Here is a 70334-nt window from a genome sequence, read left to right as displayed (position 1 = left end):
CTGATGTGGATCAAAAAAGTTACCTGGGGACAATTCTGAATTATCTTATTCCAATGAGAAACCTCAGGTAAATGCGAAAGCCTGGAGGCATGGCACTGGGACCTCAGCAGCCTGAGCCCAGTCCCAGCTGAGCAGTGCAGTTTCCTCTGTGTGCTTTGGAGAGTGAGCAGCAGTGGGATGTATGACATGAGCGTGGAGTGGTGTGTGGGAAATTGGTATGTCACTTGTAGTGTTAGGCTTATGTTTTGTCATGAAATTATTTTTTTCTAAAGGATGACATTGGAATATTATTAAAGACAAGTTCTGCATTGTGGATGGCTCCTGTATTTGCAAGTGAGTTTATCTGTAAAACAGCAGGTGATGCTGCTGTGATCCTTAAATGTGTCCCATGTGTCTTACAGCCCAGAGGAAACTGCTGTAGTACCTATGGGACACCAGTGGGCATCTTTCTGCTCATCCAAATGGAAGGGTTTGGTGGTCTAGACAGCCAGAGGGGTCCCCAGTTGCAGGGTCTCTGTACCTACAGCATACGCCTCACATCCAAACTTGAAAGCAGCCACAGTTCCCATCCACAGCTGTTGATGCCCCATCATTAGAAGTGTTTGAGGTCAGGTTGGACAGGGCCTTGAGCAACCCAATGTAGTGAAAGATGTCCCTGCCCATGGCAGAGGGTTGAATGTGATGATCCTTAAAGATCCTTTCCAACACAAACCAGTCTGTGATTACTCCCTGTGCAAAAGTCTCCCAGGCCAGAAAAGGGGTTTCAGTATTTCTGTGAGCAAGCAAGATGAGCCACCCTCCTCATAGCTCTTGTAGGCATTGCAAGGGAAGAACGTAATTTACCACAGCATCATCTCAGGTTATTCCTGAGGTAGCAAAGCTTGAGCAGAGACCCATGAGATAGAGCTCATCTTTTCAAATCCAAGCCCATGTCTTTCAGCTGCCTCACCCCAAGACAGATGTGCTACACCCAGCCTCCAGAAAACCTGATTCATGGCTTCACCCACCGCCCACTGCCAGCAAGCCAAGGATTTCCATTGACTTCACTCAGTTTTGTGGCCAGCCCCCGGGACTCAAAACACATTGCAAAAGGCCAGTCCTCTGCTGAATCTGTCAAGGGTCTCCTGTGTTGTTAGAGCCAGTGGAGCCTTGCTGGTTGCTGCCCATGGGGAATTTGGCCCTACGTGCCATTTCTAGTGTGGATGTTGCAAACTGACTTCACCCTATGTTCGTCTTGTGCTTCTTCTTTAGCTTGGGAAATGAGCTGTAATTGAGAATGTAGCTTTTTAGATATCAAAGCCCATTTACATTCATTAAGTTTATGAAACGATGGTTAAAAATAAAACCTAAAATGATGTCTCTTGGGTTTTTGCTGATAAAAAATATGTCAGACTTTCTGGAAAACCCTACCTCTGGGATTACTGCCAAGTGTTTGCTTCTCTATTGCTACCATATTTTGACCTCAAATTTTCTAATTACATCACAAATATTATTATATCATGCAAATTAGGAAACTGTTAACATAGTTCAGGATAAAATAACTGAAAAATAACAGGCTACAGCCACTTTTCATTACATTCTGAAGGTCTTAAAAGTTCTGAAGTACAAATCCTCAGTCCTGTCTGGGTATTGAAGAGCAGATTACCTCACAGCAAAGCAAGCTGGTTACTCAAAGAAGCTGGCTAATCCATGAGACATTATTTCTGTCCTCTTCTGTTGGCATCTTTTGTAACAGTTTATTGACAATGATTTGTGTCCTGTTGAGTAAGCTGTGTTTGTATAACGCCATTGGCACTATATTAGTTGAGACCAAGGGTAGTCTGCCTAGTTAGTCACAGCTATCAAATGCTTGGAACTTAATTTTCACTGTTTTCTGGCTTAGTATCTTTAAAAAATATTCCGCTGCAGGGTAGAAAAAGACCTAAATAATCAACAGCATTGTTTGCAGGACTGGACATGCATTTGCAGCCAGATGAATATGTTTGATGTGCTCTTGCAGTGGAAACACAATGACATCTACTGGCCAATGCAGATGGCTGTAAGAGTGTTTGCAGGAGGGTTACGTGCAGAAAACAGTGCAGATTCGACTCTGTGAGGAAAGGGGATGTCATCCTTCTAAAAGGCAGGATGACAAATCAGAACATCCAGAGATATCTCAAGTAATACAAACAGAAATTGCAAACCAGAAAATATGAGGTATTTTACTTATGTACCACTTGCTTATTGTTAGTTGGAAAACAAATAAACAAACAAGCAAAACATTGACCAAATCCTCAGATGGTGCAAATTTCCTCTATTGTCTTCAGTAGTGGCTGTCAGAGGAAAAAAGGAGTTAAAGCAACTTACACTGGGTGCAACCAGCTGAAATCCACAAACGACTTCCAAAATGAACAAAAGCACCTCCTTTGCTCTTATACAAGAGATACGTGTAAGCAGGGGTTTCTGATATCCTAAAATGTTACAGTCCTGATTTCTGCATGGCACTCCTCTTAAGTGCATTTTTCTTTTAACATGATGTGATCTCTGTAAGTCTTGTGAAGAAAATTATACCTAATCAACGCCAAATGCATAGTGCTCCAGCAGTAAGGTATTTCTCTGGCAAATAGTGTTATTAAAAATAAATAAAGGAGGCAATCAAAACATGTCTGTTTCTGAAAATGTGAATGCTAAGGATAGCAAAGAGAATAAATTTCCTACCAGCTCCCGTGTTCCAAGTGTATCAAGTCTCTTGTCTTCCGTCAGCTCTGCTGCTGTAATTTTTAGTTCTGTTGCCTCAACAAGATGATGCAGTTCAGCAGAACCAGCACCTCTAAAATCATCATACTTGTTGTCTAAAATGGGTGGGCTGTGCCAATTTACTCAGTGAGTGGCACTGGGTTGGAAATGTTACACAGCTGTGGTATCAGTGTAGCATTCAAAAGAGTGTGGATCCACTGTGTGGAAAGGAAGGCTTTGGTTCCAGTTCATGGAAGCAAATCAATCCAGAGCTAAGGGACACAGCACAGACTAGATCCAGTCCAGTGTTGTACAGGCTTCTAGGTGCTAAGAAGAAAATCTAGGCTGTCCAGAAATAGTGAATATTGTGCACAGAAGCAAGAGCAGCAAATATGAACAATGTGTTGATATAAAGTTCTGCGTTAAAGGAGGTCACCCTAATCCGTGGAGACTGGAGTACCATTACACACTGATTTTAGCAGGAGTCAAGGAAGTGCTCAGACTGGAGCCGTATCTTGTATAACATAAGCAAGCAGTCCAACGCTCTGTACAGCGTTGTGTGTTACTCCCTTACTTAGATTTCATCCCTTACAGAGGAGAAGAGGGAATGTGAGCAAAGGGGTAGGGATTTGACCCTAATGCCACAACCCCACCGCTCAACAATGGGCTTTTCACAGTGCTGTTTGCAAGGAAGAAAAGGGGAGAGGGAGGAGGCAGAAGGAGAAAAGGCAAAACAGAAAAGGAAAAAATGGTAAGGTGTTACTGGTTCAGCCTGGGATTATAAAGATCTAAAAATGGTCTTCCTCATAGCAATAAAACAGAAATCTGTAATAGAGATAATCTGACAGTCAAAATATTGTAGAAAGTTCTTGCCAGACCATATACAGCAGATGTATCCTTCTGTACATCAGATTTAGGCATCCCCTCCAGGGGATGCAGGGATGCTAGCAATGGGACAACTGTGGGCTGGATTCCCCTCCTCAAGTAATTTCAGCGCGTCAGAATTGGCATTTGATTCCTGACTGGCAGCATTCAGGATGCAGGACAAAACAGGAATGTGTGTATCTGCGAAGCTGCTTGTTTGGATATGACATCCTGGGTTTTGATTCTGAATGGCTATATTGTATTGAGGAAAAAAAAAATCAAGAGCAGGAAAATGTCTTCCATATTTTCTGATATGTGTAACTTCTTTAAATGGAGCTATTATGGGATGTGAACTTTCATGTTCAACGCAGTGATACCTAATAATGAATAAAAAATAAATCAGATACGGATTTCTGGGTTGCTGTCCTGTGTTACCATGCCATCCACGATTTCTGCAAGTGGTCATGTATGCTAGTGGTTTTCTTACTGCAGTAACCAACCGAGATGCAGCCTGAAAACTAAACGTGATACTTGTGTCCATGTTTAATGCTAACATAAACCTTCTGCCCTCTGGCAGGTGGCTGGACACGTGCATGTGTCCATAGGTGCATTCCACAATAATTCTGGGTAATAATCAAACACTCTGAGGAGTCCCCCTAGTTATTCTCTTCCCTCATTTGACTTTTTCTTAATTTCCCATGAACTTGGTTACATAGAAACTATTAAGAAAAAATTATTTGTTCAGATAATAGAGTGTTTTTTTTTTTTTTTCATCCAAACCACAAAAATCTGCTGAATCTCTTGATCAGCAAGAGGACAGTCAGTGGTAACCTTTGTTCCCCCTCTGAAAGGCACTGCATTGCCTGGGTTATTTGTTTAAAGAGACACCGTGACAACAAACTGGGACCTAAAGATAGTAATTGTAAACATAGTTTTTTTTAACAAACTGGACTCATGGAGATATTTCTATGTTTATCATTTCCAGTGGATACAGGGGATTTTGGTGTATCTTTATTACAAATAAACATCTTCCACTCAGCCAAGGCATCCCAGCCAATGCAGCCTTGTGCTCATGCATGAAAGTCAGGGAGTGAAAATGAGAAATTCTTTACTTAAACCTGAAATGAATCAACCAGTTTTGTTTGTCCAACTTGGGAGAATGAGGAAATACAGACAGGCGGTCAAATATTTATGGATTTATGAAAAATATTGATAAATTCTCAGAAATTAAAGGTGGGAGGGTTGAGCACCCTGGTTAAAAACACAGATGGAAGAACATGTGTCCTCAGGTGTGCCAGATCACTGCTATTGCTAGTTAAACAGAGTGGGGAGGGGCCTTTTACATCATTTTCTGTTTTCTTGTTTTCAGTACAGAGGTCTGCTTGCATATGTAGATGCATAAAGATGCACCTTCTTCACATATGTGTGTAGAGATGAACCAGAGAGCTTTACATGCTGCAGCCTCCACCTGGACATACTTGAGGAGCAAGCTGGTGTTATTCACATTTGGGTGCTTACTTTGAGATGTCCTGAAAGAATCTGCTCTTCGGGAGCACAGAGCCTGTGCCATCATTAGGACACTTAATTCAGACACTAGAAGCGATGAATGCTTTGTTTCAAGCCCTCAGAGCGTTGTCTGTCAAGCCTAAAGACAGAACGCCTGTGGGACAAGCAAAACTGGACACAGGAACTCCTGGGTGAGGGGTGAATCCAGGAGATGCAGGTGAGGGTGAGGATGCTGAGGCTGCTCTGCTCTTGCCTTGACCTCTTGTTGGCCCTGGGTAAATTGTTCATTTTCTTTAGGAAGCAGGCAAAAAGAAGACATCTGCTGAGGAAGGGATGATTTCTAGGTAGTGAATGAGCAAACTGTGGAATGGGTAAACAGCATAGCTATGCTAATTACTTCTAGCCGTTTTTAGTCCTCATCTCCTTTTAAACATGCTTTTTCACCCTGTGGCAACACTCAGCTCCCTGCCTTTGGCCCTGCAATGTGGCACAGTGCTGGGATTTGACTTACCCCCACCTGGAGGTGAGATGGTGGAATACAAAACTTCTATGTTGCTAAATAGCTAAACACAAACAGCCGTCTTTGACCCCTTCCCATCCTTCACCACCCTGAAAAGATCAACCAGAGAATGGAATAGGATGCATATTAAATATCCTTAAACTTCTGAGCATCTCCCGGTAGGTGGTGTTCATATGACTTCTGAATGTTTCAGCATATCTTTAGTTCTCTTTGATTCTTCTGAGGTTATATGGGTGGTAACTGGCAGAATTATACAAATACAGTCTTCACAGCTCAGCAATCCTTGGATCCAGATTTGGAGTTCAATGTGGGTGGCATAGGAGTAAATGCCAATAAGAAGGCTAGGACAGAGTTGTTCCAGAAACTAAATGACTCAGTATAGAGCCTTTGCAAGCTGCAATTAAAGAGCCAGAAGAATATTTTGTAACTATTAAAGTGTAAGGGGGGAAACCTCATTTTTTTGTAATGCTGTTTATTTTTCCTCTTTAGTAAATGTTTTAATCTTGCCTTAAGGCATATTTCTGTTACTTAATGTCAATCAGAGACAATCGGTATCTTTCAAGTCTTTTGCTGCTAGTGGCATTTGCAACACTCCTGCAGGAACATCTTTCAGTTCATTTTAGGGTTAAGACTTCAGATCTCAATAGCTGCATGTTCCCTTTGTTGAGAGAGCCTCTGCGGTGTATATAGAAAGATTTTACAAACTTCCCACAGACTTTACATTAGTTTTGTATGGGTAACTTATCACATGATGACAAGGTATTGTCCAAAACATTTTAAATAAAAGCTGTCACATTGACACAGCGTGGATAATACAAAGTTGTGCAAACCTCAAAGACAATATGAGCTATTGGGTGACGCACTGAATTGAGACCCAGGAAAGTCTTAAGTTATTGTAGTGTCTCTGCTACTGTCTTACTGAATGCCAGGTTTGCAGGATGTCTCAGTTTCTCAAGTTTCCCATCTGTTGAATGGGAATGCAGCACTCACAGGCAATCCTGATGTAGCTGAAGGCACATTTTGAAATGAAAGAATGCAAAGCAATCAGTGAGTGTCAAGTACACATGCGTGGGATACAAAAGTACTGGAATGAGTTACCAGAAAGAAAAAACCCCACCACTCTCACTGTATTAAAAACCTTAAAAAAACTGACTACAAAGTAAAACTGGGAAATATGGTTTTGGTACATTACTTCAGACTGCTACAATAACAAAAACGTTTTGTGTGCACTCGTGCACATGTGTGTCTATGGGCATACATATGTGTGCTTGAAGGAACATGTGGATGTATGTATATGTATATACATTTATATAAAAATAGGTGTAAGCATATATATGCACACACTATTGGTGTGGCATATCTGTGGCATCCCTATTTTTTTGCTTGTACAACAACAGCACATGTATCATACAGACAATAGCTGAGCAGGAACTGAATGCAGTTACTGAGAGCAAGAAAAAATCGTGTTCTAGAATCAAAAAAGCAGTTTTTTACTTTGTTTTATTCTTTTTCTAATCAATCAGTAGTGTTAAATATTTCTAAACTGGCTGTTTACAAAATGTCAGTAAATTTGATGTGGTCAGTTTGGTCAGCTGAAGAGCTGAGCTCAGGATCAGACTGTATTATACACATATTTCATGGGATTCATACCTTCAGATTTCTCTGAGCTGCTAATGAAAAAACAAGAATCAAAAATTGCTATAAGCAGTTCCACAGGGAGGGAGGAATGACCCCAGATTTGCACCATTATCTGTCCTGCAGTCATTGTCACGACTGAGTTTTCAAGACAATTATCATATCCCAGTGGATTTCAGAGCTTATTAAATGCAGTCCTCCTGGGAAGGCTGAAAAGAAGGGGTATTATCTGAAGACCTGCTAGACCAACAGACTTCAGACCTGCATGGGTAATGTTGCCCCTGGCTCTGATGAGGTATAGCAATTTTCAAAACATGTCGGAGATGCCTGTGGATTTTAGAGCACTTTGAAATCCAGGTCTTAAATGAGAAGTTTTGCTCCCAGGGCATAACTTTGAAAACAGAGTGCAGGAAGACAGTAAATGAGTCACAGCAAAGCCCTCTGGAAGCTATGAAGAACACAATTTTGATATATGAAGCTGAACAACAGAAGTGATACAATTCTTGTTCTTTTGAAGAATTTCTGAAGTATTGATCCCCTCCAGTACAGCTCAGGGTATGCTTGTGCTGCTCTAAGCATAAAAAATAAAAAACGATCCCTCAAACACAGTAAGACTTGCCAGATATTAATGTTGGGATATTTTTTAAAGGTAGGCTTCATTTTGAGTATCCATTTCTTAAACAACCTGACGTTTGAGATCCAGAATGTACCCTAGAACTGGACAGGATTCTCCTATTTGTCAACATGATGCAGAAAACTTTTGAAGTTTTGAAGAGCTCACAAGAAAATCCTCTGTCCTACAGAAAGTTCTTTTTACCATAAGCTCCAAAAGTACATCATTGTGCCATTAAACACTTTGCTTTCAAGACTCATTGACAAGGATTTTAGAATACACATTGTTTTTTCTACCCTATTGATTAATATAAGAATGTTACAGTTTATATATGGTGAAAAAAACAAAATAGGAGAATAAACGATGCTATGACACTTTGTAGTTGCTATCTTCCATTGGTGGAAGGTCTCCAACTTTCTTCTTTTGAAGAGATTGTGACCATCCTACTACCTAATATGTTAGACTGAAACAATTGATAATTTTTTTCCCTAGAGCTTGCTTTTGCAATTGAAAGTCTTTGTGCTTTTATAGCACCTGGAGCTGCTACTGTTCCATAGCATACAAGAACAAATTATTGTTCAACATCTCAGTGTAAAATCAAATCTCAAAGAAGTAATAAAACAAATGCCACTTTCACGAATCAGCAAGGAGTTTGTGATTGCTAACTTAGCTGTTTTTCAGTCTAAAAATTAATCCTGTGGCACCTTGTAAATAACTTTTGTTTTGGTTTAGAAGCGCAAAGCCATAATTCACAAAGCAAACAGCAATAAACTCATTATTAAAAACCATATTTCACAGATGTGATCTTTTCAATACTGAGAAATGTAGCATGTCTTTTGATCACTACCGATCCTGCCTTCAGGTGGTTTGGGAAGGGGGCGGAGGGAGGAACCGATGAACAGTGATAGTGCTGTTGGATGAAACGGGTTTAAGGAACCTTGACTATTTATGTTAAAGCTACCTTTTTTTTATGTGGTATCCTATAGTTCCATCCTGAATCTTAACCATTAATACATGGATGTTATATCAAGAAACCACAAAGGAAAATCTTGACTACCAAGAAATGTAATCCCAAATATTACCAGATCCAGTGAATAATAAAGCCAGGATGACAGCATGAGTAACCATACAGATGCCCCCCAGCCTGCAGTGTGATGCTGAATTTCAGGGTAGGGAATACAGCAAACAGACATGAACAGTTACAGAGCTACCCAGTTTTGTGTTGGATTTGTTTTCCTGATTGATTACAACATCAGAAACTGGATAGGACAAGAGATGACTATCGAGTGCTTCGCATCAAAGGTGATGCCAAGTGTTTTAATGCAAGGCCAGTTAAGTGTTTCAGTACTTGCTCAGTATGTTAAATTCTCCCGGGCACACTGGGTGCATTCGTAGGGCTATCAGAGGGCTAGGAAGAGCCTGAGATGGGAAATGTGCTTTGCTGATAGCATATTGTTTATGCCAAATGACGAACAATGCTGGATTATGCATGCTTCATCTTAAACAGCAATGATCTGGATTCCTGAAATGCTAACAGTTTTATAGCAAAGCCTTGAAACTGAAACCTGTAGCCTCTGAGGAAGGTAAAAGGAGAAATCCAAACACCCTCCAGGGATGACAAAATTCATGTTTGGCTTTGAATTTTGCGGCTCAGCTCTGCTTTCTGCTCTGAAGCGTGCAGCACGGTCTGGGCGCTCGCAGCTGCACCGCCCATGATCAGTGCAGTCAACTGCTTCACTTCTCTCTCAGTGGGAGTGTGCGGGCTCTCACACCAGTATGACCCAGGGGGCTCATGCTTTGCTTGTGGCATGTGATCTGTCATCTATATATCTTAAAAAATTGAGAAGGGATTCCCAATTGATCAGCGATTGGTTTACTCAGTGGAGGGAGGGAGTAAGAGAAAGCAGAGTCTTGCCTGTCCCCTTTGCCACAGTACTGCTGCCAAAACTGAGGCAGCCACACAGAGAACTGAGGAAACTTTTAAAACTTAATTAGGGAAGAAAGCAAAGAAAATAATACTACAGTGTGTTTATTTAGAGCTGCAATGCTGCCAGAGAAACCACATAGCTTGCATTTGTAAGCTACGCTTTTCATATAAAACATATTTAACTAAAACAGGAGACAGGAAGAAGCTTTCTTCTAACTTCATTTAAACACATATTTCTGTTGTGTTTTAAATTCCCCTTGGGTTAATGTGAGGCTGGGCTAAAACCTTAGATGTGATGTCGCCTAGCTAGTTTTACTCCCTGAGTTCAGACTTGGGCTTCCATCTGGAGCTCCCAGGATCCATGGACACCGTGGCTCAGAAGGGGCTCACTTGTGCTCCCCTCCTGACACTCTGAGGCTGAGCTAGGGTTTTGCATTCACACATGTATGATCTTCTCTGCAGCTTTTCAAAATATTATATTATTTAGATTGGACATCTCCCTTGTTCTGTTTCCCCCCTCTGTTACAGCCATCAACATAACAATTTCTGTGCTCTTTTTGTGTTCTTCTGGAAGGAGTTTTAATGGATTTGTGGAAGCATCTTTGCATGGCTTTAAGTTTTACAGTAACTTACTAAGTGAACCAGGAAACCAAAGTTTTACCCATGAATGATGCACATTTTATATTATATTTGAAATAATAAAACATGATTTTTCAAACTGTACATATGTGAATTAACAGAAGAACATTGCATCTTTTATAGAATTTTAATGCGGTTGAACAGAATAGCACATGCAGCAGAGTAACCAAGTGGATTACTAGTGTATTTACCAAAAAGATTGTTCATAAAAGGAGAAGACACACAGTGATTCTAAATACTGACATTTTCAATTCCAGTTTGAATTTTCAAAAGTGGAAAATTGTTTTGTAACACAGGCAATCTTTTGGGTGTTTTCTTTGGATGTTGAAAACAATAATAGCTTAAGGACCAAAAAAGATATCCAGCTCACAGTCTGATTTGGCTGCCTATAAATGAAGGTGTAGGATTTTCCTTATAAATATATCTTGCTTGTCATTACATTGAGTTTTTATGCTCTTTAAACACTCTACCCAAAATTTTGATTTTGGATCAGTTCACTGAATTGAACTCTTTTAGAAAATTTCAGCTGAACAGTAGCTCTTTCTGAAAATGAAATTAGAGAAAATCCTCACAGGTTCTTTGCAAGCTTTCTCTCTTTCACAGCCGCTTACCTGAGAAGTGTTGGTGCCTCTGTGTTTCAAAATCTGGCACTGGACTAGAGAGAGGAGAGTTGCAGAGAGGAAGGTCGGGAGCAGGAGGGTCCATGTACAAGCCTGGCACTCCTCTGGCATGAAGCTGCCTACATTTGGCTTGCTGCAAAGCTCTGCTCGCACATGTTCAAGCAGAAACTTGATAGAGTTTGGCAGCTAAATTCTCTGAAGATTTTGAATGTACTTGGCATCTTTCAAGTCTGCAGGAGGCAAGCAGAGCTTCCTCAGGAATTACTTCTTTTGACTGTCAAAAAAATGTGTTTTGGATGATACAGATCATATGCTTCAGATGAAAGAACAAGAAAACCTACAATGAATGAGCAGCTCAAGCATAAGCTGAACCAAAGCAGAACTTTCTTTTAATGTCCAAAAGCTATCAACACGCCAAGCATGCAACTGAGTGAAGTCCAGAAACAGCTGGCTGTCTCTCCCTTCCAAAATTGTCATGTACTTTATTTATTTCATAAGGAATACTTTCTATTTGGTTTCATCCTACTATGAGATGCACACACGAGTACCTGAAGCCATCCTGATGAGTTACACCAAACAGCATTTATTACGGCCGCTTTTTTCCCCACTGAAATGGAGCTTTTGAATAAAAACCATCTGTCCCGCTCTCACTACAGCACCCTGCTGACCAGCCTGAGGCTCCCCAAGCACAGCCTGTGTGAAGAACACCGGTTTCACCTAGGTGAGACATGGACAGTCAGTTGTCTCTCCAGCCAACAGCAAACATGGCTGGTATCTTCATCAGCCTGTATTTCCCCAAGCTCTGGGGAAAGAGCTGGTCCATTTTTTAACAGCATCCCCGCATAATAGATTGCATGCCCAACTTTTTGGTTGGTTTTGAAGCAGACTGTCCCATGCTAGGACTGACGTTACTTCTGTTGAATCAGGGACAAAGCTCTACTCCACTTTGACAGAGGCAGAAGCATCCTGTGAATCTCTGATTACCCATAGCTTTTTCTAAGTCATTTATGAAACTATTCATTTTTCAGTTGTTTCCCACAAAGAAGGGATAATTCTGCGTCTTTTTAGTTTACGAGGCACACTAGAAGATGCCGCAGAATATTTAGCAGGCAATTTGTGCCGTCATAACAGATCTTTGGCTTGGCTTCTGAATCAGAAAAGTCTGCAGAAAAATCTATTGGTCTGGAATAGTGTGCAAAAATGAACTGTCTTGAATCTGTTTGAATATTTAGAGAGTTTATTAAAAACTTCATAGCTCTGAAGTAAGAGATGCAATTTTGTTGTGATCTGCACAATGCAAAAATAAGAAACATGGGACAGGCCTGTATGCTCATTTTTTTTTTTATAGCAGGAAATCAGATTGTAATTTAACATTTATCCACAGCTTAGAGAAGAAGATTGCAGATTATCCTGTTTTGTTAAACAGATGACAATACAATTTAGCTTTGTCAGGAACTACCAACAGTTCTGGAAAGGAGTATCACGCCACTGCATTCTATATTTAATAATTAATTTTGATTCACAAAAAGAACGCCTCTCAAGATGCTCTTGATAATTAAAAAAATTACAGCAATTATAACAGCTCAATAAATACTTCAGCTTCAGCTTCTTTAGTCAGAAAAAAAAGGAACATGGAAATGCTCCTCCAGTCTTTCTACATTTGGAGTTAGGACTGTAGCAAACAATATGGCCCCTCTGGCAGATTCACAGGGTCAAAATCTAATTTGCTGCTAGCTCAGAAGGATGGGCTAAGCAACTAGAGAACTTTGCATCTATACCAAAGATTTCTTGTGTATCCTGGGAAAAGGCTGAGATGCTACACACACAGTCCTAGCCACGTAAATAAAAATTTAGTATATTGGCTAAGCCACTCTGCCTGCCTTTGTGCTGCCCTATGGCGGAGCTGATACTGCCTCCGCCGATCCAAAGGCACTATGGAGTATGGCATGGAGATGATCCACTCTGATTTTAGCTTAACTAGCACTAAGCCAGTGCTCAAATCCCCAGCTGGATACAGAATAATCCTTTATGGGGTGTCTGAATCACGTATACCCCAACACATCCTTCTATTGACAGCTGAAAAGATATAGGGATTAATTGCCTCCACTTGCCCAAAAGAGGTGGGATGAATCCTCCTGAGGTGCCTCTTTCTTTGGCGCAAGCTAAGCAGCACCTCCCAGGCTGTGGAGCACCCGGGGTGGCAGCACAGATGCCCCAGTGCCCTGCACAGAAGCAGTGCTGCCTGGAGCATGGGCAGATGTCTGCAAGAAGGATGTGGAGGACTTGTACTCATGCATATTAGCTAAAATTGTGTCTGGACTCAAGCTGTGCCATAGATACTTTGACTACTGGTGATTGAGAGGTCATTATATGGAAAGAGTACTTCTAATATAATATTATATCTTACTGAGTTCTGATGGTGAGTCCTTTTGCCCCCATGCACAAATGATCCGGCATTCAGCTGCCTCTACAGCCTCTCCACATTCCCTGATAGCGTACAGCCCCTTGAGGACTTTGGGATATAAAAATTGTTAATGGGCAAAGGCTGACAACTTAGCCTGTTATCAAACAGCTTGCTGAGCTTACAGCTCTATCTTCTGTTCCAGGGGCAATTTACTAGGAAATTCCTCACTCCTATGGCAGCTCCTAGGGAAGGCGCAAAGAGGGGGCTCAAAAGCCGCAGGTGTAGCAGCCCAGAGGTTCACAGATGCTGCGTGAATTCTACTCTACTGCTGGGCGGGAACCACCACTTTCTGCCTCTGTGGACAGAAAGACAAGGTGTAAAAAATGTTGGAAGGAGACATCTGGCTGATGCATCCTGGTTAGTGTCTGAGCCTCAAAGCAGGTGCCCAGCAGAGGGCTTAAGCAGGCCACTGAAAGAAGAGGACTCCTAAAAACCAACAGTAGCAGGGAGAGAGCTGTCAATGTGCAAGGTAAGTACGGTGGTCATTATATAAAAATAGATTTAAAGAAATTCTGTAGATTAATGCACCCTGAGGTGATTTAGTGGAATTGCATCACTGTAAATAAAACTACTAAAGCAAATCAGATTTTTAACCTCAATCCTTTAAAAATCTGAACATATGCAAAGACATAGGGGCAGACAAAATACATTATGTCCAGAAATCCTTCCTCAAAGAAATGCCTGCAGAAAATACAGTCAGAAAATATAGCAAGACCAATCCATTTGAGGATCCGGACTCCCTGGCCAAGGCCCCTCCGCTCACCCCGAGAGCATCACAGGCACAAAGAGAACTGAAAGCTTCCATGAGAAAAAGTGAAACTATAACCATTTTTTTTTTTTTTTTTTGGTAACTTTTGTGTTACTGGGAACTTGTGTTTTCCACCACAGAAGTGCTTGGGAGAATAAATAAACATTAAGAAATGGCAGCCAGTGAAATTTTGTGCAGTTTGCTCTTTCCTCTGTTGCTCACATATAATGACTTGGGCTTTTGATAAAGCAGTATATTTTTATGACATTTCTGAGTGACCTGGGAAAGTGGAATGGTCCCAGGGCCTATGGAAATGTTTCCGTTTCGTTTTGAAACGTCAATCATTTGACTGGCTGGAAGGAGCTTAACAGGCCCCCGAGAGGGGGCAGGACTCGGGCCATGCTGCCACCACCTGATTTTCAGACTCGTTGCTTTTTCCAAAATATCCATGACCGTTGTTGACATTTGAAGATTTTTCCGTGTGGTTGGGTTGGCTGTGATGTTAAACAGCTGAAAAAAACTTTACTGAGAGCTGGAGAGCTGCAGCTCGGGCTGCAGGCGGACGGTAACAGAAAGCGGGAGCTTGGCGGTGGCACGAACCCCAAGCAGCCCCACGGACGCAGCGACACTCCTTGCTGCGTCGCCTCCCCTCTCGCACCCCTGCTTCAAAATGCAGATAAATCAAATGTCAGCGTGTGAAGCTTGGTTTTAGTGGCCTAATTCATTTGGGCCAAATTCTACCCGGGTATAAAGCGCACAGTTTGCTCTCCTGGTGGCAAAAGCAGAGCTGAAAATTAACAGGGTTTTTAATTTTTATCACGGCCCCTGCCATCTTGCACACATCTTTCTGAAACAACGCGACTTGCTTATTCAGCCTCCATCGCTATTGCAATCGGTGTTTGGTAACGTTTGAAACCCTGCGCAGACGACCAGGGCCAGCACTTTCCACAGAGCCCGGCGCCGGGTCGGCCCGGCGCCCTGCCCCGCACCGCGCACAGCCGCGGCTCCCCGGCACCCACCGCAGCGCCCCCGGGCCCGGCCCGGCGCCCCGCCCCCGGTGCGGCCGCCTCAGGGCTCCGCCGGCCGCCGCCATGCCGGGCGCTGCGCGGCGCCTGTACCGGCGGATCCTGCTGCTGCACCGGGCGCTGCCGGCCGCCCTGCGGGCGCTGGGGGACCGCTACGTGAAGGAGGAGTTCCGCAAGCACAAGGCCGCCGGGCCCGCCGAGGCCCAGCGCTTCCTGCGGGAATGGGAGGCAAGTGCCCGCCGCCCCTCGGGAGTCTGACGGGGGCCGCCTCCCGACCGCGGGCCCGGCGGCCGGCGCCGAGCCCGGGCCTCGCTGCCGGCCTCCCCCGGCCGGGAGCCGCGGGGCCCGGCGGTGCGCAGGGGAGGCCCAGGCGAGGCCCGGGCGCCCGCCCCGGCGAGGGGGAGCGCCCTCTCGGCGGCCGGGCCCTGCCCCGCCGGCCCTGCCGTGCCCTGTCGCGGCCTAGCGTCGTTTAAGGATACGTTGTCGCAGAAAGGGCGACAGCAAGTGCCCGCTGGCTCCTTCGCTGGTGATTGCCACCGAGTGTGGGCGGCTGGCTCGTGTGCTTGGAGCGCCGGCCCCTGCCCCGCGCCCCTCGGGCCGGCTCGGACAGTCACAGAGTTCCTCGGGAGTCTGCATCCCCGGGCGGGTTGTCTTCTGTGGTTCTTGCTTCCCTGCCTCGTCTGTGATTATAACTGTGCTCACACAAGTATATCCAACAGAATGACAACAATTCTATAATTAGTAATATATACACATATAAAAATAGATGTACACAATTATCTGTTTTTTATAATAATACATCATATAAATGTGTATATATATATTTATAACTACATACATAGATAATTGTCTAATTATAGTTAGCTAAATACTTAGGTGTAAATAACTTCCCTGTGAACTTGTGTTTCATTTTTGGGTGATGTTTTTTCAGAGTGTTTCCTAAGGAAACGCTGCTCCTGCTTAGCACTCCCTCCCCCCGCACCCAGTGGGTCCCAGGGAAGCAGGCTGCCCCCCGAGATTGGGGTGTAACAAGTGTCACAGCAGCAGGAGAGGGACATGCGAGTTGCTTCCCCCCCCCATGCCTGAACTTCAGCAGGTGCTAGCATGTTAATTGACCCCCAGAAATCCGTATGGCAGGTGAATGTTATAGACACTTTGCAGAGGAAGAACTTCAATTAAAGCATGAAAACAACTGCAAGAGGCAGATCTATAGACAAGCTTCCCATCCGTTTTCATGCTCGGTGAACTACTGGTTTGGTAGTGGTTTTGAAACTCAAAACTATTTTCCTTCCTGTGGAAGGGATTTGTGTTCTGCTCTGCCCTGGAAGCTGGTTAGCATAGGAGTGTCCGGTGCCTCCTGGCTTAACAGCAGTAGGGTAATGGGGAGAGACCTGACCCATCCCTTCTACCTGCTGTACTTGAAATCCTGGGGGTAAAGCAGCTCCATTACCCTTGTGCCCGGGCATCAGGAACCAGCAGGGAGAACACTGCCTGGTATCCTCTTCAGAGGAGAGGAGTAAGTGTATTTTAATTGCCTCTTGCCAAATGATATGCCCTGAAATCGGGAAAGTTTGTTTCTACAGCTAAAATGCTTGATGCTATTGTAATTCTCAATTGCAGTTTCCTTGATGTTGCCAAAATGTTTCCGCATCACTGCTTCCAATTTTAACATGAGCTAAAAAGACAAGTTACAGATTACTATTTTAGGTGCTAAAACCTTCCTTAAGATAGTTAAAGACAAGGAAGAAAATGTGTGCATTGAAATATCTTAAGTCATTTCTGTGAAGTAAACAAATAGTGAAAATGTTTCTCCGTTTTAAAATGTTTTAAAAGGAGATAATAGGGAAAAATGGGAAAAAAATTAGACTACAAGGAACAGAAGTTGAATTTTGAAACCTGACATTTAGTGCTATTAGCTATGATATGTTCAAGGAAAATAAACTAATAACTGTTTTGAGTGTGTGCATATAAAAAAATTTCCAAATATGTTTGCCTTCTTACAAGATGCTGGGAGATATTAGCACATAGTTAATGTCGCTCTTCTCATGTTTAATTTTTGTTTTATTCTTAGGGTTTTTTTCCCCCAAATAATAATCTGTTTCAAGGGTGGAATTTAAATCAGACTTTCACATTTTTGACCTGAGGGACTTGCTCTGTGGTTCCCAGCTCCTTGAAGACTTGAACTAGGTAACTGAGGAAGGTGGACTGTAGACAGCTTGCATTAGGTAACAGAGAAGGGTGCTCTGCTTCGTGTTGGAGTCCTCTTTGCACCCTTTCCTGGGCAGCAGGACACTCTTAATCAGAACTACATTGGAGGCTTTAGAATGGTTTGTGCAGAACACACCAGATACCTGCACCAGCACCCAGTTCTTGAAGGGCATATGAATCACACAGTGGTGTGTGAAGCTGTGATGTGCTACTTCGCATACATGAGCCGTAACCGTATTTCTTGCCTCCATATCTATTTTTATTAAAAAAACCCAAACGAAACAACAACAAAAAAATAAAGCCAACCCCAAACAGATCACTACAACATTAACACAAAATTAGGTTTATATTCCTTGTTGTTTTAGCAGTTTTTTTTGGGAAAAATGCAAAGTTACAGCTCTGGTAACAGTATTTTGGCATGTCGCACGTTAAGCACTTTTCTTCCCAATTTTCTTGCTCGTTAGGGTACGTGTATACCATACTGCTCTTTAGGGTTGTCAGTACTCAGCTTCCTTCTGGAAAAGTTCTTTCCTTGTATGTTCTGTTGCATGCAAGGTGTCTGGTGCAGGGTGGCCCGATGTCTCACATTACAGAAAAACAGTATTCATAATTTTGTATTAAAATAGTTTATATTAATGTATATTCACCAGAGGGTTAAGATTATGGCTGTGATGGTTACATTGATGTTTCTTGGCTTTGGCTAAGGACTTCAATATGGACTATAATCTTAATAAGCCACCCCATATGCTTCTTGAATGAAAATTTCCAAGGATGATTTACTTTAACATGGAACTACTTTCATTAAAACTCTTCACACTTTTTTGGGTAGTCAGACTTTCTGTGTGTGCTTGAATACACTAGTTCATCGTCTGCTTGTGGTATACTTTCTTGTCCTCCAATTGAATTTGTATTTGCTAATTGTTTGGCTGATAGGCCTGGTAAGTTAATGGCATTATGGTTGTGCCAGATGATCCCCTCCGCCCCCCGCCCCCCCCCCCCCCCCCCCCCCCCTTGGTATTTAAATCATGCTGATGCAAGGGGACTGGGCATATTGACTGTTTGTCAAAGAAAACAAGCTGAGCAAATTCCTTTATTTCTTGTGAAACATGGTGAAAAACCTGCAGGATTTTGCTGTTAAAAGCTTTAAAAAAACCTGTTAAATGAATCTTAATTTTACAGGGCATTCAAACAACTGTAGCTTCTAATATTGCTGTAGTTCTTTAATATTAGGTTCTGCTCCATGGCTTTTGGGAAGAACCCAAATCTCAGTGCAGGACCTGAATATTCAGCCTAACCCTCGGATGGGAGTACGGATATTTTGAATATCCTTACAATCCACAAAAGCACAGGTGGAACATTAAAGGGAGATTTCAAAGATTAATTTTAAAAAGAAATAAGTGTCAAAAAGAGGTAAAAAGGCTCCCAAATGATGTTGTCATAGTATGTGAATGATTCATATAGTTTTCTTGTAAAGATGAGAAGGGATTCCCTTGTTTGCCACGCACTGGAATTGAGGGGATTAGTGTTAGAACCCAACCATGTTGATGGCTGATGTCATTTTATAAAAAACCTAAACTGACCTGTTTGCATTTACAAAATAGGGAAACTATCCTTTGAATATTCTTGGAAGACTTCTTAAGTGAGTTAGACTCATAAAAATAGTCTGCAAGTGTGTATACATTTATATAAAAGTAAGAAAAATGTAAAATTTACATTGTTCTATCACTGGTGTTGGATTGATGGGTTGTGTCTTGAAACCTGCTGGAAAGTATTAAATGGGAATACAAAGAAAGCAAGCTTTGTGGTTCAGGATGGTTGTTCAGATAGATTCAAATTAAGTATATAAATTATTAAAATACATCCCTTTCTATTTTCTAAATATTTAATATTTTAATTAAAATAATTGGTACTCATTTACAGGAGGTGGCTGATATAATTAGATTGATAGTGATTATTACCTTGCAATGCTATTGAATTAATGTTGACAGATATGATAAGTGAATTAGTTCAACAGTCTTCTAAATCATGCGGTAGCTGATGAGAATGCTTACTTAAGAATAGGTAATACTACGATGATATTGATTACTTTATTCCAGGTTAGAAATGATATCATTTAGACTATTCAGCTAAGTAATTTCAGTAATAATTTGTTTTACATAATTTTAGTTAATTATTCTTTTAATTTTGAAAATTACCATTTCGTACTTAGCTTGACCCTGTAGATGGGAAGGTCTGGACTATCTTGAGTTGAGCAGAATCATTCTGCAAAATTACATGACATTTTCTCACATCTAACAGATTGAATAAATTGCCTTTGAAATGCTTTGTCCACTCTTGACTCTGAAAGCCTTTTTATAAGCTTTCAAGTGATCTGAGACTGATTTGGGAGCTGGCATCTGCTGTTGTGTACTCAGAGGAAAGGTGACCTTTTTTTCATTCCTGATAACAAATCTAAGCGTTATATTGGTAAAATTAGGGCGGAACTCTGTGTCTTTGGAGAACCTGGTCATGTAACCTCTCAAGAATGGCTAATTTTTGACTCAATATGATATTTGATATGATACAAATAATTGTCATTCATCAAATTAGTTTTCAATTGCCCATATCATTTGCAGTGTTTAGTTTGCTGGGATGATCGTGGGATGGTGTCATGATATTTTCTAGGACATAGTTGTTCTGATACATCTCTTTCTGCTTTTTAATTCTTTGGGGCAGTGTGATCTTCCCTCCACTACTTTCTTGATTTATTTTTCAGCTTCTGGCACTCAAAAATACATTGAGATGTTGAAAAGAGAATTTGAAGAGCAAATAGCCAAAGAAAGTTGGACAGGTGGAAGAGGAAGCTGTAGCCAGTACTGGAGTCAGACTGGGATGGGAATGGGATGTGTGGGGTGCCCTTTGTATTGTCTTTCAGCAAATGCAGAGGTTGCATAAGTCTAAAACTGCTGCTGACTTTCTGTATTCTGCTCTCAGTTTCAGTGAAATGCATTATATGTGTGATCTTTTCTTTGCCTGACAAAGAAATAAATTTTTTTGGAAGTGAAATATGACTTTTGCCATTTTATGACTTTAATAGAAGTTGTGAAATAAGATTTAAGAGTAGTATTTAATTATAACATTACCGGATACATTGGAATTTGCTTTTAGTCATTTTTGTGGCTATCTGGATGAAAAGTTTCTTATTAAGAGTAAATTCCTACTGAGACTTATGTATTTAGCCTCCACTTAGGGTGTTCACTGGATATTAATTTGTAAGAACTAAATTGGAGACAATTTCCTCTATTTTCTTTGGTATTTCTCAAAAGGCAGGAAAGAATTTCTCACTTTTCGGAGAGCTGCAGAGTTGTGGCTGATAAATTGAAGAGCATGTGGGATTCGGGTATGACCAGCCATGCCAAATCAGCCTGTTCCTCTGACCTGGTGTTCCTGGTGGCCTGTTTTGCTGTAAGATTTGAAGGCTACCTGTGTAAGATGGCAATTTTGCCTTGGTGCAGCCATGATATAGTGAGTTTCCTGAACCAGCATTCATGTGCAAATGTCCCTTTGAGCAAAAAAATTAAAGCAGAGGTTGACCACATGGATCCCTATAGCATAGTTTCACGGTAATAACAACTTTTTCATATCATGGCATCACTTCCATCCTTTCAGTGCTCCTTCAAATTTGGGTTTAGAAGCAGGAGCTGGTGTCTGCTCCTCTTCCACAGAGAATCCAGGCAGTCTGGAAGCTTTCTCTTGCAGAGGAAATTGGGGAACCCGGTAGGTACCTGATGGCTTGTGCATGATACATGCCCCTCATGAGAAGGGGCATTTGGTACTTGTCATCTGGAGAGCAGAGTCATTCACTTTCAGATTCATCTGCCCACTGCTAAGGCCAGTGGTTTCTTCTTTTTTTTTTTTTTTTTTTTTTTTGTGTGTGTGTGGGTTTTTTTTGTGTGTGTGTACATATTGGTATAGAATAGCATTTGATTAATTTCTTTTGTTTAACTTTTTAATATGTAAATAGACTGCATTTTTTTTCTCCTCTATCAAAAATGGTGTGGTGTGGTCTGGATTTGATGGAGAATAAGACTTAAAGGCAAATGTGAGATTTTGTTTTAGACCTTTACTGTATTTTCCAAATTCAAAATTTCATAAGTTGTGACATCAGTACTCTCAGTGCTTCTGTCACGTTACTATGCCTATTATTTCTGTATTATCCTATCTATGATTGCATGTAGCTAGTCAGATGGCTGTCCTGATTACCGTGCCAGCCTGCTAGTTGAAGTTTTTATTTACAACTGCTCTGACAGGGAAGGAAATAATATCTGAGTCATTGGGGTCACGTCAGACAGAAATGTCAGTCACTTGTGTGTGCTAGTCACCTCAAGTTATAATACATTGCACAGTAAATTCCACTGAAGTGGTGGAATATTGTATAAATATGTGGAGTGCAAATAGGTTTATAAATTTCAGATGATTTGACTGTTGCATGTGTTTGTAAAGTATATGACATACCTTTGATATTTAAAGTGTGGCATTAATTAAATCCCAACTGAAATTTATTGGCAGAGTACAGCAATTTTTATTAGTTATAACTTTGGGGGGAAGTTTAAATTGCTGTAGAAGTGGGGTAAATCTCTAATATGTGTAATGTTTATTCCTTGCATTGAGTAGCACTGGCTTGGGAAATGAGCAGGGCATATTTATGTTAGTGCTCTCAGATCTGAAGACACTCTGGAGGTTTTGTGTATGCCTGCTCATAGAAACGTTCCTAATGAGTATGGGTTTGTGACAGCCAATGTGTGATTAGATCTCTAAATAAGAATATAGGAATGGTCAGGCACAGTAGAAGCAGAGCCAGCAGTTGAGCATTTACAGAATTGTCAATTTAAGAGGTAACTCAGGTTTCCATCTAGTGGTGGTTTAAAATTCCCTCCAAGGCATATAAGATCCAGCATATACATAACCATGCTAGCTAACATACTCTTAGTACTTGTGGATGTGTTTGAAACTTAGGAAATCAAAAGCCTGTATTATGTATTAATCATATACATAATAGCACATAATTCTCAGGGCCTCTAGATTTTTTTAAGTTAGAGCTGTAATGATCAGGAGTTTGTTATTTTGGCAGCATGCGTTCAGATCCCTGGGTAGTCTTTGAATCTAACAGTGTATTTGCTGCAAATTAGCTTGATTTCACTTTTTCAGTGTTCCTTGACAGCCATTTCAAAAAGTTTAACTTGGTACAGGTTACAGAAAGAAAACTGATGTCTTAAAAACTTACATTTAAGTTGTATGTGTGCGAGTCCTGTTCGATTTGTCTTAGAGTTTAAAAAAAAAAAAAAAAGAAAAAAAAAAAAGAAGAGGAGGAGATGTGTATTTTGAGTGCTTTGCCCCCATCAGATAATATTGATGTAAATAATCCACAAATCTGTTGAACTTTGTTGTATTTTAAGACAATGTTGTGGGTCAAACAGACAAACTGAGTATGAATTGGAATTGCAAATTTATAAGGATTTCTGCTTGTTTGTGTTTTATTGACACCTTCCTTCTAGCATTTGTTTGGTACTTGTGTCAATATTGTCAGCTTGTAGTGTTCTGTAAGCATGGTAGGCTTTACTGTGTTTTCAGTGCATTTCCACTACAAACACTGCCAACTTTCCACAAGTGCTGTCAAGTACCATATTTTGTAATTACTGCAGTAATATTATGAGTGCTGTAATTGCACATACTGTATAGATGTGCTTTTCTGTCCTGTGTAGACACAAAATTGATATTCTCTGCGAGTTAAAATGAGACCTGGAGCACATCTGAGTAATTGCTTTGGAACTGTTTTTTTTTTTTTTTCTTCTTTCTTTTTCCTTCTTTCAGCATAATGCGGGGTGTCTGCACAAGTAGCATTATACAAATTGCAGGAATTTTAAAGTCCCAGATATGTGTTTCACATCTGAATACAGAGCTGTACTTAGGACACACTGATGTGTTTGGACCCATTAAGGGATGGAAGCTTTTTTTATACAACTCACTAATATTAAAGTCAGTTAATCAAATATGGGTTTTTTTGCAAGAAGCTGAACCTCAGATTTTGGCAGTATTCTTGTATTTAGTAGCATCTTTCTTAGGCTTCATGTTGCTTTAGCCATCTTCTGTCATGCCAAGAGCTTTGGCTGACTGTCTACAACCATACATCTTCTAATCGATGCCCTGCTATTTATACAGATCACTCCTGGGAATATACTGCACAGAAAATTTCTGCTGAAATGTTTTTATTTCTATGTCTCAAAGCTGCTGAATTCAAACTGCATTTTTTGAAGGATATGATTGGGAAAACGTGTTTAATCATAGTGTCTGGTAAAATGTTAGAATTTATAGGTTTTTAAAGGTTATTTCCATAAGTAATGTTAAAGAAGTATTTCTAATGAAATGTTTATTATACTAGAAGTAAGTTAGAAGTAATATTAGAAGTAGCGTTACTGAATGTTGATACGCTCCTTTTTTGTTATTTCAGGGGTATTAGTGAGAGACAGAGCAGGAGGAGGTGAAAGAGAGCATGATGCACTTTCCCTCCCTCCCTGCAGTAACTAGCTAAATCTGTAGAATACTTTCTAAATTGATCTTGCACCCATCTTTCAAAACTGTCCAGCAACTGATCCTTGAAATATAGATGCATATTCCCTGGCTCCATGGGAATTCCTGAATGGTGTAAAATTTGTACACTAGTTTTAACCTTATTTATACTGTTTTTTTCTTTTTCCTGGACTATTCTATTCCACAATTTAGAGGAAATGAACAGATAATTAGGTTAATGTAACATTTTTTTTTCCTTTTCTTTTTTTTTTTTTTCTTAATCTGAACTAGAAGCTTGATGGAAGGGTTCAAACTTGGGTCCCCAGCACCATTGCTTCTTTGGAGGTCATGCTTGAAGGTATTGAATCGGTTTGTTAGTGTTGATATCTGCATGGAATGAACCAGAGAAACTGATTTATTTTCTGTGGACCACCAAATACCATTTAGCTCATAATCAGTTTGTTGCTTTTTACAGTTGTGTAGTGGAAGCATATGGTCTTTGTAATGAAGCTGAGTTTGTATGCTGTTTGATGTATATGCAGTCTGTATTGAGGGAAGAATTCATATTACATTAGCAGTGTTTGAAACTTCTTTACCTTCTGACTGAAGTTTGTAATGCCCTCATGTGTAGTCTGATAGCTAATTTTTGACTTGATAAATGAAGTAGCTTTGATAGGACTGCAGTTTTTGAAGTGTACACATGATGGCACCAAATACTTAAATTGGTCAGGCTTGTGCCTCTGCTGGAAACCAGTAGTACGTTTTCTAATACAAACTAGAATTGTCACGGATTCAGTTCTTCTTAAATTATTACAGCATGTGTTGAGATTTGTTAACGTCCTGCTGTAGATTTTTGAGAAGGCTTTTTAATGCAAAAACTTTACTGTGGTTTCCACCTGGTTTAGCCTTAATATTTTCGTGATGTGCTTTCTGGTTTTGATTTGCATTGGGGTAGTTTGCCACCCCAGTAGTGAAATGCAGCAGCAGCCACCCCAGTAGTTCGCAGTGTTTAGCATGGCTACATGGCTACTCCTTGGTATCCTAGCAGGAAAAAGGGCATCTACAACACTCCATTACCCTTCAAAGTGTTGCCCTAGCACTTCTGTTTCCCCAGTGGTGCTGGTTTGCTTTTCTGCAGCCCATTTTGCTTTTGTCTGTTAAGAAATGTATCTGAACTCCGCAAAGAGATCTTGTATATGCCTCTTTCACGCTTTTTTTTTTTTTTGAGTGCTGATCTCTCATTTTATGATGATTTTTACTCAAACTGCATTTCACAATTTGTAGATGAGTCAAACGTGATGGAGAACCAGCCGAAGATAAACACCCTGCACTAACGTCCATGATACTTAAAAAATTAAATAATATCCTAATCATATTCTAGGAACTTTATAGACTGCCAGCGTATGACTACGTTTTTCAACAGATATTGGCATGGTGAAAGTCCCCTGCAATTAGAAGGTTCTTGAAGTTCTTCAAAGTCTTTTTCTCATAGTCTTGTGATTAAACAGTCCAACACGATAGGTTCGCTTCATTCATTCCTCTTCAGGCTTTTCTCTGGCACATTCATCAGTTTAAATACTTTCTTCTTTGTGTACTCCTAATAGATGTGTATGTTTGACATAGTGTATTGTATTGTGTTCCTTTATTTTTCCCCATTGCAGTCTTTCTTTCCGAGTTGTCATCTTGTAATCTAGGTCAGTAATGTAAATTTTCCAGTAAGCCCAATGAAATACCATTAGTACCTCCATCAGTGATTATACCTAGGCTACACCTTGGACATACACAGCAGCTCCCTGGTTTCCACCTGTAGGCTTCTAATGCTGTGGGGCTGGAAGGGAGTTTGGAACTGCTGTGACCAGGTCCCCAGGGTGATGAGGACACCAGGGCTGAGTCTTTCTGTGGGTATGGCTTTTGTTCACCAACAGCAACCTCTCATAATTTCTCAAAGTCTAGCAATTGGATGATTGTTGTTTCAAATTAACATTGGATAATTGTAGCTGGATAACCAGCTGGTTCTTTAGCCGCGTATCTGATGTCAGATGTCATATATTATGACAGATGACATAAAAGCACACCTTAGCTTGCTACTGTGGTATCAGGAAGGGAGATAATTACCACAGTATCTTTCTGCTGTGGTTTCATCTGACTAACTTGGCAGCTGAGAAGAGTCATTGCAGAGTTCTGATCAGCCACGGTAGCCCCCAGCAGAGTATGCCCAGAGGAGATGGAGCCTCTGCATAGACAGGAAACTCTCTTTTTAAAAAATGTATTTTATTTATTTTATTTTTTTCATATGGGATCTATTGAGTTTTAAAGTGATTATATTCTCGGAAGCGTACAGTAATAGCCCAATATGCATGTTTTTTTCACCAGAGGAAAAACTTCATTGTTAATTGTTAATAATGCCACATTTTAGATGCTGTTGCAAAGTACATTGGTATTGCATAGTGCATAGGAAGTTTTCTTTAAAAATGAAAATACAGTATGAAACCATATTTATTCCTGGACATGGGTAAAACATTTAAACTGAATCTCTTACTTTTTTCCCCTGTCCCTTCCAAAACAAGTATGGCATGTGTTAGTCATCCACTGTGATGTTTTAGGCCAAAAAGCTATAGTCTGCCACAGTTAGAGGAACCATGGCTTACAAGAATAGCACCTCATGGAAAGCGTAGGTCAGCTTTAGGCTGTGGTGAAAGCAGTTTGCTGAAAAATTAAGGAGATTCTGGTGCATCTTGAAATGACTTGTTCTGTGGATGTACTTAATTTACGGTACTTTAAATTTGGTTTAGTGCTTAGAATTAATTTTAAGGTGTACAGCAAACCGTGATATTCAGCTGTTTTCTAGGCCTCTTGAATTTTTACATTCAGCTGATTGTTCACAGTGAAGTGAGCTTTTTAACATCCATTACAGTGAGTCATTGTAAGAATTTATTTAAGAGATCCATGATGTGAAGAGTTTTAAATAAAACCCCATATATTATGTCCTTAGTGGTTTACAGAGATGAGATCTTGTATAGCTGTGGGTTTTTTTCACTAGTCCCACTGCTGATGGAGTAGTGAAAAGCAATTTCTTAGTCAGCGCTAGCAATGCCATTCTGGTTCATGGGCAATTCAGTACCATCACTATAACTGAAGTGAGTTACATTGTTAAGAAAAACATCATCATCCTATCAGTCAAGATGCAAGTGAAAGTTGCTTTGTGAATAATGTGAACTCCGATTTTCCTTTTTTTCCCTGTCTTTTGTTTTTTTAGTTGGTGAATCTGATTTTTGTGAAGTGCTTGTCTGCCAGCAGATGCCACTCCTTAGCAACAGACTAATTTCCCAAAATTGACCAGATAGAGGAAAACAGTTGTGGTAGACATTTGTTTTTAGAAACCTTGATGGCAGTTTGCCTGGGATTGTCTTTGTTTTCCTTGATAAGAACAACCTATGCTATAAACAAATATTTATATTTTACAAAGGAGCTGTTTAAAGTTTTGTTACCTGCTGATGCATTAAACCCCAGGGCTGGAAAAATGTCAGTACAGAGAGTAAGATGCCTTTATTGCTCAAAGTTTTGTGTAGAGCAGTATTTTAGTTGAATAGAGGATGACCCAGGAATCTTTTAGGACTCAGAAGGCTTCCTTATGGAAGCATTTTGGGTGGTGGAAAGGTGTCTGTATTGGGATTTCTGTAAAGGTGTAATGAGGAGGATGACTTAGAAGCCCAAGTCTTGTTGACTTGCAATAGGACAAGTCCTTATAAAACCTTTAGGCATATTGAAAAACAGCTGGCCAAGTTGTAAGTGCACCTGCCAAGAAAGAACTTAGAAGCTGTGCAGTGAAAATAGACAAGGGGATCCTGGACAAGAATATTGTTTGTCTTTGCTAAATTTTGGAAAGACATCATCCTGCGATTAGATGTCCTGGGATCTGAATATGGCATATTGCTATCTCCAAACTTTAAACAATTGTCTTCTTAACAGCTGATGTTTTGGATGTGGGTGAGGTCTGTCTTGGCCTCTGTAGACATCTACAGTAGAAGACTATTTTGATAATTGGTAAATATGGTTAGACCAGCAGACCTTGGACTGAGGTGATGGATGCTGTCTTTCTAGCTCCGACACCTTCCATCTGGATGGATCCAGTCTGCCAGTAATGGAAGGCTTCCCAGTATGGCTAACAAGTTCTTGATTTTTCACACTCATATCCACCTGTGTGTGTTGTTCAAAAGGTTTAGTTTTATGTTCCTGGTGAGATAAGGTCTGTTAACTATATACATTCCCCCTGCCCCCCTAATGTAAAAATAATGTGGACCACTGCTTGTCGCTGGCGGGAAACCTGTGAAGATCTGGGCATGCCACACGGACCCTGGAGAATTAACTGTGAAAAAAGCCATCTGGGCTAGTATCATTGCATTCCTGCATTTTTCCTGGGAAGGGGCTCCTTCAAGTTGTAGTTTGGGCTGTATAGTTTGGGTTTTGCTCACAAGGCAGCCCGAGAATGGGCAGGATCAGAGCAGACCGTATGTCAGTTTAGATATGCCCTTGCCAGTTTGCTGCAGTCTGTCTGGTAATTTTCTGGAAATGGCTTCATTGTAAGATGAAAACATTTTGTTTTGCTTTGTTTTCTAAAATGTAACTTTCTGTGTCTGAGATGTTTCAAAACTAAGATGTTTTAGTTATTGTATGTTTTTTCCAGTGGTAAAGATTAATTTCTGTGGTTGTTTATATTCAACTTAGTCTGAATGGAAAAAACATAAAGGGATGCTTAAAAATGTTTGAGTCTAGTGGGGAATAGCAAAACCAATTAAAATGGAAACATCAAGGTGGAAGGTTAGCATTGACAGCTACAGGTTCTTCTCCTGAGTGTATATTGTATGATTCCAGATAAATAGATATTAAGCTGTTTTGCAAGAAGTGGGGAAACATGGAAACGGTATTTCTGAACTGAGTGATGTGTTCATTAAACAGTTGAGGTTTGCTGTGTATTGAAACTCACATCCTAAAATAGCATTTAACTAAAGAATTGATCAAAAGAGGAATGTCACTATTAACTTTTCAAAGTTGAACAAACTCATGGTCGTAGAGTGATATTTTGTGTGTGTCTAGCTTGAAAACGTATTTGGGGATTTTTTATCAGCATTTGTTTAATAATTACTTTACCACTAACCTGTTTTCCTAAAGGGCAATATGGACCTTGCTTTTATATTCATCAGCTCTTCCTAGGAAATTTTATAATCTGCATTTTGTTTTATTAATGTAATTTTCAGGAAAATTTTTTTCTGATACCATCTGACGTTACAGCAAACTTGTTTCTATCAAGGACGTTTTCTGTACCATTGACTAGTATAAACTATCCAGTGATAACAGGTGTTTCACAAACTGAATTTTCTAGACATCAACTACTTCCAGCCCTTTAGGATTGAGGTTTTCTTTGGAATACATGTAAGTATAGATACACACTATACTAATATGGTGTATTTCAGGGGTTCGATGCCATCTGCTTCATTGAGTATTTAGCGGTTTTGACCTGCAGCAAAGCATATTGCAATCATAAGATGCTTTCAGTGGGTTCTTCTGAAATTGCGGATGTGCCAGACAGTCTTCTCAATGAACAGTAGCAATGTTGTGCTGCCTTCTGTAGGGATGTGGTTGAGTCATGGCCACCTAATCGGTAATATCAGTCACAAAAAATTGGAAGATTTTCCCTTTTTTTCTTGAGTTCCTGGTGGCAGAATTATCTATTGTTGATAACACTGGTAAGTCCTTTAGGTTGGGAGGTGGCCAGTTCAGTGGTGATGCCAGTAGAGGGGCAATGAGTGAAATTTGAAGGAGTGAAATGAAGCGTAACAAGATGTTGGCTGCCTGGATTATGGAATAGTTCCCGAAGGAAAAGAGAGGTTAGTCTGAAGAGCTGTTAGGTTAGTAAGAAGGAAAACCATCTTGGATTTGCTGTACTTTTAGTAAAAGGTATGTCGGACAAAATAATCAGCATTCCAACATGCTGCAGTTTGTAACACTGTGGTTGAAACAGAGGCAGGAGTCTGGAGGGGGTCTGCTAAATGCTTTATAGTTTTCTTGGCCTTTGATTTTGACTGCTAAATTGACATACATTGAACTTTCAAACTTTGTTACTGAATGTATGCTTGATTTTGCAGTGACTAGCCTTTTTGAAGGCCCTTGGATACTTTTTTGCAACATAACACTGTGGAGAACAAACTGAGAAATGTTGTTGCCCTATTGTCATTGATAATTGGAAGGTATTTGTTCTGTTAATAAAATAAACACGTACAACAGAATATGAAGAATACTAGGTACAGTACTAATTTTTTTTGGTTTTTACTGAGTAGAATTGAAAATTAACAAATAGAAGATAAATTTGTATCTTGCTTAAGGACATAAAATACTTTTTTTTTGTTGTATTCAATACAGCATGGTTTTAGATGGTAATTTTTACTTAAACTATTCGTAAATATTGCTTATGGTTGAGACGGGAAACTAGATACACAAGGAAAGACAAGGAAATAGAAAAAAGAAAATAGTGGGAGTTTTTTAACTGGAAGAAAGTTGAGGCATTGCTGTATGATAGTAAGGGGGGAAAATAGTGAGGATTAATGAGATCACCAATCTTGCTATTGCTTACCTCACTAGGAAGTGTGGAGAACTTGCTGTAGGTGAAGGTGAAGTTCCTTTCAGCTCTTTTACTGAAGTATGAAGGTAAAGTCATTCATGTATCAGAGAGTTTGGTTGAGAGAAAGGAGTCTAAATTTTGCAGTTGAAGAACTTCAGCATTTATCTGTTTGCGTTGAATCAAAACTTTGTACTAATTCTGCTTGATAACATTGCTACATTTTGTCCCTTTCAGGTGGTGGTGTACTCTGCCACCTGGAGTCTTCACGGGCTGAGTGGTGAGGTTTTGGAAAAAACTATCCCCATACAAAAACTGCACATCACAGAGGAGATTCTAAGCCAGTACCAAGCAGTGTGTGAAATAAGCCTTTGATTTGGGAATACTTCTTTTGCAGAGTGGGGTGGGATCTGTTTGGTTGTTTGGCCCCAGCACTGCCAGGCTAAAGCAGTGTCTGTACTGCTGAATCGGATGTGCGTGGGGCAGCTTTGCAGCTGGCAGTGAAACAGCCCATGCTCACGTTAAACTCTTACCCTCCAGCCACATCCAAACTCCAAACTGCCTGCTGGGAGCAGTCCCTGATCTGTGCCAGCTCACCGACTGGGCCTGGGAGTTGCCTGGGAGAAAGCTAGTTATCCTTAATAAAAGCCTGTGGCAGGAACTGTGGCACCAAGCTTCCAGGGTGGGTGGTTGAGGTCTGGTACCTTCTCAAAGCATTCCCTGTCAGTGGTTTCAGTTGTTACTGCAAACAGAGCTCGGACTCCTCTGCTGTCAAGTGCAAATGCTTTTTTTTTTTTTTTTTTTACTGGATTTTTTCTCCCTTGCATTATCAGATTCTCACGAATCATTAGATTTAACTTTCTCCAGATCAAGAGTTGTCATCTCTGGATCTGTGTGTAGATCTGAGCCATTCTAAAACACAAGTTCTGAACTTTCTAGTGCTATTCTGTTGCTGGTCTGGTAAGATAAGGGGAGAGTCTCTAGACCTTTATGAAATTGCATGTTAAGCTGGGCACTATGTCTGTGTAGCAGCAGTTGTGAATGTTCTGGTCTGAATAGGTGGAAAATGTATTCCTGGAAGGAAAAGAAAGCAAAAAAAACCCCACGCTGGCAGTCTTTCTAGCCAGGAGGGATTGCTAGACATGTGTTTTGTTACTCTGCGTCCTAGATCTGAAAAATGTTATTTGAATACTACTATTTCTTTAAAATTTAATTTCTGCTTCAATTAAATGAGTGTGTTCACTGGTATTAACCCTTTCAGTGTCCTCCTGAGAACATGTATCAGCTGTTGTTCATACTTGTTCTTTGCATTGATAAGGCAAGTAAGTGCACTTTTTCATCATTCCCTTTTACTGACCCACTTCTGAAATGTCATGGACCAAGTTTAAACTCTCATGGGCCACAGCAGATGAGACGATGACATTGTGGAGTTCATTGTGTGCAGTGCCTCTAAGAGGATGTGCTGCATGTGAAGAGCACCCCAGAGAAGCCTGGTTAAATTTGCTTGGGTAGTGATGGGTGTAGAGGAACTCCCAAGTTCCCTGGAAAAACTAGAGCTACTGTCATCTTACACAATAACCCAAGGATGAGCAGACAGAAAATACATTTTGTTTCTCTTTGGGTAATGCCACTTTGTGGATTAGGGCATTTCTCATTTATGCTATGTTATTGTTGAACCTAATTTGGTGAACTGGTATCTTTAAGATGTATTGCTTGTAAACTTGGATCAGATATTTTTTGGGTGCTGTTGCACAATGTGTGTTGTGTTTCAAGTGGAAAGGTGGTTTTGTTCTTCCTTTTACTTGCATATTGTAGAAATAAAGCTTTAATGACCAGTTGAGTGATGAAAGTAATAAATACAATCTGTGTTTCTCTTCTGAGAAATAGCTGCAAATGAAGCTTTGTGTTATGAAAGAATAGGATGGAAACTAGCTTATGCATGCATTCAGTAAAAGCTCATGTTTTGATACAGTTTGAATGAATCAGCAGATTATTTAGTGATGATAATATTCTATTGCTGATCTCTTAAGTATGTGAACTTGTCTGTCTTGGTGAAATTTGTAGGTGGTTTAGTTGTGTTTATACATTTGCCTTGAGGGGAGAAAAGAACTTTGTTAAAGTACAATATATTCAGTACTGGAACATTTGGAAAAAACCCCTTAAATCTGGTAATCCCTGAAACATAATGTCAGATTGAAATATAGTGTCAGATCTTATTTGTAACCTCAGACTTGTATTTTAAATATTTTTCACTTAAGAGATAGTTATTAAACTGTAACTTGGTCTAATCTTACCTTTTTAATGAGTAGAGTAATAAAGCAGAGGTAGCCTGGAAGACCTTGGCTGGAAGGGACCTCTGGAGCCCCCTGCTCAGAGCAGGGCCATCAAATGAGGTTGCTCAGGGCCTTGTCAGCTCACAAATCCTTGAGTTTTGCTGTTTGGTGTAGAGGATGTGGAGAAAAGATTTGACTTACAGTATAATATTCAAATGTTAGCTGAGAAAATTCCCAGTTTCTGGTATTCAAGCAAAACTAATTATAATTGTAGAAGTCAGAAGGTCGTAATTTAAATCTGCATTCACAACTAAATGAAGTACAAGTGCTAACTGAGTACTCTGATAGTATGTGATCACTGACATGCCTCGGTATCCTTGGCGGTACAGCTAGTCACTTGTTTTCATTCCAAGAGTGCTATGTCCCAAAGAATTGAAAATCCTACTGTGTTGGGTTTTGCATAATTTGTTTAATATTATATATAAATGTAACTATGTAGGTATGATGTTGGCTGTGTGTTTACATTTCAACCATATGTTCAGTGTGCTTTAGTTTAGTTTATCTGATTTTATACTAAGACAAAAGTCAGCCATATAAATTATATATGTGGCTGAAAGAAGGGTTAATGTGCTAGGCTAATTTTTCTTTTGAAAATCAATTCCACAGTATCCAAAAGACTTAGTTCCAATATTTCATGGCATTACAGTTTTAGAATGCATTAGCTAGACTGATATCTAACAGTGCTTCACTCAATTTATTTAGTAGTCTAGCAGAAAGCATGCAACAGTGTGTAATGGATTTAATTGCAGTGTGAATGAGCACTTTGAATTTGTTTTATTTGGCTTTGTCTTTTTTTTTTTTTTACCTTCAGATGTTCAGTTCTGTTGTGTGAGATGAAGTTCTCATGACCCCTTGTACAATATTTAGCATATCCCATTTGTTGATTAAAGCTTTTGGTACAGTGATGCATCTTTCACTGGCAAGTTACCAAGTTATTTGCCAAAGGTTTCCTTTTTCCTGAGTAATGAAACTTTTTTGTTTGTTTTCATTTCTGATTAGATTGCTTGTAGGCAGCATTTTTGAGGGGAGATAGGATCCTAAAGATGTTTCAAAAAGGTATCATAATTTTGACAGCAATTTTGGCAGAACTTTCCCAGGGAAATTCTCCACCCACCTGATGAAATAAAGCATTACTAAGCTGGGTTCTGCGAAGGAAGATGTTTTGCAAAGCTGTTATTTGTAAAATCACTGCTATAGTGGATACAGCAAGCAGCTCAGTGAACATGAGATCTGTTGTATTTTTCTCGTAAATAAATACAGTAGAATACGAATGATCCCATTGCTCCACCCCCCACCCCCCTGCGCCCACTGGCATACAGTTGTGTTTTCAGTGTTTTCCTCTTTTAAGAAACCAAAAATTCATGTTAAAATGTTATGTTTTGACATAGAAAAGGTAAGTTATGTTTTGTTCTGGTTTTCTAGGGCAGCAGTCAATAGTAAAGGCTAGTCCTGCACTCTTCACGGCTGGTGGACTTTGTTGTTGAATTTGCTTTAGTGCATATGCCTGCGGGTCAGAGATCCAGGGAGGTGGGGTGAGCTGGGAAGCATGGTGTGGTCAGGTCACCAGAGTGATGCCTGACCATGGCCCTGGAACCAGCCTGTGGAGGTGTCTGCAGCGTCTAGCTCATAGGGACAGTTCAGCAAGCAGCCCACAGGTGGATTTTGGTGTGAACAACTGTTTATTCTAGTCAACCCATCTTTTCTGCGGTAGAAATGGGGCATGTGCTGGGGTGGTAGAGGAACCCTCGCAATGATGCCTTCCTGTGCAGGGCCAGCACTCAGAGCTGTGACCTGCTGCCTCTGCGTGCTGTGCTCACCTGCTGCATCTTCGTGATACTGGTGAGTGAGAGGAGTTTCCTAAACTAAATCACTAAACAGATTCGGTTTGACTAGTCTGAGCTCTCCCTGGACTGGTGGCTTCACAAATGCGATAGGATTGGATGGAGGATTTCTCCCCGCCATTTAGGAAGCATGACTGTTTTTCTTATATTCAGAGGCACATGAAACATTATGTGGGACAGGAAAACATGCTGATATTCTACACACACCCCCCCCCCCCCACACCCCCCCCAAGACTGGAGTAAGCCCCTGCTCACCAAGACCCCATAATTTACTGTCAGTGTGGTCCAAGGGAAGCATTGCTGTGTGGTAGGGGATGTAAATGTTATTCAAGATTATTCTACTGGTGTCTTCAGGCAACTTATTCGAGATTTTTTTTCTGTTTACTATCTTGGCCTAACTCTATAGTGAATCCTGTGACTAAATTAAAAAGCAGAGTAGCTCAACTGGGGGTTTATCTTAAACAGGTAGCTCTGAAAGCCATACTGCAGGGTGGAGAGTGAGGCAAAGCGGTCATGCTGATTTTCATGTAGCTGCCTGCTTGTGGGCAGATGTACACAAGACTTTCTTTTCCATATTTTTCTTGACTAGCAAGAAAAATACATTATACCTATAAACATCTCAAAAATAATTCAAGCTTTTATTGTTCATATAGCATTGCATTGCTTTAAACAAGTCCAGAGTAATTTTAAAGCAATGAAAATATAAGTTGAGATAATTAAAGACTGAAAAGTCTTGAAACACAAACTAAACCTGTTGAATAGTTTTAGTATCCTCTGACTGGTAGAAACCTTCAGGCCGCCTATTTATTCGCATCGTCAATGGATATCAAGCAGAGATTTTTCTAGAACTTATATATAGTCAGTTTGAAAACTTTTTGCTTCCTGATCATATAAAGTAGAAAAAGGACTTGTCTCTCAATACAGTATAAACAAACAGTGCAGCAATTTGACACTAATGATAGAACTATCATTGTATTAGTGTGGAGAGGGCACCTGAGCGGATGCAGATGTACCATACCAAAATGATTGAATGGTACTACTTCACTCAGAGCAGAGGTAGTTTATCTTGGGTTTTTTTGACATACAAGCAGAACTAATACGCTACACTTCCCATTCTTGATACCTACTCCGCAAGCAGGCTGCTTCTGCAAATGTTAATGCTTTACCCGTAGCTGAAGACCGTGGTACTTGGCTGTGAAAGCACTTGGGAGGCTGGCAGCTAGGCCACAGGGCTAAGATGGCTTGACCAATCTTAACATGGTGCATTTGTGTTTCTGAAAGTTTGCCTCGGTAATTTCCTGGTGCTGGTGTTTTTGCATTCTTTTAAATATGCTTTCCTTTACATTCTTGAGTTAAATTAACTTCTGTTCCAGTTCAACATGTGTTTTGGGATCAGATAGCCTCTGATTGCACAGAGAAAAAGGAGAGGTTCTAGGTGGATGAGAATTTTTAGAAATAAGTAGGCAGTCTGGATTTTTGTTGCAGAAGCTTAAGGTTTTTTTTAACTGACTGTTCATTTCAAAATGAAGTATGTACTACTGTAAGCTATTTCACTTACTTGATTTCCGTCCCTTTATTACTTCCATACCCTGTCTTCCCTGTCATTTGCTAATTCAAAGCAAGATCCCTTTCCCAACTATTAAGTTGGGAAACCTCCTGCAATAGCAGAAACAAAAAAGAAGGAACAGAACGAGGTTTAGGTGAGTTAATTTTGAAGTATTGTATAGAGATTACAGGAGAACATGTTCAGGCTTGAATTCAATATGTATTTGATCTCCCCAAGAACAGTACAGAATACTTTGTGGAGTTTTTCAGAAATGCTTTCAAATTAGCTGTCTCTACAGTACTTCACTGAAGTTTAAAACTTGTTCAGCAGATCAGTGAATTTGCCTTTTTCCTTTTGTACTTAATCCCTTCAGTCCTGTGTGACAGCCCAACCCATACTTGCTGTATTGTGACAGACGGTCTAAAAATCCTCTTAAATGTCAGAGCCACTGGATAAAAGGATAAATAGGTAGTGACTTGCAGATGACTACAGAAGGTTTTTGTTTTTTCAGATTTGGGGGTTCCGATGTAATCAGTAGAGAGAGATGTATGCTCCTTTATAGCAGCTCTCAAACATACTGATTACATATTTGTTTTCTTCAATTAACTTCTGTGGCTACTTCTGAAGCAGTTCAGAGATTGTATAAAAGTCTGCAAGTTAAAAACCCTCGGTAGGATACATAGATTTGTAGGCTTTAGAGTTTTTTGACCTTAAGAAACTGCTAACAAAATCAGCACTATTTTAGAATTATGTTTAGAATGGGAACTTTTAATTTCTCTGACCCTTTTTGTCTGCACCATTGTATCAGAGGACTTTCTGGCTGCATGTGTGTTATATTACAATATTTCAGGAAAACAAAACAGAGTAAGGGACTTTCTATTGTAATTCTGAGAGCAGTAAAACTAAGGAAGAAGGAAAGGCTGTGATTTGTTCTGTTGATTGGAGGATATGACTTTCTAAACAGTTTATATTATTAACTGCATTTGACAGAGGTATGCTTATGTGTATACAAAGTGTATATTTCATCCAAAACTTGAACATCATTTAACATCTTTTGCTGCAGCAACAAGAACTTTAAAAATTTGCACTGGGTATAGCACAGAGACTGATGAGTTAATCTTTTTTGCCTTTTATTAACTACTATGAAGTACATGTTACTTGCAGTAATAAGCCTTCTTTCCATGGAGGGAGTTTACAAATATAAACCTGTATTTTGTTAGTTGTCTTAAGGAAAAAGTCAAGTTACATCGGTATGCATTTATTTTCATAGAGATGCCCTGTTGCTGCTATTTAAAAGCAGGAGGGATTGAATTGTAACCTAATGATTATGGTCAAATACACAAGAGTTATTTCTATAGAGTAGTACTTTCAAAAGTACTAGAGTGAACATGATACTTAACCTGAGTAGCACCCTTATAAGAAAACATCTGTGTTTCCCAGTGCCAATATTTTTTTTTATTTTTGCAACCGTAACGAGTCTACCTGTGTGTAGGCTTTCTTTCACTGATGACCAGTCTCTGTGAAGAGCACACCTCAAAATGTTTGTGCCGTGTTGAAGAAGCAGGTAGATAAACTTCAGTGACTCCTTGCTTGTCTATTTGAAACGCCTCCACAAGCACCCAAGTAGGGCTTGTCCCTCTGCCCTGTTGCTTAGAGGGACTGTGGCCAAGAAAATGAGTCTTTGGCTCAGTATTTTCAGTTGCCAGATTTGCTTTGCTAGATTAGTATCCCGTTGTATTGGAACAGGGAACGTAGAATATGTTCACTTAAAACTGGAGAAGTTTCTGTCTGTTTGTCCTAAGGGATGGATCTGACTTTTACAGTGATGACCTTCTGGTCTGTTTATTGAATATGGTCCTTGACTTTTTACTTAATTCATTCAAGCACATTATTCTTCTACAGGTCCATTAAAGTAAAAAATTCAGTGTACCCTGAGCAGAAGGGTTATTCGTTGTGCCAGGGAAATCAATACAAGATGCCTATTAGCAGATTAAATTTTTGTTTATTCTTGAGGTTTTCTTTGTTACTGTATTTGTTTAAGGTTTTGGCTCTAATGAGCATATAGGAATGTGAGTTATGGAAAAATAAGAATACTGAGTCTCTTTCAAATATGTATATGTAGACTTCAAATGCTTCACTGGGTATAAACTGAGTAGGAGAACATACGTGGAAAGTCTTTCAAGTGTCATCTGGGATACGTAATCTTTTGTATATTCTTAGTATCTAGCAGTCTGGAAACTAATGTGGTTGTCTTGGAAACAGCCTTTATTTTCCTTTTGTGAATATCTAGATGTGAAATCATTGTCTTCCTTGAAAATCTGGAAGTAATACTTCTGAAAGAAATAACTGCAAATTTAACATGGTTGTCCTCTATTAAAAGAATTGATACGGGAGTCTGTAAGTGATGTTTGCATTGTGTGCTTTAATTATAGGTGTGTGATTATGTTGCTAAAACAGTCTTTAGTTTTTTTTAGGTAAAATGCCTGTACTTAGTGGTGATATTAGTCTGGGAATTATCTGCAGTGAAGCACTTTGTCAAGATTTCCTAGCTTAATATTTAAATGGAAGTGTTACAGTATAACTGATGCATTGAGGAAGTTAAGTTTCTAAAAACGAACTGATACTGTCACTTCCAGACTTTTCCTTGACCTGCTTTAAATTAACAGCATGTGATAAAACCTTGAATATTCTGTGAGATTGTAGCATAGTATTTGCCAGACAAAGCATCAGCAGTAGACAAAAGCACAGGGTGGCTTTCTTACTAGCCTAAGAGCTGCCATGCACAGCGTAAAATGTCGAAGCAAAATAATTATTTCTTGAACTCAGTTTCTGTATTTCAAACCACTGAGAATTTGTTAGGATTTATATGAAAACGTGAAACAATGTTCTTGAAAGAAGTTTAACTTTTCCAGTCTGTAGCTTGTTTGTCCAGTCACAGCAGTCTGAGAGTTTGGTATTAGTAACAGTGTAATTAGATCAGAGTTTTTACAGATGAAGGTCCAGACTGAATAGTTTTCCATGTTTTGTTGTTGTTAACTATGTTAAGTTTTAATGGGGTTTTACTATACTTCTCTTTCAAGTATTTTTGTCTCCAATACCCATATAAAAGGCTTTCAAACACTGTATACTTCAGAGAATTTTTTTTTTTATCCTTTCATAAAAAAGTCCTTTTTTTCAGTGGAGCTCACACTCTGAATGATAGAACCTGTCCAAGGGAAGAGATTCATGTTCTTTTTGAGTCATTGGAACCCGTTTGTGTGACCATCTCCGTTGTTCTACCTCCTATCTCTTCCTCCTGTGCCGTTTTGTGCTGCATCTGCATTTTAGATTGGTCTATTTTCAGAATGTAATTAGTAATTTATTTTTTCTTAAATGTTCGTTTTTTTGGCTAGTATGTTCAGATTTTTTTCCCCCCTTCCTTCTTCCCTAGAATGAGCTCAAGCTTGCTATTTAAGGCCTGAGGTGGAGCTTATTAGCGTGAGTGGAGAGGATCTCAAAGACTATGGTTGTTAGGAGATGATGCAAAAAGCTTTTAGTGACCTAGATTTTGGCCCTGGTGTACAATACTGATGTAAGCATTGTGCATCCAGAAAGAAATAATTAATCACAGCTTGTTTTCCCACAAATGACAGTAAAGTGACTCTGATGTACTGTAGTGCCGTTGTGCTCCATTTCAAACTTAATAGCATTTATATATGTTTACCTTGATGGTCAGGCCACAGACTTCCCACTTTCACCTCAAATTATGATCTCATAAGGCTTTCATGAAAAAAAAGATTAAATAACATGTTATTTAAGCTATAAACAATGCTGAGTTAATCCTTGAGTTTTTTTCACATTCCTCTAAATAAATGTCATTTTTTCCAGTTTAACAATATTAGTAAACTGTTTAAAAAAAAGTAGTCTATTTTATACCTTCCTGATCAAATAATAATTCTCCATGCTGATTGCTAAGTATTACATAATTATATTGCCTGGCTCCATTTTAGCTGAAAAATTTTTCATTCTCTCCTCCCAAACTGCAAACAAGCAAGCAACCAAAAAAACCCCCAACCCTTATATGTTAACAGTTCTGTATAGTTGCGGTATGTGCGTTGTTGTGTTACTGTGATCACTATCCTGAAATCTGGTCAATAATCACATATACTAGCATCCTTCCTAAATCTCCTGGGAAAATGTGAGTTCTTGTGGCTCTTCCTTTTAGATTAACTTTTAGAAAACGTTGATATTTTCTGACTGTTCCCATTTTTTACAATCCAGTGACTTTGTCCTGGAGAAATCTGTTTTACCTCTGTGCATTGTAATTAGGAATGGTGACATGGTCTTTCATCCCCAGAAATTAAAATATATATAATTCAAAGTTTTCTAAGGATGTGATTTGCTTCAGGATGTTGCTGAGTCTGACTTCAGCAGCATTGCTCAAAGATAAAATAAACTCCAGGGGAGAGATTATAGATTAATTCAAGGAGAAGTGGCATTTTTGTTGCCTTTTGTAATTAAAAAAACACAGAACAAAACAACTAATGAACACTTTCCTTTTACCATAAGAAAGGAAGAAGGTTGATTGAAGCCAGTCATCTACAGCCAGTGAGAGAGAGAGATACCTAGCTGCTTTCGCAGTGATGAGACCCACATCTCTGGAGGACAGTGTATGCAGTCATCACATGTTTAAGATGGAAGTTTCTCTTTCTGATGCTTAGCACGAAGACAACCTACGTCTCTAATTTCACTCAGACATGAAATATTTAGATGTAGACAATCCCATTGCAAGTGCTAGGCTATCCTCTTGGCTTGAAATAGCCTCTACAAATCTTTCCATCTAATAATGGACTGAAATACAAAATAGCTTATCCAAGCTGCTTTTTGCACAACTTGTTTTTAGAGCTTCTCATTAATTAAAGTTAGCTATATTTGTTAGAAAAGGGAGGATTTTATTTTACCTGCATTATTTTCCTTTGGGGGTAGGAGATGTATCCTGTAGTGAGATGGATTCTCCACATTTATGTTCTTGAAGAGTATTTGAGGAACTGGTTTGGCCTCTGGCAAACCATGTCATTTTTATATCTGCTATGTTTTGCATTTGTGATTAAATGAACTTTGTGTACTGCTCTGCTGTCCGTGTTTTTCCTTCCCTTTCTGGAGTGCCACCGTAGTGGCTGCCTCAGCAGAGGGGCAGGGACAGTGGCTGTGAGTTAACAACTCTGGTTTAGTCCCGTTCTGTTTTTTTTTTTTTCCCTTTGGGGATTCCTCAGCTGCCCTGCTCAACAGGTGGTGATGCACAGGCAAAGAACAGGGATCTTGCCCTGGGAGCAATGCAGTGTGCACTGTTGCTATATTAGAAAAAAATGCTTAAAAAAATCTGGTTTTGTTCTTTCACGTAATCTGAAGTTTAAAAAAAATTGTATGAAAGTGTGCTTTCCTTTAATTTCTGAAAAGAGGGCTTGCATTTTTTTAAAATAGTAATTTTTCAGCTTTAATAAAAATAAATTATTCTTTCTGGCAAATTTTTTGATTCTAATATGTGCTTAAAGTTTCAATGTAGTGTACTTATGGTTGGTCATATAAGCTACTCAGTCAGTTTAAGTGTTCATGTTTTTATAAATAGCAAACCTCTTAATAAAACATACCTATTTAATATGTTATGTCCTAACTTCTGCTTAACTGAACCCTTCTATTATTAATGGAAAATATGAAGGATGGCTGAAATTTGAAGTGTAACAGAAATGGCAGTTTTTAGCTTGTCTGTTTCTTTATGTCTAAAAGCTGTCAGAAGGTGGTAAACAGATCTCAGAACAGCAGTGTTTATAACCAAATTGCTCTCGTGAAGTATAGATAAATCGTTTAACAGAAGAGCTAATTAAATCTGTAGCCTGTAGTGTAGCCACTGACATCCTGTCCATTAGCAACCCTGGTGCTTCACTCCAGCCACAGAGCTTGAGTTTATAGTATGTTTAATTTGAGTGACAGAGGTTTGTGTGTAAATGCAAAGAGAATTAGAATATTATTTAAGTAATACCTCAAGATAAGCAGTGATGAACACAGGACCTGAAAAGTATTTGCTTGCTTACCTCTGTTGTTGCAGCCTTTGCTGCCTGCAGCACCGTCTGAGTTCTCCGACTGCAGCTATGGCTACCTTAGCCCAAACCACGGGCTGTTCTATGGTGTTCTTTAACATATCCATGCTGGGAAAATCTTCCTGGTTTTGAAACCAGAAAACTTAGTGTTGCTTTGCACGACTGTGCCTCACTTGGTAGATATTAAACATTTTGTTGATGGATTCTGTGCTGTGACATTGGTAATGAAAGGGATGCTAGAACAAGAAAACATGAGGAAGAACATTGGTTTCTATGACAAATAAGTTTGTAGCTGTAGCATAACCATATTTTTATGATGACAAACTTGTTTGTAATACTTTATTTAACTGGAGCACAATGTCATTTTAGAGGCCTTAATGTTGCTTCAGAATGTGAGTTTTCTGCTGCACTGGAGCTGTAGTATCTGTGGATGAAACATTTGGCCTTATACTTTTTGGATGTTGGTGTTTTCCAGGGTTACATGTAAAGTCCTACAGCATTTTCAGAAATAGAATGCTCTTTGAGATCTCCCTCTTTTGCTCACACTACAGTTGTTATTCCAACATTTTTTGCACAACTACTCAGTAACCACTCTCCCTACATCTAGGCTTTCGGCTGGAGTAGCATTAAGCCAGTGCTGAATGTTTGTGGAAGTTCCTCTTGCTAAGAGTTGCCTCTGGTTTGCTGTTACCTGAGCATTCATCACGTGTGACTTAAATACCAGAAGAGAAAGTTGTTTTTTGACATTCTGTCAAGACTTGCAGTAGGAGCTGGACATCTTTATTCCCCGGAGGTCCTCTGCTGTGCTGGGTACCTCAGAACAAAATTCCCATCTTCATTCTGTTGCCCTTTTCCCAGCAATTACTATTTTAATTTTCCACGTAACAAATTGATAACACCAGCCATATGTCATTACCTGGTATTATTCAAATACCATCTGATGAGGATTTTCAAAAGCAGGAGGAAGGCTTACTCACCACCCTTTATAGTATATTGACTTTTTTTTTTTTTTAAAAAGTGATCATGGTGTGTCCTTTACAAAAACGAAGGTGGTTTGAAATGATCTGGTCATATATTGTTCCTGTTAGAGGATGTGTGACTTCACGTAACTGTTTATTCAGATTAGATAATTTCTTTGACAGTAATTGTATTTTATGCAATTTTAAAAATATTTATTTGTTATTTAAAATGGTCTTATAGGGTGAAGTATAGGATGGCTTAATGTGTATACGAAAATATCCACTGAAATTCTGTATTAAACTGAGCTTAAGTGTGGTAGAATTTTCTTGGTTTGTTATTATATTTCTAACTATACTCACAGCTTCAGGTAAAATATATGAAGATGCTCTGGAATTCCGTGAGGTGCATCTCCTATTTAAAAATCACTCTAGAAAGATTTTGTCTTTTGCTGATACTTGGTTTAACAAGCAAAACAGTTTTGTAGTAAAAATACAGTAAATCAATTGCAGAAATCTATCTGAACATGCATAAAGTAATTAATTCAACATATCTCTGTACAATAACAGGAACAGGTTGTTCCTTGCTGTGCTGTTTGTTCATAGTTGTTTCTTCATGCTACCGTCCCAGCAGCATGTGTTTGATTTTGCTCCTAGTAGTAGCAGCAGCATTTGAAATGCTGCAATTTTAAGTTGACTTCCAGGGAGTGAGGAGGGTGGCCTGTCAGGCCATGCTTGTTTTTTTGATGTCACTCAGAGAAAAATCAACTTAAAATAGTTTGATAGTGCTTCTCAGTGCCTGACTGTGCCCTGTGTGTTTAACACATCTCAGAGTAGCGGCTTGTGATCTGGTAATGTTGTTTATCAATGTTGTCATTAATTTGACTGCAAGTGGAGATAGCCTTTTGGAACGGATGAATATATTAGCTTTATATTTTAACTGCTTGAGTGAGATTAAAATTTTAGACCTTTTCTTAAGAGAAAATCTGGCAAGAAAGTGAATCATACAGGTAGTTACTGTAAACAGACATATCCTGCCTTTTTCTGTCTAAATGAATCTTACAGGATTTTTGAAGCAGTTGTCTAAAATGTATCATTGTACATGTTGAGGAGGACACCAAAAAACCCAGAAATTATAATTACCATTCTTCCTGGTGAGAATGGGCAAATAGACTCAACCCATTTAATCTTATGATTAAATCATAAATGTCTATCAGCATTTTATATTCACGTGTGAGATAAATATCAGCATGCACTGGACCAGGTAGGAGTACATCTGGCAGTCAGGGAGAGTGGGGCTTTTGGTTCTGTGATTTAATCCTTTCTCAACTTTGAAAACAGCAAGGCTGATACCCTTTCTGTAATGTGTGATATTTTAAAAACTCAAATTTCACCCATCCCCTTGCCCTTTTGATGAATTTGTGCATTCTGTGGATGCTTATGAATCAGAGAGCAGAGGAAAATGGTGCACTTGCTTCAGTCAGTGAATTTGAATAAAATCCCCTGTGGTTATTGACTACAGCAAATACTTTCTGTGTTTTTTTAGAAATCACTTGGGGGTTCAAGAATTTAATAACGTCATAGGATTTTAGGAGAGCCTAATGGCTGGATTCATCTTGCATGCTGTAGATGCCAACATGATCTGTGGGCAGAACCAATATCTCTAAGGAGTGCATCAGAGCATTCAGGTGAGGCATCTGCCTCTCTTCATCGGCGATACAGAGAATGTTTCAGAGTGTCTCTCTGGCCGCATGTACTGTTGGCAATGCGGAGACCTGGCCAGTCTGTACCTCAGACTGTTATCCTAATTTAAGACTGGGATGGATACTGGGAGGAGCCGGACTCTGAGGGTGTCTGTGATACGCATGGCCAGCATGCTGGGATCGAACAGTGTATAAATCAGCTTTTGGTGGTCAATGGTTAGAAGAGGTTGTCTTGACTTGAGCTTGATTCTGACCCTCTTTGTTTCTGGTAGCAGTCATATACAAGGGGCAAAGGCTTTAACCATTCAGCTTTTTTTTTTTTGTTTGGTCTTTTTCATGTAGGTGCCCAGAAAGTATACAGCTGGTGCAGGCAGAGCTACTTACAAAGAAACAGCCAACAATCCTGAAAAACCTAAGGGGCAGAGATTGCCCTTGACTGACCTGCCACGCTTGACCCTCCATGCAAGGGAGGAGAGAGCACCTGTGTACCTCTGCCATCCTTGTGTGTGCTGAGCCTAGCTCTGTGAGGATGCAGGCTTACTTGTCTTCCATTTTGTCTCTCGTGTCTCTGGTTCTGTGAGCACAGTGTGAACTGTAATTGAAGTAAGATGCCCTGGGAAAATCTGCCAAGGATTTGTGTCATGATTGACAAAGGAGTTTTGTTATATTTGGAAGATGGAGTTATATGCAAAATAAAATGAAAGGTAGAAGTGAAGTAATTTTCCTTGTTTGATAAAGCTAAGTAAAGGTTTGTTTCAGGTCAGCTGGTAGGGGAGATGACACTAAGAAATAGTTAAGTTCTGTATCTGTTAAGTTCTAATGAAAACTAGAGCATACACAAAAATGCTGCTCCTCCTTATTGCCTGGGATGCACTGTGATCGTCATATTTTGTGACCAAAGGTATAGTATTGCAAAAACAAATGTTAGCTTGCTTTTTGGCTTGTTTTTTGGGTGGGGTTTTTTCAGGTTTTTTTTGTTTCATTATGCTTTTAAAGCTGTTACTAGACTTTGGAGCTCAACATATTAGAGTTCATGTGCAGTTAGCAAAATGGTGCGTTTTCTGTGTAGAAGCTGAATCTTAAATTACAGAACTCTGTACTATGTACTAGCAATTTATGTGGTACCTTTCTGCAGATCACTGATTACCTACTAACAGTATGAATTTCTGAGGGAACAGTAATGTGTTAAACACTTAAATATCCCAAGCTTTGTTCATTCCTCATCTGGCATTGCAGGCAGGGAAAATGAGGTATGCCATATAGTTGATCTTTCCCCAGTGCTTTTGTAAAGGCTGAAACGTATTTTCTTTGGTGCATCACTGCATTTGGTAAAATGAGGTGATAAAGTTCTGTTTTCTGTCGTGAGCCAACCAAAACCCAGCGTGTTTTCAGGGTCCAGTTTTGAGGTTTTGTTCACATTGCAAATTGATGTGAAACTGCAACTGTTGAGGCTTTCTGGCATGTACTTGTTCAGCTAGAAAATGAGTGGGGAAAAAAGAGCCAGTGGTGACGTGTCCAGATGGGAGCACGCTGGTGTGCTGTGAAGCAGAACACCTGGCATCAAGGCGTGGGGAAAGGCAGTCCATCGCTGTGTGTCTGGATTCAGGGCAGCTCTGAGAGCGGGTGTTGCGGCTTTGTTGAGGACCAGCACTTCTGGATTCTTGAACGCTGATGCTTTGTGAAATGTGATGGTCTGATGTTAGATTAAAAAAAAAAAATTAAAAAAATGTTGCAGACTCTTTACCAGTAATTAATTTTTTTGGAAAAGATGGTCTTCTAGTCAACAAGGTTTGAAAAATTGTAACTGGTCTTTAAATGGCCTTCAGTTAATCCTCAGTTCTGTGGCCGATGCCTGCGGCAGTAGCCCCAGGTTGCTCTCAGGTGGTTGATTGTCAGTGGTGGCGAGGGCTTTTTTTCTACTGTAGAACCTGCACAGGGTTTGTACACGTAGTTAGGTGTCTTGATAAGGCATGGAGAGTTTCATGTGGTTTGCTTTCAGTATTGTTCCTGAATTATGTGCTGTGAATGTTGTTTGGTATAATGGAAGTGTCATTTTTTTGGAGTCCAGAGTCAATACTAACTAGATTGTTCTGTGCAGAAATTTGAAGATGGAACGGGGTGGAATAGTTGGTGTGTAACACGTTGGTGTGTTACTGATCTGCTGACATCTGTCCCTCTGTCTGGGTGAAATATTCTGTGAATCATGAAGCGAAGGCTTTTTAACCCATTATTATTTTTTATCTTGTTACTGTTTGATTGTTCAGTCATCAGGAAAAAATTTTTTTTAGTTCCTTCTAAACCCTGGACTAATTCTACCATAAGGTAATACCACTGTAGGATTACTGCAGGAATTAACTGTAGTGTTGCTGTCCTGAACGCATATTTAATGGAAAAAGGGGAGAGGTGTTGTGAGGAAGAACCTCAGTGTTACAAAACTGTTGTTATTTTTCTCATTAGGTAACTGTTAACACAATGTTCTAACACTACAGATTTCTCTATTAGGAATGAGGAATCAGTTTAGTTCAGAGTCTGTATTAATAAAAAATTGCATTTGTTTGCCCACGTTGTTTTATCTATCTATTTTCTTTAAATAGCCATGAATTAAGCTTTGCAGGACTGGTAAGATCCTGCTGACTTTGGAAAGGCTTGACATCGTCCATAAACAATGTAATGCATTTATGTTAGTAAATATTATCATTTTATAATTTATCACATGCTCATGAATAACATTCTTCCTTCTTACCGACTTCTCCGGAATTATTAGAGATACAGCTGAAGCAGTGGCTTTAGTAGCTTTGTTAGTAACTGGATTAACAATTCAGTATGCAATAATGATGGTTCCTTTAGCTGAAAACTGGAAATTAAAATAACGCTTATATCTCATTGCTATAAGCCTGTGCTTTTGAATACTCCTGATATTTAACCCTTTATTAAAAAAAAAGTGTTACCATGTAACACGGTTGTCATTCTCATTCATTCAGAGTACAGGTGTTTTTTTAGTTCAGTGTCTTATACTATATTCAGAGTTGTGCTTGAAACCTTAAGGTTGCTTTTAAGAATACTTTACTAAAGTAGGAGAGAAGCCCATATTTTTCCAATAAAATTCAACTTTTGAAATCAGTGTCTTAATTGTGGGCTTTGTTTTTAAGATCCTCTTATGAAAAATGGAAGTCTAGGCTCCCTTCCAACCCAGTGTTGAAATGCGTGCTTAAGTTTAAAACAACCAGGTAGGTTCACTGACTTCAGTGAGTATGCACGCTGTGAGGCTTTTCACAAATTCACTCACTACAGCTTCTTGAAGAGCTGCTGCAGCAGGGCTGGTGCTGGGCAGAGCAACCCGGGGAGCGCACAAAATCCATACTGATGGGCTTTGAACACAGTGTGTCAGTGGTAGCACCACTAACTGAATTAGATTTGCAGAACTGCTGTCCTTGCAAAACATCAAGTGTTGGACTTTAGAAAAGTTTTAATGGTCAAAGATTGCTCCAGAGTGGTGAGAAAGCAATTTTCCAACTGTGCCCACATTATTGGTGCGACCTGTTGGCCACCTGCATTTCTGCTGTTGAGAAAGTTTTGCTTTTGTAATGGTCCTCAGCCTGGTATTGATGTAATACATACTGACCATTTTGCCTATCCACTGACGTAAATGCTGTTATTTAAGAAAACATTGTCCGAATGCTTTCTGTTACAACAGGATTGAAAGTAAGTCTGATCAAACTTACTTATGGTTGACACAGTACAGAAATGGGGTTATCATTTTCTTTTTTCCTTCGGGAAAGGAGCATGCAGTATGGAGGTATCTGGCCTTGAAACCCCTTCTTAATCTCCCCTAACTTTTAATATTGCTAATTTATTCCAAAACAGACTGGCAGAATGACAGAAGTCTCACAGTTGCTGAGTTCCTGCTGCCTTTGGAGCAGTCCAGAGCTGGGTGCAAATGACCTTATCAGTTCCCAGAAATGCAGAGAGGGGTTAGGCAGAAAGGATTAGGGCATTTGTCTAACTATAGATTGCTTTTTCTAGTACATACCTTCAAGAATAATGCTCTTCCAGATGTTTTTACAGAGTGAACCCTATTGACATCCTGCTAGATAGAAAACATTTTAATAGTTGTAACTACATAAATATAGTTGATCTATAATTAAACTTTGTTATGTTTTCAGTAGTAGTACGTGATATGACAGAATTAATCTTACATATGATACATATGTTAAACTAGCCACATGAAATTGACCATAGATACTAGAGGTGTCTTAATAACTCCTCTTTCTTATAAGAAGTGTATTTTTTTTGTCATTTGGTGTTGATTAACAAACTATTGTAGAAGATTGAGTAAGAGTGTGCAGTTATGGTAAAATGGTATTAAAGTTGACCTGAATCATTTTTTTGACCTTTGTATTCCTTCCTCCTTAGAACTATGCAGCAGTGATACAGCAACAAATTAATGAGGACAAACAAAACTTGAGAGAAAAGACTGTATATGGAATCCAGCTCACAGAAGAAAAACTTCATGACTTCCGTGATGAACAGATTGGGCAGCTGAAGGAACTGATGGACGAGGCCACCAAACCTAATAAAAAGATTGGTATTTCTAAAGACTCAGAACACAAAACCTGAAAGGTTTTAAAAATTGTTGTAATGCATAGAGAAGCATTTTGAAAACTTCCTTTTCCAGTCAGACTTGAATGTGGTTTCTGTGGAATAATGGGCACTGCAGATGCCATAACTTGTCTGAAACGGATGTCTCTGGCTGTTTGGCTTTATATGCAAGAATAAATGTTAAAATGGTATAATCACAATGATTTTATGTTAATTGCAATATTTTTCCCCCCCTCCTAATGGAAGGTGGAGACTTAAAGAATTTGGTAAAAGTAAATTGACATTTTTAAAATAGGAAGTTTTATTTTTTTTTTTTTTATCTTTGTACTGATAGGGCACAACGTCTTTCTGTTTGTCTGTCATTCTCTGCCTTAATGGAAAAGATGCAATTAGCATTTGTTTTCTGATGTGGATTCAGTAGACAAAGAACAAAGATACGGTACTAGAGTGGATTTGTTTTGATGGGGAGAAATGAGCAGTATTAGAAAAACATACTGCTGTTGAAATTGAAAGTTGTTTTTCTTCTTGAGCTTTATTGTGGAATGTGTTTTAAAATAACTGATGTAGTTCATTATAAAATTGACCTTGAAGGAACCACTGGCTTATGAAGAAAATCCTGCATTTTTTTCAAAGCTAGACTTGGGTTATTGTTACTATCTAAAATGTTTAAAAAGCATTCATGAGTTGGTTGTACTGTAGTTAGAATTCAAAGGCTTTTTAAAAGCTCGGTAACCCATCTTAGTCAATATTTTATATAGGTCAGAATTTGTAAACTCCTCAATCACAGAACTTACTTGTTGATAATACTGTATGACAAAAATTAGTAATTTATTTGTAATAAGTCAAGTCTTTGTCAGGACAGTGTGTGCCTGCCTATTGTAATACCCTGTTGGGACTAAGGAAAGTTCTGGCTTTTTATCTGCTAAGAAAAACACACCCTCCTTTCTGTGCAAAAGACAGCTTTCATTTTTGCATTTCAAACCTAGTTTTATATTATTAGTTTTGTTCTATTTCTGGACCTTTCCCTGTCTGTTACCCACAGTGTGTTCAAGAGAACATAATTTCTTTCCTCTTGGGGGATAACAGCTTTGACAAGTAAGCACAGTTCCATCTGTCTCAAGTTGTAACAACATGCTGTTTGCCAAAGCTATGCTCCTGGATCCTAACGGGGGGCAATTTGTGGAGCAGCCTGCTTCTCTCTCCCTTACTTCTCTTCCCAATTCTTTACTAGGATTTTAGGTTGCAGGTTGGCCATTTCTATTAAAAGTCCCATTGCAAGACTCCTGGGTAAGGAATACTTACAGTTGCTTTGCTACATCTTCCTCTGGCAGCCGCAACCTTTGTTGCAGGTGCTGTAGGGACATCATTTAGTCTCAAGGGCCTAATCCAGACAGGATCGAAGAGCAGTGATGACATCCAGACTGCAGGACTGAGGTTCACAACTCCTGGTTCCTGGTGCTTCAGGGGCATGGTTGGAGAGAATGGCAGCTCCCTTCTGGCCTGCTATGGACCGAGATCTTGCCCCAGCGTGAAAGTGGGAAGCAGATGGGATGTACGCTCAGGGAGCTTGAAAGTTGTCTCTGATACTGCCATTCATACATATCTAAAGCTATTTTCCTTTTAAACTTCAAAGTCTGTAAAAGTCCAACCCAGCTCAAGAGTTTAGGGCATAAGGATGTATTCTGTTGCACGTCTATCAGATGTACATTAACCAGTAATTTCCATTACTGGATCTACGCAGTTTTAATACCAAAAGCAATGTTTGGGTGTTAACAGAGTTTGTTTCCTCTCCTTGATCACTAGCACACATCTGCCTGCTTTCCAGTCAATATCCAGGTTGCTTCAAATTTATTCCCAGTACTGCAATTCAGAGCATAATTATCTTTATCAACACATTTAATGAAACTTGTTAGTTCAATGAAACTAGCTAAAATACTTGTTTTGCATTTGTCTACTCATGTGTGTACCTAGATAATGTGCATTTCTAGAGGCTAAATTAATTTATAATGAAAATTCTCTAATGTATGAAAAATCTAAGCTTGTAATGAGACCTAAAGTGAGTTGGAGGTGAGGGTAAGCATCTTTAGATCCACAGTCCCTTTTTAAGGAAATCTGACATTTTTTTCTGCCATTCCCAATGATAGCTCATATTTTGTACAATGTTTGCATTCTTGTTTTAAACAAGTCTTACAAAACCCAAAATTCTACAACAGGAATGAAACATCTCTAAAGATTGCTGGCTTTAAGACAGCCAGTGCTAATATTAAGGAATGCGCTGATCCAAGAAGTGCTTACACAAGTGTTGGGCATGGGTGGCCCCACAGAAGCTCTGCAACACCTACACCACCATGCATGAGTGAAATTCTTTGATTTGCAAGTGTAGTTAATGACAGTTAAATTGAGGAAGAGGATGAGATTCTCATCCTGTCCACAGAAGGGTAGAGCAACAAAGATGCTTTCTCCTTAGTTTTATTTTTTTAAGGTGTAGGGTACTTTCTGTGGGGAATTTTACACAGGGTTTGATGGATAATGAAAGCATCCATCAAAATTACTTGAAAACTACAAGCAACATGCTAATTCAGATGGCAGAAGAGTTGCTTAGAAAAAAGATACTAACCACCTTGTAATGAAAAATAGCTATGATCACTTCAGAAATGAGTACAAAGTGTTAAGCTGTGTTCCGTGTGCGTTGGTGTGAATTGCTGTTTCACAACTAAACACTGAAAAGCTCCTACCGCCCTTAAAGACCTCTCTCCATTCAGCTTATCCATTAAGAAAGATCCTTTGTATTTTGTTGATCTTAAATCCACTTGGCTCTTCTAGAACTAAAAGAGAGGGATAAAATTCACTGGTTAATTTGGTTAAACCTTGTCTCCTTGTCTGTGGTAACAGTTAATGTGATCGCCTCGCAGCTGGTAGGAGTTGAAGGGAGCTGAAGTTTTAGATAGCTGGAAAAGGCATGAGCTGAAGTCTTTATCGACAAGCAAGCAGTTCTCAGAAATCTGTCATATTAAAAATTACCAGTTTTGATATGCAAAATATGGTTATGCATCTTACAAAGAACAGCCAAAAATTTCATTCTTTCAGTGTTTTATTATTTCTGCAAAGTAGGTTTATGCTTTTTTTAACTGGATGTCCAGCAAGAGCTATTAGAACATGATTTTCTCGCTTAAAAATAAATTAAAAATTTAACATATTGAAGGTAAGATTTAAGAAGTAGTTTCATTTCTCAGCTATTTGAACTTCCTTTAATATTTTTGAATTATTAGTGGGCTTTCTATTTCTTCATCTTGGATATGTGTTTATGAGAGGCTAGTTATTCACCAATGATTCAATGGCCAAGTTTTCATTGGCTTCTAGGTAAAAAAATTGAACAATTAGTGAAGGAGCAATACCATGCCTTTTCCTGCCTGTTACCTATTTTAATTTTTATTCTCTATAGTCAAACAAATAGCAAAGAGAGGGCTGAATCTCTCAGCAGACTGATTTACTCGAAGTGTGAACACAGAGGGTCCACATACCTTTGAGGGAAGGTGAAAGCTGAATCACTGTAAAAGGCATCTTCCATTCGAGGGCGAAAGATGTCTCTACATGCTGCCCTCCTTAACTGTTGATTTTCAGACCTCTTGGAAAGGGTTTCAAGGTAAACCCTTCCTGCTGGAGGATACAGATGCAGCAACACAGGTTTTGTAACAGAACTGGCTGACCCACCTCCTAGTGACGTGTGTCCCGGTGCTGGACTGGGCTTGGTGCGTCTGCCAGCGTTGGGTGCCCAAGAGCCTTGCAGTGAAGAACAGTGTCGTGGGAAGTCTTCTGCTTTGAACCACACCAGGAAGTTCACTGTAAAGACTGATGTAAGCCACCTGACTGGTGACAGGGTGACAACAACTGCATTTGTAAATCATCTGCTCTTGTTCATGGAGGTTACAAACCTGCTGCAAAACCACTGGCTTTGGTAGGAGCATTTTCAGCAGTTCCAGTGGCCACAGCTCTGCCCTGGGAACAGACTCGACGGTGCTGTCCTTCCAGCTTTTCCAGTGGTTTGTGCCTAATGATTAAGGCACATGAAGGTAACAGAATTGAATTTAATTTGGATACAACCGTTATATAATACAAAGTATTATTTGTTGATTGAAATTGAGAGCTATAAGCCAACATATAAAATCAATGTCTGAATGACTTGAGAACAGAATGGTTTTGCCACTTGCAGCAGTGTGTGTTACGAGTAAAAGGTGTTTCATCAAGGCCATTTATGTGATACCTGCTCCCACAAAACAGATAACGTGTGACTGGGGAGTTCGGTGTTTAATCTGCACTCTAACAATTTCAAAGCTAGTACTTGAGGCTATAAAACAAAATTCCCATATTTAATAAAATGACCTTTAGTTACTGAATGTCTTTCAACTTGTTATAAATGCTGAGGAACAGTTAGAACTGATTTGAGAATTTCTATTTCATTCTATTTAACTTTATAATGTGAGCACATGCTACCGGATGGTGGGAAAATGGACCTGCCTGAAATATCTTAAAATGACAGTTTCATCCCTCTTAGGCAAAATCTTGCAATCCTTTACCACTGGAAAACTGCAACTTAAAATGGTATTGCACAGTGCTCCCAGGAGGTACTCTCAGGTACAGTAAAAAGGAAAATTCATTTGGGGCTTTTCTTTACAAACAATGAAACTCAAATCTGCTTTGTTTTTCTTTTGAGTTAAATTATGATATTTCTGTCCGGTTCAACTATTCCAAATTAATATTGTGAATTGGAAGATCAGTTTGGAAAATAAATTAAGTACATTTTAATGTGCATTGAGGTACAAGAAGGTTTGTTCGGGTGCATCTGTATTTCAGCCTGCTTTTGTTGTCCTTGTCATGCTGTTGATGGCTGATTTCATGTGGTGGGACTTTGCTCGGAGAGGGAATCAACACCTCTTACACATGTGACTTGGATGCCTTAATGACATGTGACTAACACATGTTGCTGCAGCGCAGGCAGGAGCATGACCTGTACAAGTGCACATCTGCAGACCCTGCCAGTCTTCCCTAGGCTCAGAATTCCCCAGTCTGTCCTGGGAAATTCAGTTTGTCCATTACAGGTTCCTTGCATTTTTCTTCTGAGCGTTCAGCAATATTAGCATTTCATGAACACACATGAAGTATCAAAACTGCGTGGCTGCAGGCGGTGGCGGTCAGCAATGGCTCTTGGCTTCCCTGAGCTCAGGGGTGCAGCACTGCCTGCGTGCAACGTGCACCCTGTGTAGCTGCGGCAGGTTCACAGCAGTAACTCAGGACAAGGCAATTGCTCTGATCTTGGTGCAAATGCAGCAACGCAGCCGCATGCTCTTGGGGGATTCAGTACAGCGTTGCCTTCCTAATCCCACAGTAGTGGGATGGTCTGTCTGAGGAAGAGTGGCCCTGTTTTGTCTTCTCCATCACTTTCTTTACCATAGCTGATTTGTGTCACGGCGTGTGCTTTACTGCGTGAAAGTCCTACAGAGGCAAATATGCTATTTCCCACCTGCCCTTCCCAAGCTCCTGTCTTGCATCCCAGAGCTCAGGAGGGCTTTTCAGGTGTCACTTGGCTGGCGCTACTCACCCCAGTAGCCTGCTTCTAAAACTCCAGAATAAGCAAGTAAGTTAGGAAATGTTTTAACCTCTCACTGCTCACCCAAGCCTCAAGTGAGCCTATAGGATTAGAATTGTGAAACTGAGGAAGGAAACACTTTTCATTGTTGCTATGGAGACTGGAGTTTATGTAGCAATGATGTGTTCTGTTTCCCATCTCCTTGATCTTATGCCAAAACAAACAAACAAAAAACCCCACAAAAAACCTCAACCCTCCCCAAAAACGGAAGACCAAAAATCACTAACAAAACCTCTGGTACGTGAGATTACAGTTTGAGTGACCTCTCAGCAGCATGGCAAAGGGAAACAAAGATGACAGGAATAGGGGAAAAAACAAGTCTTGTGTCAAGACAGTCCCTTTTTGCAGAGAAGGGACTAGAGCCATAGTGGACACAAGAGCAACCAGCTGTTGCAGGTCCTTTGGAGGATCCAGTGTTCCCTGTCCAGAGCCACTGATCGGTGTGCCTGATCACACTGCTACAATAGATAGATTATTGCAGTATGTGCTTAGGCATAGTTTTGAAAGCAGCTCTGAAACTTCAAAAGTGGCACATCTTAAGCATAATAGATTGCTCTTTAAGAAAAATACCCTATCTGTACCAAAAAATGAGACTCTGCCAGACTAAAGGTATTTTGATGTCACAGGATTTAAGCCTTGGAGCGGAGGCGCAAGGCATCCCTAACACAGTCAAACAGGTTTCAGAGCACCATGGAGAAATGTCCCTTTTGGTCTATGAGCACTGAAGTCCTGTCCTGAAGGAGCAAAGAAGGCGGCCACGTGGCCCCATCCCTAAACGCTCAGATCCATCAGCAGCCTCTTCTGGTTGTCGTGATTCAGGACATCCCTGAATCCCTGTGCTTTCCTGCAGGGGTGTGTGCATTAGTCCAGAAACAGCAGCACACCAAGTGGAGATGCTCCAGGACGAGTCAGTCAGATGGAATTAGCTTTCGTATTTTATCTTCTTTTTCTCTGCTCACATTGGCTCTGCAAAGCCACAGCTGGCTTCCAAAGCATGAGGTGCCCTCCTGGCTATTTGTGAACGTCTGCTGTAGCCTCTGTGCATTAAGAGCAGCCAGGCTGAGTGTGTACGGAGCTTTGTGCTGAGTGATTTAAAGACTGGCTAGTGGCTCTCAGAATTAAAAAACCAAACAGAAGTGAGATGCCAGGGGACAGATTATGGGAATTTACTAGTTTGATCCCTAATCCCGAACTGTGGTAGGGATTTTGCTAGATAGTACAATAGAAGCCCACTAAAAGCTATAGACCTGGTATGCCAAGGGGATACTTGGGAGTTAGGGGCAATCCTGTAAAAGCTATTTGGATGTTATTGACATCTTACAATGTGGATAGTTGTTTTGAAACCAATATTCAGCAAGTTTATAGGCCAAAATATGATTCTGCCCATCTGAAAAACTGGATGAGCTATAAAAGTCCATGTAAAGATCAATCTCAAAGGGAGCGCAAAGCAGCTCCTGAGAAAACATCTAGAGAACTGGAAGGGGATCTGGGATATGTGCAGGAGGTGCCTTGAACCCCAGAGTGTCTTAAAATGCCAAATGCAAGTTAAGAAATTGGTACTGCCTTGCAGTCAGCTGTTCTTGCCCGTGGCTGTGGGGTATGGTGGTGCTTTTCCCATGCGGAGCGAGCCAGGCAGAGCTGGTCACATGTGGGCTGGACCTGCTGTCTCTTCTGCTCTTACCTGTGACAAATCGTTGTAGCTCACAGGTGACCAGGGAGTCAAAGGGGCTTCTGGGAGCAAATGCCGAACTTTGCAGGGCAAAACCTACTTTGCCAGATTTCCATGAATTCTGATAGTTCAGTTGTGGCATGAATTTCAGGGTAAGTAATTTCATCTTGACCCAGCTTGTTTTCTTGGTTATTCCTGTCAAGTTGGGGTGGTGGTGGTGGTTTTGTTTAATTCTACGAAGCTGAAATTGCCCTTTGGCATGGGAATCCCAGGTGATCAGCTGTGCTGTTCTTTGTATTTCACTCTGCCTAATTCAGCTCTCTATTACCAAACTACTTGATGAGTTAAAATTTGTAGCTATTTCTTTTCAAGTTCAGGAAGAATTACAAAAACTGATGGTAAGGTTTTTTAAGACCACTATATAAAAGTTCCTGTAAGTAATTGAGATGTTAGAAATCTGAAAATGCCTGGGCTATACTCCAGAAAAAAAAAAGTGGCTTAGGAAATGAATAATGTTACTGCTTACTCCTGAACATAATGTATGTAGCGAGATATCTGTGCAGCTCTTTGCATGTGTCACATGAACCTTCTGTGTGACTTGTAATCACTTCAGGGTCTCATCATTATCACGTAGCCCCTTCTATTAAAACAAACTGATCACTATGTAATTAGTTATGATGTAGTTGTTTGTAAGAGCAAAACTTTGTTCCCTGCCTAAAGGGAGCTGGGGAGAGCTATAAACACAAAATATCAGTGCTACCTGTGGGATTAAATTGCTATTTTCCAATAGCTGTGCTGCTTAAGAGGATATTGCTGTAGCATAGATGCTTTGGGAGCAGAAGACATGATGTGTAGCTGTGATTAAAAGCTTAACCACACGCTCTGACTTTCGTTTGGCTTCTTTGTAAATCAGGTGTCACTGGGTGTCACAGCCTTGCAGCATCATCCAGGGCCCAAAGGAGTACATGTGCTGCTGGGAGCTGGGGAGCATCCCTATATGGGAAAGGGGGACCCAGCTCCAGGGCCATTCCCCATGATCCCTGCTCCTGGCACCTCCCTGGGCAGAGTGACCAGCTTCAGGGGGTGCAGCCACCTCCATCCTTTGCATCGTGAGAAAGGGCACTTCTGGCACGGCACAGAAGGCCACTGAGAGAAATCCTAATGTCATCCTGCAGGGATTTGCCCATTGCCTTTGGTAAGCTGAGGTCTGGACTGCAAAGGGTTCACGTCTTCCTGGTGTAACACACCAGTGAAGCATCCCCTGGCTGCGGTGGGGGGAAAAAAAATGGAAGAAACTGAAAATTGCATCAACCCAAATCTAGTCCCAATTGTGTGTGTTTGACTATATTTTTTCCAGTCCCACGGTGGCATTTCTTTGTCAGAACTGTTTGCTTTTCAGCTGAAAACAGAAAGACTGGCTTGGAAAAAAGATGGTCCTTAGCTCTTCCCCTTTGCAGGTAAGCCAACCTACTTAAGGTTTGCAAACCTGGGTAAGATTATTAAAATTGATGCTATTTTGCTGCAATGTCTGAAGCTTCAGGGAACTCAGGACTCGCTGCACAAAAGGTCTCCCCTGCCCAAATGAGAAGGGGCCTCTGATGCCACTTCAAGGGATCTGCGTGGCTTTTCTAACATTTTTAATATGCTGCAGAGGGATTAGAAAGGAAACTCTGAACCATCTGTCTGTCCTGGACAGCCAAGTGAGCCTTTCTGGAGATGGCTCGGACTCCGGTGTGGGCACGCTGCTCAGGTGGTCCTTTCCTGTGAGCGGCTTGTCCATCACCTTGGGCCCCAGTGCGCTGTTGGTGCTGCTCCGCAGGCATTCAGAGGTCAGAGATCAAAGCATTTCCAGGCTGGTTTTTCAGCCCCAGGGCACTGCATAAGGCCTGTAACACCAACTTTTTAAAGTGAATGGCCTTAAAATGCCACATCTTTTAAATAAGAAATGAACTTTTAAATGAACATTGGTAATAAACCTGAAAACAGGGTGTTTTTTAGTTTTTCTTTTTAGAAATGATTCTCACTCTGTGCCAATGGAAAGTTCTGTTACTTGTCTCGGAGCAAGTACCAACATCTGCTGCGTAAAAGGCACGTCTGCTCAGCAGGGGGAGAGGGGGCAGGCACAGAGATTGCCCCTGGAGACCATGGTGAGGTGGGAGGATAAACAGATGTAAGAGGTCGCAGAGGATGTTCAGGGGCACTCGGTACAGCTGCTCTCTGGGCATCCTGCAGCACACTGCTCCCCCGCCCCGTGCCGTCCCTGGTCAGCAGCCTCCTCAGCACGGAGGAGAAGGCTTCCCGAACCGCAGGAACAGGGCTCGTCACTAGGTTCATAGTCTCTGCTGTAGAGGTGAAGGGTTTTCTCTACTTTTTCTTTGACGTTCTGCTCAGATTGCATGCCATGAAAATTCAGAGCTGTCACAGAGCCTTGGGGTGGTGTGCTGGTGGATACCTTGTCCAAGCAAGGTTTTAAGTGTATTTTTTTTCTCTTGCCATAGGATGGGACAGACAGCTCCTCCTTCTAGTCTTCTAGTTGCAAGAAGCCTTGCAATGCCTTCGGTGTGTACCATGCTTCAGTGGCGTTTTCAGTCCAGGAGATGCTGGTGTTAGTGGAAATCTTTCTATGAAATATTTACAGAGGAACTATATTCCAGTGAATTCTAGTGCCGCTCATGCAATTCAGATGATAAAAATGCCCTTTGTAATCTATGGAAAAGGAACCCATCAGCACTGTAGAAATAAGATTTGCAACTAGCAGAATTATTTACTAGCTGGAATGCGGGACATCAGCAAGTGCCATTCCTCCAATAAACCCCAGATACAGGGGAGAAGGTGTCAAAGCTCACCTACACCTGTGGAGCCAGGTTCCTACTGCCTTTGTCAGTGATGGAGATGGGTCAGCACCTTGGCCCAAGAACCTGGACGTTCTTTCAAAGCAGCGACAGATGGTGGCCAAGGAGCAGGGTTGCTCACCCTTGCGCAGCTGGCATTGAGAAAATCCAAAAGCTGCAGACAAATATCGGGCTCCTCTGCTGCAAGGTAGAAATTGCAAGGATCTGTAATGTCTGTCTAGAGGCAGAAACAATATTTCATTTGGTTAAAGGGAACCTTCCCGTTCCTTGAGCACATGCATAAATGTTGGAGCAGAAAAAACCCCCACGAATGAGTTTTCATCAAAAGCAGAAGTGAGCTATGAAATTGTGTTCAATATAGCAGTGATTTTCTCTTTTCACTGCAGGATAGGACTCCAAGGGATGCAAGACAGAAAGGCTTGAAATGAAATTCTTTCTTTTCCATGGAGATTTTGTTTTAGTTCTTCCTCTGTGCCTTATTTTCCTTCCTTGAAAGTCAGCTGTTGTGCCAGAAGTCCCTGGCACTGCTGTGGCAGCCCCCATCCCACAAGAAAAGGAGGTGGCAGAGGGTCAGTCTCCTCCTTGCTGCTCAGCCCGGTTGTGCCCTGCTTCCAGGACACACCTCTGGGGCAGAGCTGACTTTGGGGGCAGACACCATGTGCAACACCAGCCGCCCCCATGTCGGTCTGTGAGGTGGGAGCTGAGCTGCCTCCCTTTCGTGGAGACATCCCGGGGGACCTTGTGGGGATGCTGCGGCTGGTGATCGAACTGCCCCCAGGAGCCAAGGATGTTTGTGCTCCTCAGTGCTCAGCTGGAAGCAGGCCAAGCTCTTCCCACAGGGAGCTTTGCTGGGTGTGGAGGTTTTTCAACATATTTTTACACAAACAGGAAATAAATCAGGTGCTTGTATGAAGTCTCAGATAGCCAAGTTTAGCCAATCTGATATAATCATCCAGATTAAACCAGCCATCGTCTGGAGGCCATGGGTGATCTCACCTCTGCCTGCGGGGATCTCTCAGTGGGGATTTTAGGCAAGGACCGGGCAGGTGAGGTTGTGTTTTGGGAGTTCAGTAGGGAGCTCTGTGTACCGGTGTTGCAGTACACGCTGTGGGATGGAGGTGGTTGACCACTGATAACTTTGACCAGGCTCCTCTTCTGCTGTAGGCAATGCACTGTGACCTGTGGGTGTCACTGAGATGGCTACAGATCCTGAGTCCTCCTGGGACCCTGTTCCTCAGTGGAGCATGGCTTTGGTGTTGCGAGGGCCCCTGCCAGCCTGGGGAGGTGGCAGCTGCAGCGAGGGCAGCTGGGGGGTGTCTCTGCCCAGGAGCTGTGGTGTGGTGCCCTGCCCGCTCCCGTGCCACCCGGGGGGCACTGCTGATGGCACAGCAGGGGCCGAACCAGCACTTTGCTGGGTTGGAAGTGGTGAGCCTCCTGAATACTTTCCAGTTTGCCAGTAGCTCACAGCAGCCGGCGTTGGCTGGCTTAGCATTAATAGCAGCTTTTGCTTCCAACTGGAATCCCATTACAAACTCCCTCTCTGAATCAAGCTGGTATTAAAGAAGAAACAACTGCCTTAGTAGTCAGTCAAAATTAACGATGAGTATAATCTTACACATTTAGAGAGATAAACAGCTCACTTGAGGAAAGCAGTAATGGCAACAGAAAGGATTCAGAGTGCCTCCTAAACACAATGAATGGGGAGAAGGTGGTGGCTGAATGTGACAGGGGTGCCATGCCCTTGAGCAGACAGGCAGGCAGGCAGATGCAGGTATCCATCAGAAACACGTGTCGGCTGCCAGCGCAGCGTCCCCGCAGGACCTTCAGCCAGTCCTCTTTTTTGGGGGTAAGAGGAGTTCCTGGTGCTGGGAGAACCTAAACCCTTGCCACACCTCACCAGCAGTGCTGTGTGCCAGGCTGCCACTGAAGTTTTATCTCAACCAACTGGGTTTCCCCAGCACTATGACTTGGGCTGGCGGGTGCTTGAAGTCCTCGGGGCTGATCCTTTGGTCTCATGGTGGCCCTACCCATGGCCTTGGGCCATGTCATGCCTATGGCCTCCAAGCAGGAAAAAACAAACTGGAGTAAGAGCGAAAAGAGCTAAGAGTGGCAAGAGATTGTTTCATTTGTTTTATATTTTCTGCTTTTTCCCCCTGAGTTTTTTTCTTTCGGGACAAAAGTGGAGTAAGGGATTAGATAAGGACGAGTTGAATGAAGCAAGTTTGGATCAGGGGAGGTGAAAGGAAAAAAGGCTGGAAAAATAAAACATGTGCTTTGTCCCAGGACTTCCCCTCACATGCATGTCGAGGGCAGAGAGCACAGGGTAATCCAGGCAGCTGGGTTATCAGGGAATAATGCTGTCTTCGATTTACAGGAAAGCCACCTCCTGTGCTCCAGCTGTCCTACTTCGGGATATGAGTTCAGCCTTGGTGAAGCCAAACGTGCTCCATGGCTGAACTGGTTTTCTGCACCCCGAATGTGCGTGGTTCTGAGATACTGGAAAACATTACTGCTTCCTCCTCTCCACGCTCATCTGAGTGTTCTCAGCTGTTAGCACATGGGCTCCTAAGTGACATTTCCTGTAAAAAGGCTGTTTATAAGCAGATGTGCAATAATTTCAGGATCATCCTTATTTTAGTGTAGCCTTACATGAATTTGTCTTCCAATCCTTTGGATGACTGATTCCTCTTTGAATCCCATATAAAAGCACATGGTGATTCATCATTAAAATAATAATCACTATACTGGCTGCGCGTAGTTTAATCTTCCAGCAAATAAAGAAGTGATTGAAACTTGCTATTATCAAACCAGACCAAGTTTGTTCAGAGAAAAAAATAATTCTGTTATTTTTGTACAATTTGGTATAATGAGCTGTCTCTGTGCTATTATCTCTGAGCATTAACTGGCTCTATTATGCAGGATAATACTCAGAATAATTATTACTTATCTGCATGTACATACATTGAATAATAAAATAATTAGACCTTTTAAAACAGGATAGAAAAGATTCCATTTACTGTAATTCTAACTTTGTGATTATAAGGTTGGAATAAATAATGTGATATTTTATCATCATGTCAAGCCAGTAAACGCTGGATTTATAGATATTAGTACAGGCTCTGTGTAAGGTATGTATTTTGTCAGACTTTAGACTGACTAGAGATTTATGTTAAGATAGGAAGGATCTGGGCTGTTGAGATCTGGAGGTGGATGAAGGTTGCTGAGAACAGCATGCTTTTTGTAATAACAGCATGCTCCTGCTGCATGCAACTGCATTTTGGTGCAGGGGCTGGCAGCACGTGCCCTGCGGCAGCCTGCGCGTACGGAGAGTGGGATGCGCCATGGCTCTTGCAGAGGTGGAGACTCGTCTCTTCTCGGGGTGAAGAGCTGGTCCCTTCCCTCCTGGCTGGTCGAACTCTTCCTGCAGTGGGGTGAGCACAGCCTGCCCAGCAGCTCGGGTTGACTTCTTGTGCGGAGTTGACCCAGCCATCTCAGGAAAGCTGTTGGATGCTATTGGCACATGGGATTCTCCTGAAATAGTGCACTGCTATGGAAGCTAGTTCTCTAGTGTGCCTTCATGTGCTTAGGCTTTGGGCTCTGCCTTGATCTCCCATCTGTACGTTGGGGCAACCTCTGCTTCACACGAATGTTGGGAAGACAAAAATGATAATAGTGTTAAAAAGTGGTGATAAATCACTGTACAGAAAGTTAAAGAGCTCCAGGCCTGGTATTTCTTTAGGCATGTCTGAAAGATGCACTGTGTGTCTTTCAGACATTCCCCAGGACATCCCTTCTCTCTGCAGGAGAGGGATGGGGACCCCAAATGTGACTCTCGTGGCTGTCAGCTCGGGAGCAGGACCTGTGGGGTGGCGTGAGGCAGACCCCTCTGACCCCAAAGGGCTCTTCAGAGCTGTGAACCAAATTGTACATATGGGTTAGGGATTGTATTTTAACATGATTGCAAAAGCAGGCAGATCCTGGGGATCATCAAGGTCTCCTTGTTGCACTGGAACAAATGATTTGGCATCGATGGGAGGTGGATATTGCAGGGGACAGTATTAAAATGTTGTAGCGGGGAGGCGAGTGGCACTTCAAGCTTCACCTTTTCAGCTGTTGCTCATTATTTTCAAGAGCTGCATTTCTATATATCATATGCCAGATTCTCTTGCCTTCATTCCCAGTCCTTCATGAGCAGGTGGACCTGAGCCAGGCTGGCCGTACGTTTATTCTTGGCCTGTGATTGATTTTGCTTTGTTTGCCATCTCAAAAGCATGACCTTCTGACTTGCATATATGCTACGCAATGGTCCTGAGGAATGGCAGTGGGTGTTATCAATTTCTTAATGGCTAATTATTTTAACAGGGAGTTTGTTTGCTTGCCTGTTTTTTTTAGGACACCTCAGGAATAAGTGAACTGTGTCAGATAATGAAGAGAAATCAATTCATCTCATGCTTTCTTGCAAATCCCAGACACTGGGCTAATGACACAAATCATTACGAACTCGAAGCAGACTGGTGGAAAATTTTAATTCTGTTTGTTGAGAGCTGTAAACATAATTGATTTACATTTCCCTCCAATAAGTTAATTTGAGAGAGTGTTCCCATTGTGAATAATATCAGATTCAAGGCTGTATGGCTTACAAATCTCAATGACTCCACTGGAGAAAATACAGATCACTCCTTGCTGCAAAAGGATGAAAAGGATAAAGACTAATGACTGGTAAATGTTGGCTTCCTGTAAACAGAAAATTACCAAATCTGACAAATGCTATACATTAGCACTGTAACACAAGAAGCAGCATGCTCTCCATTATCTCTGGTAAGTTAATGGATCAGTGCTGAAATTCAGAAAAATAATCAAAGAAAATCTTCTTGGGAAGCAAAGTCTCCAGCTTGATTCAGACTAGTGTTGGATTTAAGAACCTCTGTTTCCTGGAAATACTACAATTAACTGAAGGTTTGTTGTATGAAACATTTTGCCATCACAAAATGGAGATTGGCTGAAGATGAAGATCCCTACAGAAGGGCATCCCTTTAGATAACATCTTTTGCTTTAATTTTGGTGGGGTCAGAGAGAGGGAGGGAGGGAGCTGAGGGCTGAAATACAGCAGACCCAGATTCAGATCCCTGCTGATGCTGCATATCTTAATCTTCACTGGCTTGTCTAAGCTCTCTCTGATGTGTCTGTCATTCTTTCCAGAAAAATCTCTTTGTCATTTCTGCATGGAACGAGAACATGTGTGGTATTTTTCTGTGTGAAAGAGAATTCTTGTTTTCTGGCCAACTATGAGCTCTCCCTGAGAAGGCAGGGGAAACACAGATGCTGTGAAAGATCCCTTGCATGCCATGGTTGCCTCCTGTCTGTATGGCAGAGTGAAACAATTCAGAGACTAGAAGGGCTCAGAATTCAGTTTCATCAAAAAACGCTAAAAATTCCAGAACTAGCAAAACCTCCCCAAACGCCATAATGACGTGTGGGACAAAAGCACCCTTATCGGCATGGTACAGATAATTGGGTGAAAAGAGCAAGGAGGAGGGCCTCAGTTGCAGTGAAAAGAAGTTTAATTAAATAATGCTTTGAAGTGTTTCAGCAAATATGAATAATTGCAAATGTGGAGAAAGTTTCCTTCTGACACAGCCTAATCATGCTGACAGGCAAAATAATTCCCCTTCTTAATGTGATTAATGCAGGTCAGAGTTTGCCATGTGTTTTTGCAAGCATGGCTTGCATTAATCGCACAGCCGTCACGAGCATCTCTGCCCTTGCCAGCGCTGGTGTTCACAGCTCCCCTTGGTGTCGGCGCAGCTTCCCCTGCAGCAGCGAGGCAGTCGGGCTGGAACGCTCAGCCTTGCTCACCTGGACGGACAGGCGAGCTCCTTTGGTAAGGGTGCTTGGGGTCCCAAGCCTGTCTTCTAAGGGAAGAAATTTTGTCATCATCTGCTGGTAAAAACATAGGAGGAAGGCTCTTTTTAGCAGCAAATTTTGAAGATATTGGTAATTGCCTTTCATATTAGCTTTTTGTCAGTATTGCTACAAAAGCAGCTCACTGACATAGTACCTTTTAAGTATCCCTAGTAATCCTAACCCTTTAAGAGTCCAAATTTACATCCAAATCCCTTACATCTTCGCTCGTAACACTGAACCTAAAATTATTTTTTATGTGGTTATTATGAAAGTGCAGTTAGCTCTCACTGTAAATCTGATTGTATCTGGACTAGGTCTTTGAAAAAGGAGAAAACAGTAATTTTGAAATACGTCTAAAAATTCTGCTGCTTCACTAGAAAACGCAGGCTGGATATATTCTGCCTCAGCCAGTGAATTTTAGGAATGCCATTGTGCCTTTGGGATGCACTGGACAGAAGCTGTGTGGATGGTGCTGGTGTAGCCGCATGGAGGATGAGCAGGTGGTCTTAGCTCCTTCTCTTCTGCCAAAGCTGCAGTGTGAAGGATGCTAATTTCTCCAGAATTCCATCTTTGCAGACACAGGAAATACTACGTACCTTTCAGCTCAAGGAATCTGTCCAGGGCAGCCAGAAACAGCAGAGTATCGACTGCCATGAGAAATGGATGGCTATTAAAAATTTGCTGTGAAATGCAGATTAACATTAATGAAGTGTTAAGATTTTGTTAAGTTACAAAGGAAACAGAAAAGGACCTTGTGCTGAGAAATTGTACTTAAAGTCAGCGGTGACTGACTGTTAATCACAGAGTTAGATAGGGTGCAGGGTCAAGGGCTTGCCCAATATTGCAGTCCTGAGACAGACAGGTTCTGTCCTTTCCCATTTCCTAGCAATCTCCAGTGATTTCTTTCTAAACTTTAGCTTCCCAGAGACATGAGAATAATTGCCCCACTTTATTATAGTTTTGTAGGATCCAGCCTAGTGAAAATTATATAAAGAAGATTCTCCAAAAGTGCAGATATCTTTGCAACATGACCAGACTATGTTTCATCCTGTTTTTCTTGCTGTGAGTTTAATGGCACCTGATCTGTATGAAACATGCCCCAGTCTTTAAAACCATCATGTTTTTCCCTTTTCAGTCAACTTTTCAAAATCTGCTTTACTCATGAAGTGTATGACAATATGTTCTGAATAGGTCCCTGGTAACTTCTGCTTAAGATGAGGAATGCAGATCTGACCTAATTTCTGTTGTGAAAACTTGTATGCCCTTGGAAAACACGTATGCCCTGATTTTGTATTGGTTAGCTCATTTAGAAACAGGTTTATAGCCTTTTGCTTTGTTTTACAGCCACAAGCTCCCGACGTTTATTTCTTATATGAGCAAATTTTTGTGGCTTCTGATGATTCTGGTGACTCTTGCAGCACACTGCACAGGGAGCTGGTGGCTTGATTCTTCTGAAGCCATGCTAGCCGGAGGCTGCTCAACGTGCTTGTCTGGATCAACATGCTTCAGAACTGCCCCGGTCCACAGATCAGCTTGCTAAGCCTCACGTTGTGTTCCTGGGAAAAGGCAGATTCATCTTGCTGCAGAGATGGGTCATATCCAGCGTAACTCACTCATCAGAGCTTTCTGTCAGGAGGAATGTTTCATTGGTGGGGAACAAAAACATTTTTAAATCTGTCCTTCACAGGATGAGCTGTTGCTCCAGGCTATTCATCATAGTGATTCATTGCAACTTCATTTCTTCTGGGAGGTACTCTCACCGCTGCTCCAGGCCACTGTGTACCAGTGTCTGTCAGGAGGGGTGGGCTGGCTTGCTCTATGGGGAACCTGGTACTGGTAGGATACTAAGATGTATAAGAACATGGAATTATTGATTGCTTTTCTCCTCAAATTTCAGTTGAGTTTGTTCAGACAGAGGAACGCACATGGTGTGTCTTGTTAACCAGTTTCCTATAAGTGTACTAGTTTTTCATGGCTGAAACCAATGTGTTTACTCATAGTCAGTCCAAGAGCAGCTCTGAAGGACGCCGGCTCTCATAACACATCCGTTTTCATCCTGTGCCTCAAATTCTGGAAATCTGCTAGTTAAGTAGGTGTCATATTTGTGCTTTCTATAGCTCTTCAATATCCATCAGCATATGCCCCTATATGTCTTACACTGCTTTTTATCCATAATTTTACTAATCTTTTGAGACAGTGGAACAGAAGCTCTGGAAACAACAGCTGGGAAACATCACAGCTGTCTGCACAGCCCTTTACAGCTTAACCAGCTGTAAATCCCGGAAAGGGCTTAGAAAAAAAATTCTGAAATACCTGTCCTGTCATCCCCTTCCTCTAATCTTTCATCATTTGCTTGGCCCGTGTAAAATCAGCATTGAAGTTTAACTCACATGGAGAAGTGCTGAGGGGCAGCTGAATCCCAGGACCGAAAGCGTGCCTGCCGGGAGCGCTGGTACAAGCGCCCGGAGCTGGAAATGAGCCTTGGAGGGATGGAGGAAGCCCCATCTCCAGGCTCACCCCATCACTGCTTCTGCTCCTCTGCACGGTGGCCGAGAGGGAAAGGGGTTGCCCTTGGCCACTGCAGATTTCACTGCCCGGAGGCGTTGATGTTCCCACCAGTGCACAGACTCTCCTTGGTGCACCGCAAATGTCGTGTCTTGCAGTTAGCTTTGGGCTGCAAGTTGATTTTCACTTTGAACTTATGTCTGTTTTGAACATACACATGAGGAAATAAAGGAGTGTGGAAGAGCCAAAGTAATGCCCAGTGCTATCTGAATTTCTCGTAGGAAAAAGACTCCATCTACTTTTCTGATGATTTGCTTGCACAGCAGCTCCTTTGAAGGAACAACTGTTTAAAGTTTGCTCTGTCTAATTAATTTTGGTAATTTCTCAGATGAATAAAACATATTTGGACTTTCATTTCATAATTAACTTATTTTTCTTAAGGTAATCATTCCTGAGAATTAAACAGACCATTTCATTTTTGGGTTAAACAAAATATCTGGGTATCAGGTTACCCCAAACTGGTTTTGTTTTGTTTTTTTGCATTTCACCCAGTGATCTAAAAGTGTGTACAGGACATACTGGAGAGGCTTAACAAGCTTTACCAAGCCTGACTGTTTCTGCCACTGACAGATGGGATAAATGCTTGCAAGCTAGATCTCTAATGTCTGATTTTAAGTATATTTTATGACAAGTCTGTTCTAACTTACCCAAGGGATACAAGACAATAGCAATGGGCAACAGAAATTCATTTGGTTAACTCCGGTAGCTGTGCTCATGCAGCAGGTAGCATGTCCTTCATGCTGAGTACAGCATTTCAAACAAGATGGGATTTTTAGTGCGTTGTGTTATAAGTTCATAAAACCAAAAACAATTTACTTAATTTCAAATTAACCAATTGCATTATTTTTAACAGAATCTATAAAATAATATTTCACACATAAATTTAACGCTGCACAGGGACATTAGCATTGTAGATACAGATGTTGACTTAAGTAATTTAGAAATCAATATACAAGTGCTATCTAATAGATTACATGAGGATTAATTAAACTAAACTGATCTCTTTTGGCCAGACACCTGAATTGCATGTCCAAAGAAGAACGCCCGCCCGAAGAAGAGCAACGAAGCTGGTGAAGGGTCTGGAGCACAAGGCTTATGAGGAGGCTTGTCTGGAGAGGAGGAGGCTCAGCAGGGATCTTACCGCTCTCTACAGCTGCCTGGAAGGAGGCTGTAGACAGGTGGGGGTCGGCCTCTTCTCCCAGATGACGAGTGACAGGACAAGAGGGAACAGACTCAAGTTATGCCAGGGGAGGTTTAGGTTGGATATTAGGAAAAATTTCTTCACGGAAAGGGTGGTTAAGCGTTGGAGCAGGCTGCCCAGGGAAGTGGTTGTGTCACTGTCCTTGGAGGTATTTAAAAGACGTGTAGATGTGGCGCTTAGGGACATGGTGTAGTGGTCGACTTGGCAGTCCTGGGTTAACAGTTAGACTTGATGATCTTAAAGCTCTTTTCCAATCTAAATGAATCTCTGATTCTATTCCGTGATGATCATGCCCCTTATTTGCAAAAAGATTGCCCCATCAGATAACAAAAAATATGGCATTCAAATACTTAACTTTTCTCTCATATATAAAATACATATTTACTTGCTTCATTTCATCTTGGTGTTTACAAACAAGAGGTTAAAAAGTCTAAAAAGCTGTTTCACTTCTCTGGCTTACTCCCAGTATTTTGGAATTTTGCACGTTTTATGTGTGGGATAGTGTTTCATGCCAGATAGAATCAGAATAGACAAGTGCCCATCCAATAGCTTAGCCCCAGCTATTCGCCTGGGGGTCATGATGAAATCTTCTGAATGTGCAGTGACAGCTGGCTATTGCTGGATAACTTCATATGCAGACATGTTTTTTTGTCCAAATTGAAAATGTCTTGTTACCTTAGCTTAATGCACTTTCAAGGATGGGAGTGGATTAGCAGAGGGCAGGCAAAACCATTTGTTGCAGACCTGTGAGCTAGAGAAGGATCTTGGGAGAGATAAAAGGCCAGAGGTAGAGCCAGTCCAGGC

At 40.7% G+C, this 70334-nt stretch overlaps 1 protein-coding gene across 1 annotated transcript; it reads left to right on the top strand.

The window, feature by feature from the left end:
• The first annotated feature begins 15291 nt into the window (after positions 1–15291).
• SDHAF3 (succinate dehydrogenase complex assembly factor 3) lies at positions 15292–49895 on the top strand. The gene is made up of 2 exons (XM_056336914.1): positions 15292–15504; positions 49510–49895. The coding sequence occupies exons 1-2, from the start codon at positions 15343–15345 to the stop codon at positions 49711–49713; spliced, it is 366 nt and encodes a 121-aa protein (XP_056192889.1). The 5' UTR covers positions 15292–15342; the 3' UTR covers positions 49714–49895.
• The last annotated feature ends 20439 nt before the right edge of the window (positions 49896–70334 follow it).

This window comes from Falco biarmicus, chromosome 4 (assembly GCF_023638135.1).
Source record: "Falco biarmicus isolate bFalBia1 chromosome 4, bFalBia1.pri, whole genome shotgun sequence".
Lineage (NCBI taxonomy): Eukaryota > Metazoa > Chordata > Aves > Falconiformes > Falconidae > Falco > Falco biarmicus.
The sequence above is the reverse complement of the archived record's forward strand: the minus strand, read 5'-3'. Positions and strand labels throughout refer to the sequence as shown.

What these genes read in the sequence shown, in the direction of transcription:
- SDHAF3 (XM_056336914.1), top strand. Translation starts at nt 15,343, where the DNA reads ATGCCGGGCGCTGCGCGGCGCCTGTACCGGCGGATCCTGCTGCTGCAC. An exon ending in GCTTCCTGCGGGAATGGGAG is followed by an intron (nt 15,505 to 49,509) that starts GCAAGTGCCCGC and finishes CTTCCTCCTTAG; the next exon opens with AACTATGCAGCAGTGATACA.